This window comes from Brachyhypopomus gauderio, chromosome 17 (genome assembly GCF_052324685.1).
Source record: "Brachyhypopomus gauderio isolate BG-103 chromosome 17, BGAUD_0.2, whole genome shotgun sequence".
Lineage (NCBI taxonomy): Eukaryota > Metazoa > Chordata > Actinopteri > Gymnotiformes > Hypopomidae > Brachyhypopomus > Brachyhypopomus gauderio.
This window is the reverse complement of record NC_135227.1, coordinates 11,637,829-11,698,776: the sequence shown is the minus strand read 5'-3', so window position 1 is coordinate 11,698,776 and position 60,948 is coordinate 11,637,829. Positions and strand designations below refer to the sequence as shown.

The 60,948-nt window shown below is 43.0% G+C and overlaps 1 protein-coding gene and 2 long non-coding RNA genes across 4 annotated transcripts; 2 read left to right on the top strand and 1 right to left on the bottom strand.

Annotated features, from left to right (window-relative positions):
- Positions 1-6,804: 6,804 nt before the first annotated feature.
- On the top strand, positions 6,805-8,552 carry LOC143480705 (uncharacterized). The gene is made up of 3 exons (XR_013121867.1): positions 6,805-6,918; positions 7,416-7,501; positions 8,508-8,552. It is a non-coding gene; the product is annotated as an uncharacterized LOC143480705 (long non-coding RNA).
- An 8,051-nt stretch (positions 8,553-16,603) lies between these two features.
- Positions 16,604-27,465, top strand: bmf1 (BCL2 modifying factor 1). Its single transcript, XM_076978366.1, has 4 exons — positions 16,604-16,740; positions 18,721-18,912; positions 20,059-20,237; positions 26,555-27,465. Exons 2-4 carry the CDS (start codon positions 18,747-18,749, stop codon positions 26,669-26,671), a joined length of 462 nt encoding a protein of 153 aa, XP_076834481.1. The 5' UTR covers positions 16,604-16,740; positions 18,721-18,746; the 3' UTR covers positions 26,672-27,465.
- A 6,105-nt stretch (positions 27,466-33,570) lies between these two features.
- LOC143480805 (uncharacterized) lies at positions 33,571-51,429 on the bottom strand. 2 transcript variants are annotated; one of them, XR_013121885.1, is made up of 4 exons: positions 51,311-51,395; positions 40,416-40,500; positions 34,834-34,938; positions 33,571-34,721 (listed from the first exon to the last, which is right to left on the bottom strand). It is a non-coding gene; the product is annotated as an uncharacterized LOC143480805 (long non-coding RNA). The 2 variants fall into 2 exon arrangements; XR_013121886.1 differs by lacking the exon at positions 40,416-40,500 and having other exon boundaries at positions 51,311-51,429.
- Positions 51,430-60,948: the final 9,519 nt, after the last annotated feature.

The following is a 60,948-nucleotide window of genomic DNA, read 5'->3' as shown; positions in this document are numbered from 1 at the left end:
GTGTGTGTGTGTGTGTGTGTGTGTGTGTGTGTGTGTGTGTGTGTGTGTGTGTGTGTGTGTGTGTGTGCGTATGTGCGTGTGTGTGCGCGCGCGCCAGTGTGTGTGGAGGAGGTAGGGTAGGGGGTAGCACCCAGGTGTGAAGAACTCCACTGCAGTCCAAGATTAAGGTTCCCCAAAAGCTGGCTTGCATTACAATAGAGGTGTGAAAGAGGGAATCATTGTGAGCAAGCTGTTAAAATGGAAAGACAAAAGCCGAGGATGAAGGGGATGAAGGTGATGAAGGGGACAACTGAGTCTGAATGACAGAGTAGTTGGAGAAATGTGTTCAAGAGCTGCTGGGGAGAGTTGTAGCAATGAGTTTACGGGGCTTCAAACAGAAGTCATGAGTGCACATAGGCATATCTCCTGCTGTTGGAGGAGAACCTGTGTGTTCAGGAGGCTGGAGGAACCAGACAGCAGCTGTAGGGCTGCCAGTACATGCATTCTTCATCCTATCAGTTTCAAAAACGTAACTGTTATTACTAAGTCAATTCGTCTTCTCTTTCTCCTCCGTCAAACAGCAGCGGTCCATCAACAGCACCAACAATAATCCTAATAAATGAGGAAATGACACGTTTCCTCTGGTCCCAGTGGGTCTGAGTCCATTCTCACTGCATGAGCTCAGAGACCTGCATGAGGAATGACTTCATCAGGAGTGCACTGGTCAGCACAGGAGTTGATTGTTATTCATGTATTTCATCATTCAAGCCTTTTGTTCAGAGTTTTACAGTTTAAGCCAAATACAGCAGAAAAATCACATTTACTAGTGAAGAGTTTTTTTTTACACTTTAGATTTATATGCAGCATCTGGGCAGCAAAATATATAACATTCTAGATTGTCATACATTGACATTATTCCCCCCTGCTGGAATGAGTACCCAGTGTGAACAGACCATTTAGGTAATGGTTTTAAAGTACTGGGACATATCATCATTGTGAAAGAGTCATACAGCACCAGTCATATAGCACCAGTCATACAACAGCAGGGTCAGACCTTATATTAGATCATTAGCTGAAGGTGACGATCGGGTAGTTACATGCAAGATTAATTCTCAAAGCCAAGATGACGTTTAGCCAAGTAGATTTTTAAATTATTTGTTTAATATATTTTTATTATTTTAATCTGTGAATAAATTTTATATAAGTACATTTACCAGGATATATTTTATTTCCAGATATAAATTGAATTGTAGTTCAGTTTTTTTCCTTACATTTAGCCACTTTATATCTGCCATAGTAACAACTTGTAACAACTCATAAGAATATAATTAATGCACGGTCCATTAATATTAAAACTGGAAGTAAAAAATTCTTAATTCTAATGGTAGTTAGAAAATTCAAAATGATCAGTAAGCCTTCTTTGAAGTAATGACTTACAGAGATACACTAGACCACTCCTGCAGGCTGATATTTTTATGCAGGTTGTATAGGATGTATTTAAACATGTGATTTATATTAGATAGGTTTTTAGATTTATTTTAAATGACATATTTATTTTAGTAATACATTTGAAAAAAAACCCATCAAAATAAAATAAATAAATAAAAATATAAAAATGTACTATAAAATGTAATATAAATATTGCAATCATATTCAATTGAACAATATTTAACAATTTGGGGTTTTGTAACACACTGGACTATCCACCAATCCAGCAGTAATTGCAGCGGTCATTATCTTTCCACTGATGTTCACATCACATTAGCCCTTTCATTTACTCTATTTATTGCTTCATGGTGGCAATTATAATGGGTGAGAGGCTTCAGGACTTCAAAATATCAAAGCATCAGACCTGGGTGGGGGACTTCATAGCAGTAAATAGGCAAAGGTTGTGGTGTGTGTGTGTGTGTGTGTGTGTGTGTGTGTGTGTGTGTGTGTGTGTGTCGGGATGTGTCGACATTCCAGGAAGATGATGTCATCAGTGTCCAGCTGCAGGTGGCCTGAGGCTATTTAGAAAAGCAGTGTCAGCAATGCCTACATTTGCATGTGAATAAAAGAGATTACCAGAGGGTCTGGAGGTGAGACACCCTCCTGAGAGGAGATTTCTTCAGCACCCTTGTGTTCTTGTGTTCACGCAAGCCTAATGCACAGGTGTCAGGGCAGATCCATGGCACAGTCAGACATTTTCGCTGATTCATTTGGGCTCCTTATATGAGTTGATTTTGGGGTGTTTACTTCCTTTGGGAAGTGATTTGGGTCATTTGCCTTTATGCTCAGGTGTAAGATAATATATTAAACATCTTTGTCTCAACTGTTCATTTTGTAACACTATTACAATTACTTCAGAAGACATCCTTAAACAGTTTGGACAGCACCATAGTGAATCCCTCACTGAGAGCTCATTGAGCTGGCTCTTACAGGCACACACCACTCGCTCTCATTTGGAATAATTATCAGTGCAGGGACATGCTTATCTGTCTTGGCTCATCATATCTCCCACCCACCTGATGCTGGCAGCTATGACTACAAGATTGTTTTGTTAGCAAACCACTCGCTATTGGTGTTGACATGAATTCTTGTCAAACTGCTTTCATGTTGTGCTGTCAATGCCATTTGTTACAGCTTAGACCTTCTGGCATGTACGTACACACACACACACACACACACACACACACACACACACACACACACACACACACACACACACACACACACACACACACACACACACACACACACACACACACACACACACAGACAAAAGATTAGGCAAGTGAGCAAACACAAAATTTGAAGAGGAATTCTCAGAGCCGCAGACAGAGAGAGGAGTGTGTGTCTTTGATTTACAGCACTTCCGCCGTTTCACAGTATGCAACCCAGGAGCATTGCCTTGAGGGTACTGAGGGTCTGACAAGCTGATGGAGGTGGGGAGGTGTTGGGAGGGGGAGGCGTGTGTAGTGTGAAGCAAACCTTCATGGTCAGTCATTTTGCTCGCATCGCATTTGTCTGTTCTTCGATCAATACTCATGCTTTCATGTGTCTCCTTGGGATGCTCCCCTCCTATCCACACACACACACACACACACACACACACACACACACACACACACACACACACACACACACACACACACACACACACACACACACACACACACTCTCTCTCTCTCTCTCTCTCTCTCTCATTAGTGCAGATGGTAAAGGCTAACATGGCTTACAGACGAGAAGACGGAGCTATGGGGGCCAAAGTGCACTGAAAGTGTTAGAGTCTAAAATATTTTTTACAATTCACCAACATGCAGTATTGATACAGATTTGAAGGATTCTACACATTAATATTGAAGCCCTTCTGTAGCCCATTGTTGCAATTAATCTCGATCATGCTACGTGAGGTGTTGTCAGAGAAAGAGCATGACAGTCCATCGATACACCCCCTGCTTCCCAGACCAAACCAGGCGACCAACAACTGTGCCAAAAAACAAAAGCTCTGACCTAGATCAGACACAGAGCCCTTGAACTCAGAGGCCACACAACTGCAAGGGGGCATCATCGATCGGGACGAAGCCTGAGGCAGGAGGAGCAGCCAGCCATGCACATCCACGAGATGTGGATCCACGAGAGCGGAGCGAGCTAAGTGGGAGAGCGGGATTATGGGATGGCGGGACAGTGGGATTGTGGGATAGCAGGACAGTGGGATTGTGTGACCCTGGAGGGTAAAGGCATGCAGAGATGACACGCACATGTCCCACTCCCACATCTGGAGGGAAGGACTGGATTCCATTCCAGCCACTACAGCAGGCAAGGTGAACGTATACCTGGGCAGGCAGAAGTAATCCATCACCGCTGGGCGTGACATTACTCTTGACTCTATTATAGTGTAATGACATTGTCAAACCCACTATCCTAATTAGCTTCTTAAATGTTTACTTGTAATTAATTTGTATCTGTATTACGTTTTTTTTTAATGATGTTCATTTTATTTAAATATTATAATATTACTTAATTTTTAATAAAAGTTTTGCTTATACTAAGAAGCAATTTGTCAGATATTATTAAGGGATCATTAACAAGGTATTCTGAGTTGCAGGAGTTGAACTGAAGCACATTTCTTTTAACGCCAAAAAAATGACCTTTCGTTCTCTATTAACTGAACAGGCTTGTGAAGGCCATGCTCACATGCTGGAGTGCCTTTGATGATAGACTTGTTTTTCATCCTCATGTCTATTGATTGTTCAACTGATACAACAATCCACTTCAAAGAGTCTTCAACTTCAGAAAGGCTTTGCCCATATCACATCATGACCCAAGAATGTGGTAGTGCTCTCAAATCTTTAGTGCCCTGAGCCTAACATACACATACACATGCTCTCTCTCTCTATCTATCTCTCTCTTTCTCTCATTCTCTCTCTCTCTCTCTCACACACACACACACACACACACACACACACACACACACACACACACACACACACACACACACACACAGACACACACACACACACACACACACACACACACACACACACACACACACACACACACTACTAGCATCTACTGGCATACAGTGACACTGGCTACAGTCCAGTATTTCAACTCAAACAGATCTCTCCCTCTCACAGCTTGGTTTGGGCAACACTCACACCTTAGAAGCAGCTGCTATTCAGTCATTTAAGTGGGAGACTATAGGATGACCATGGTGGACTGTGAAGCAGGAGACAATGCCACAGTTGAATAGTATGGAAGCCTTGGTGGAGAACGTCTTCCCCTCATCAATATCTGATAAGCTGAGGGAGCCAACTGAAGCCTAAATGGCGTTCTCTGTAGTTGTCGATGCGTTGTTGGGCCGTGGCTGATTGACAGCACTTTTGTTTTCCGTGTATTAGGGAATCTGACTTCACCTCCGCGGGCGCAGAGTGCCTTCCCGTCACACCGCGGCCAGCCCTCGGGTCCAGCCGCGACAGAGAGAAAGAGGACGACGGGAAGGATCCAGACTCCTCGACCCAGTCACACACATTCTCCTCAGACTCCATGAGGTCAGGTCAGACTGGACACTATATCGCTAGCCGGTCTGGGGACCTTGGACCCTGTCTCCCACTTCTTCTCGGCATGGAGTGTAAATAATTGATGAAATATACATTAAGGGGCATTCATGGCTTGATATACGATGTTCACGAGCCAGCTAATATTTCACCGAAGTCTGGATAAAAAAAAAAAAGCAGGGAGTAAATGATTGATTTATTTCTCTGCCGCTCCCTCTATCTCTCCTTATCTCTCTCTCTTCTTCTCAGTCTGTCTGCCCCCCCCCCCCCCCACTTCTGTCTCTCTCTTTCTCATTGGCAGTCGTATTTGTATGAATAATTAAGGATTATACCCTACGACTCCTCCCTCATATTCATTACTGTAACTTAACCATGTCGTCGCATTTGATTTCTGCCGCATGATAATATGACCATTATTTGAAACAGGGCGAGATGAATAAGTGAGAGGGAACAGATCATCTCCACAGATAGGCCAGCGTTATGTTGCCGAGGCACACCTCACAGCCTCCCAGCCATCTCGGGTAAAGAATGATAGGGTACGTGTCAGCGTGCGTGCCTACACGTGTAGGTCGGTTTCTTATGCCATATGTATATTGTTTCATCCACATTTAACCATTATTCTTTGCTTTCTGACATAATTATGGCAATGATAGTTCAGAAAGTTGGAGCATAAAGGAAGCAGCACAATGGTGAAATGTTTCATATTCACAAGGTTGTAAGTTCAAGTCCAAATGAGGAGAAGCAGTTAACACTATTCTCCTCCGGTGTCCCAGTGTCTGTGCAGTCCTGCTGACTAATAACTTCACTCTGGACCCAGTTGCCAAACTGTAATGGAAAGATATACCATAAAAGTATTTACTTTTTGATTGGACTATAAACAGGAGGTGAGTTTAGCTGTTACATCTTTTCTGATGATTTCCTTTCCTTAAATATATGGCTACACATTTAAAAATAAAGGTGCCAACTGGAACCAAAAAGTGTTCACAGAAGAAACGATTCTAAAGATTTAGTTTATTATTAATGCTAAGGAAGTTTAACACAATGATGTTGCTAAATATAGGCTATAATAGGGGATAAATCAGTTTTCCAGCAAGTAAACAAATCATTTAGTTTTGATTTAGAGACAAATCATTTAACCCAGACTTAGAAAAAAAACTGAAACATCCAAGAAATTAAGGTTTGCCCTCTATGTCCCAGTAAAACGTCAACAGCGCTGTTCTGGGATCAGGCCTGTAAGGCACACAGCAGTAGGAGAGTAGGAACAGATCAGTAAGAGAGATTTTGTTTGTGTAGTCCTATTACCTGATTTGATATTGCCACATCTTATGTATATTAAGAGGAAGAAAGTAGTTAAGTGTAACAGTGATGTTACATTGAATAATTGTAAAATTTAAGAACCATGCATAAAAAGAAAGGAACATTTAAAGAACATTTTAGTTGAGTGCAGTTAGTCATTTCCACAGTGCAAATTTGACCAATATTGTAATACTCTGAACAGTCCATTTAAATTTTCATCTTTCATATCATTACTTGGAAACATTTTGGAAATATTTTGAGTTATTGGTTTATTTTACAGTGAGTATACAGGTTAGGGTTATCACCCAAAATGTTCATCTTGGTGTGTGTGTGTGTGTGTGTGTGTGTGTGTGTGTGTGGGTGTGGGTTTGTCTGTGAAGGTGAATGACTTTCTCTGTTGCCCTGTTGGCCTGTTGTTATTTTTTTCCTTTTCTCTGCAACGGTGGTGTGTTGGTGAAACACGAGTCAGCCATGTCTGAGGTCACTCTCTGATTACCTGTTCCCACCCAGGGTCAAATGACTCTTAAATGTGTTGTTTACACTTCTGCCTCGTCTGTCTTTGGTCAGAGCCCAAATATTCTCATCTGCTTCATCACACACAAATGTGAGTCACGAGTTATTATTCTTATAACACCCATTTTAGTCATTTAAGACTGGGTATATTGTACTGATCCATACTGTAGTCATATAGTAGGCTACTATAACACACTATAGATGCATGTTCATTGTAACAACTGCAGTAGTATGTCATGTTTCTGGTTGCAAGTACTTGGTTACATTAATTATGTAATACTGTAAAACCTGTTTGAATAGCTCTTTAGAAATCAGAAATAATTTCAAAATTCTATACTTACACTACTATAATTCTCAGGTTCTGTGCATTTCTAAACTATTTGTACATCTGTATAATATATATTATCTTGATCTTGGTATCTGTTAAAATATTTAATTTTTATTGATTATTGCCTTAATTCAATTGCTATTTGTTTGTGTAAAATACCTTTAATTTAATAAGCAAAATGAGACAGCGAGATCTCTGTGTTAAAATCATCAGGATGTTTTAAGAGTAATTCTTCTGTGATTTGGTCATTCCTTCCCAAGTGCTCATCCTACCCACATAGGAAACGTAACTGTCCGTGGCCCAGGCCAAACATGGCAAGCTTGTGACGTCATCCCAACTGCATGAGGTAATGCCTCCAGAAGCTGAAAATGACTCATTTCTCTGGAATTTGAACATTTAATATTCTATAAATAGTAAAAAGCAGGAGTGCAAGCAGCAGTATCCTGCCCTCATTAATGTGAATCTGAGCACATTCGTCCTGTAAAGTGAACATTTATGAAGTCATTAATAGATTAAGTAGAAGCCCTTGATTATTATAATGATTGTTATAATGATTCATAGGGATTATTAAATTTACATGAGAAGCAAAAATATAGTGTAGTACAGAGTTTTTAGATTTCAACACAATCTTGTAAAAAAAAAGGAATATAATTTTCAACTCTAACAATAGAAAATGTATAGAAATATAAATGTGGTATGTAGTCATCCAATTCACAGTGCAACATTATCTATAAAGTATTCTATAGTGTATCTAATCAAATGCTGATTTACAGTGATGTACTGTGCATTGTACAATTGTGACCATTATAAAAGTAGCTATAGTTCAGGCCTCTGACTGGGCGGGGCCATCGATCCTAACACTCTCGCCACTATCGTCCATGCTCAGCTGATCTTGCACATGCTGAACTAGAGCAGCGTCTGAAGAAGAGAACACATTTGGCTGTCTGCTTGTGAACCCGACACCAGCCTTTTACAGGAGCGTTGGGCAATTGACCTTGGCTAATTAAACAAATCCTGGAATTTAAGAGCTGTTAGTATTAATCATTAAGCACACGTGGGTAGTTGGGTAGTACAACTACAATCTGATCTGCTGTCTCGTGACTCCATAGCTACTTTAACACTCCATGATCAAAAACAGCACACAAATGCATCATATTAATTGGTTGTGAAGTTATTACCTATTCCTTTTATGCCAGATAAACACCTTAGGGACAGACAGACTTGTTGATTCACAAGCTGAAAGGGGATAGTACAGTGTGTGTGTGTGTGTGTGTGTGTGTGTGTGTGTGTGTGTGGGTGTGTGTGGGCTGTTGTTGTTGTTTTTTTTGGTTAATAGTGCTTGAATGTTTCAGGAGGATGGGTTCGGTTACTACTGGCGAAGGGCCGGAGGCGTCTGGTGTGGGGAGCAGTGGATAATTATTCTCCTGGCTGTAAGTACAAATTGCTGAGAGCTCGTCCTGAAAGAGCCTGTTGATGCATGTCAGGCTGCTAAACATTACCGTCTCTACAGGAGATGACTACTGGCATCAACTCTGAGCATTAGAACAACATTAACATATCCTGCACATCTTATACTGATTTGTTTCTTTAATTCCATTTGACCAAATGTAAAAATGGAGGATAGTATTTAAACAGTATAATAACAGCATCATTTAAGCAGCATGAAAAGGTTGTGGGATTCTCTGTGACACTTGATCTTGTCTGTGTCATGTATTGATGGGTGACAGCACCACAGCCTAGATGTAGAAGACCAAGCATGAGATATGGGAGCAGAGAACACCTAGTGTGGTATTTTCTATTGTCACAGTGTTCCATGTGTATTACTGACTGGATAAATTGGAAATACCACACTCAGTGTCAATCAGATATGTTGCAATATAAGAAAGTAAAACTTACCAGTGATTTTATTTAGACAAAATATTAAACTGACTGATGCAGTTAGAAACACCCATGTTGTTTTAATGCCTTGAAGATGTATAATGCTGTCATGTCTCCTCCATCTTTCCATTAAAAGGATTATTTCTGCCTACAGGACTGCTGCCCCCCGGATGTTTGTTTGGGGTGATTCTGATGTGTGTGAAACCCCCAGCCACACTGATGGGTGATGTTCAGAATGGCCTCCTGCCCAGGTAACATCTAGTCAGTACCTGTGTTCATCTGACTAGTGCAGAATGAAGTTGTCTATTCTCAAGATGTCAGGCTACAGTTTATGTATGTAAAATGCACATATAGAGTGAATTAATTCTAAAAAAATGTACATTTATAAAAGACATCTATAGGATACATGTGCCCTAATAAAATGGCAACTAGATATAAATTTTCCCAGGCACCATTCCAAAATGTCAATAAAGCAATATTTAAAAATAACTGCATCTATAAAAACAGTATAACTCAATAACAGTATAACTCAGAATAAACTGAAAATGTGTCTTAAGTACACCAGTTTTTCAAATGAGTGTGCTGCAAAAAAGAAATTAGAGCAAACACCTCTACATCTTTATTACACAGTGATGAAATTCCATTATTTCTTACACTTCAAACCATAACCTACCCTTAACTGTGTTACACTATTTGCCAATAGCCATTTGTGGACATGGTTCATCTTGACACATTTGGAACTCTATTTGTGAATGGCTTAATCATATCTTCTCTCTAACCTTCACATGAACATCGACAGGGACACTGCTAAATAAAGAAGCAATCAAAATTCTCATTTACTTCCTCTAAAATAGTACTCCTTTTAATCTCTGTGTGACTCCCCTTTGAAAGGCACCACACCCATAAGTGATGACAGAATGACATGACATCAGCGCGCATCGTGTGCGCCTGTGGAGACATTTCTCCAGCATTCTTTTCAAGTGCTGTTTCATAAACAAAATAAAATGAAACGTGTAGGACTTGATATTCAGCTCTTTTAGCAGCTGTGTCTGTGCTATTAGTATGCTGCCTGCCACTAAGTACAAGTGTGTGTTTCTGTTTTCTTCTCTGACAGAGCACATGAGCACGGTGATGTGTTTGCCTTGCTGCAATAAAGCATGTGTGTGATTACCCCAGTTTTGTATATGTCTGTCTGTTTGTGTGTGTGTGTGTGTGTGTGTGTGTGTGTGTGTGTGTGTGTGTGTGTGTGTGCACGCGTATTGTTTTTTTAGTGTTTGCGTTGTCTGGTATCAGGTAAGGCCCTGTCTCATTCCGACATTGTTGGGTGATAATGGTGCCTGATTAAAAATGGATGACGGCAGATAAATGTTTAGTAGGTGCACTGAAGGCAGACACCGGATCCGCTGGCCTGGGCCGGAATAATTAGCAGCCGTTGAGAGACTGTATCAGTGGGTCCTCTCCTCAATCTCACGGGCCTCTCACTACATCTCTTTCATGCAGCACCATTTTAAGCCATTCATGGGTAATTAACTCCTAAATAAACCTCAGCATGTCTGCTTGCTCAGGGTTCACTCAGGTTGGTAGAGGCTTACGTGTAACACATGGCCAGATTTTAATTGGGAGAGGTATGAGTGAAAGGTGTAAATTTTATTCTGTTTTTAATCTGTCTGCAAAGAATAAACTAAATAAATGAGGTACCATTTAAATGCGACTTTTTTTCCATGCGCATGGACATCTTCATCAAACTGTGAAAGAAACTTGAAAATAGTATTGGTAATAGTACTCCAAATAGAAATTTCAAACAAATCAGCTGTCTAAATAATCACAATTATAAATCACTTTTCTTCCTTGCTGGAAATAGTAGTTGGATTTAGCTGACTCACTGATTTAGGTTACTGTCTGTTGCAGAATATTTTACAGTAGTTTGAATTAGCTAATTTGAATGAAAATATTCCCTCAACTATCATACACATCATATACACACTTCAGTCTGTCAAGGTTAGAGGGCTCACAGAACAACGTGCAGTAATATTAGTTAAACAGAATCTGTTTTTATGTTTGAAATTACTTTTCCAACCAATAATTTGCCCACAATTCACAAAGAATAACAATGTTAATAACATAATAAGGTCAGTAGTCTTCCAATATTATCCTGAAATGGCTGTATTGTTCTTTAGTCCATTTATCTAACAAGGTGTTCAGTATATTACACATTGTTATTGCATATTAAGCCCTGTCTGGGAAACAACTGTAGCGGGAAACATCCGATGTGCAAAACCCACCAATCCTGTATTGCCAGGTCCTAATGGAGGGCAAAGGTCACAAAAAGATCAAAACAATAGCACATTCCTGCCAAAAGCACCACAGGGACATTGGCCAGTCTCCACCCTCCTAAATGACTGGCCATTAGAAGACTCAACAGGCAGGACATACAATTCAAGCTAGCAGTGTAACCGATTGATAAGGTTCATGCAGGGGTACTGGTTCAGGGGTACTGGTTCAGGGGTACTGGTTCAGGGGTACTGGTTCAGTGGTTCTGATTCAGGGGTCCTGATTCAGGGGTACTGATTCAGGGGTACTGGTTCAGGGACTGTGAATGAAAAAGGACATGAAGCACTGCAGTTGCTATGGCTCAGCAGGTGAGAGAACTGATAGGGAGAGATAATACTATAAAAGTTTGTTATTTTTTACTTTTAACTTTATTTTAAAGTTTATCCATTTATATTTACAAATGTAAAATATAATGGAACACACAAAATCATATTTCCAGTACATACTGAGGTAACTGCATTTGATGTCATTGTATTGAAGCGTTTCAGTAATCCCAATCAGAAAATTTACTCTCAACACTACAGATTTTACTGCATTTGACTGTGAAGAGAAATACTAAAATGCTTTTTTGGTTGTCTAGAGATCTTTGGAGACTTGAAAGCTTGAACAATGGTTCACTTAGCAAGTCAACGCTAATTTGTGGACCAGGTTTTGTGCACTGGCTGAACTTTGACACTTGTGAAAGGGTAACGTTAAATCAGGCCACGTTGTTTTACTCGTGTAAGAAGGGAGCGTTAAATCAGCATTTTGTCTCCGAGGGCGCTCATTAGTGTGCCTCTGAATTGCTGGCCCTGAGCGATTTCCAGACGCGAGATGAGCTGGTGTCGGCCGCTCTCCATTTACCCGCGTAGATCAGGTATCTTTGCTTAATAAGTGAGGGCATCTTCCTGCACAGGGTCTCCAGTCATCTCCACGTCCGTTGGAGGGAGGCTTGGCTCAAGACTAAACGACCATCCCCAACGGGCACGTTCAATTATTCACACCCCTCCCCTGCTCCGCTCTTCACCCAAGATGACTGGCAGTCATGGCTTCTGTCTCCCTCCATCCTTAGTGAAGTGAACTCTCAAGGAGGGTGTAAAAGACACACACACACACACACACACACACACACACACACACACACACACACACCAAGACATGGGAGTGAGTGCAGTCTTTTGTGATAGGATTGTCTGCATTCACCTGAATGGGAAACTGTGACATATAACACCCATATAGATTTTGATGGTGAACTTTTTGCAGGCTTGGGGAACTGTCTGTAAATCTAACTGTGAAGCAATCTACATGTAAAGCGAATGAGATGAAGTGAAAATAATATATTGTAATTCTACTTAATATTAATGTAACCAAAAGCTTTAAAAATAAAGCATGGCTTTTCTTAAAAATTCATTTGCACATAAGAATTTTATGATTACAATTCAAAGCACTATTACTACAACAATATTTAGAGCTTAAAATATCTTGAGGACACATATGATAGAGCCTAACTATGAGTCAGAGCCCAGAGCCAGAGTTCCCACTATTGTGTGTGTGTGTGTGTGTGTGTGTGTGGGGGGGGGGGGGGGGGGGGGGGTGTCATAGGGGCATGTACATAGCCTGGTGTTATAGGTAAACATGAGAGCTGTGACATAGTGAAGACATTTGAAAACAAAATGTTTAGGAAAAAACTGAAATAGCTCAAATAATTGCTTTTGGTTTCTGTGGTTTAGACCAAGGTTAGGTTTAGGTGCATCTGTGTGAGTGCACACACCCCTTTCTGCAGATGGTAGCTTCCTCTTACAGGTGCTGTATTTGTTTTTTGTATTTTTTTTTTCTTTTTTTTACCAAAGACTTATCTCAAGGTATAAAGCATTTCTATGGAGGGTAGACTTAAACCCTTAAACCCCATAAATATGAATGAACCCACTAAAAAAGCAGTAAAATGATCTTCAAATGACTAATCAACAGTCGACCAATACAACAGGGCTGGAGGCGGGCCATGAAGGCCAGCAGGCTGTTACTGGGTTAGTGTGCCTGCTTAAGTCACCTCTGAGTCACTGCTATTGGGTCAGTGAACCTCTTCCTCTACACCTGACTGGCTGCCTTAGCTAATGTGGTTGCTATGGGACTCGTCCAGTCAGAGCAGGAAACCCCCTTGTTGGTCTCTAGGCAGGGTTCACATGATTGAGGATGTTTTGATGGAAGATAGGCAGGATCATGAATGTGACTGTGTAAGAGAGAGACAGACAGACAGAGAGGTAGGCCCACATACAGACAGAAAGAGGAAAATAGGTGGAGTGGGTTTAAAAAAAATGTGGGTTTCATGACTACTCTGAGAAATGGAGCATGTGATTGTTCAGCCACGTGTGCATATATCCACGTGTGCTCATGCTGATCGCATCTGGTGGCACTTTCAGTTACAGCATTGCAAGACGTGACCATATTTCTCTTTCAGGCAGCCTCTCTACCAGCAGAGGAAACCACACATTTGTTTTGCCCTCCCTCTGCCGAGCAATGTAAGCCAATGATGACGCTGTTGCCATCAGAACAGGGGGGTGGGGCAGGCATAAGACACTTGTTTAACCATCTACTCCTTCTCCACCCACCCCACCCCCCTCAGCCATCTCCACAGAAACTCTTTACTGCTAAATATGTCCTGTCTGTATTTGTATGACTCATTCATATTGTTTTTACTGCTTTACCCTATCAGCATGCCAACCCTTGACAAAGGTTTTGGTGTAAATCATTGAATATAAATGCTGCTATCAGTGTGTTAAATTCTGTGTAATCCTCTCAATGACATGAGATAGCTACTCCATGGAGCCTATCTCACTATTCAAATAGGATATTATGGTACTGGATATTCACAATTTAACTGAAGAGCCCTCTACAGACATCAACCCTGTCATTTGTACTAACATATAGCAGTTCATTAGTCTTCATTAGTTCAATGTAATACTATTCCAGTGCCCGGAATGTACCCACACTATGATCAAACTAGTGTACTACACACAGCAGGTTAACAAACCATGTGGTGTGAAGTGCTAATTTCCCAGCAGTAGCTGGGGAAGTTTCAAGAGAAAAAGCATAACTGCTGATAGGATGGTAATATTACTGTAAACGACTCACTCTACTTATAGAGTGGAGACAGTCTGTGTGTACTCAGGCACAAAATATACTTTAGTGTGTCTGGTCTCTGTCACAACACAGGTATTTAATGCAGGGTTATTTATTTATGCCTCTGAAGGGGAAGTTGGATGTCTCTGGTGATAATGGTTTAACACATACGCATATCATTTCAGACATGACACGATATGACTCCAGATGAGAATTGAAGTGAACCTTGTGAACACCAAAGTATTGAATATGAATCATAGAAGTGAGGCCTATAGTAGTCCTCAATTTTAATACACTGAAATACATTAAACCCTTGCTGGCAGGTACGTCAGAGACTACATACAACTTCTTCCCTGTGAGGTGATTTCACAGCCTCGTGTGGATACCTTTGCATCCTGGATGGAGACAGGCTAGAGAAATATGAGTGGCCCTAGTCTGATCTTGCTCATAACCCAGCTCTGGCACACCTCCAGCAAACTCCATGTGAACCCTGCTGCTCTGCCCCCAGTCTCTAGTTTAGCAGTGGGGGAGGGAAAGGGAACAGGCGGGGTCAATTAACAAAAGGGTACGGTTTCACTGTTTGTGGAAGGCCCTGGGTCTAGGGAGGACCCTTGTTTTGCCCCATCAGTGCTAAATACTGCACATGAAGGATTGTTCATCTGAACTTTCCTGGCACTCATTCGATTTCTTGTACCTTGCTTTCCCTGAAGCCATCGGTTGTAACTTGGTTGTGATGATCGCCTTCATCCATTATTATGCCTTGGTGCAGCTTGCTTAGTTGCACTTTGTGTAGATTAGGTCCACATGCATCTCAGATTATATGTGTTTGTTTGTTTTTTGTGATCAAACATTTTTATTTTCAAGATAATGCTCCCTCTGTTTCTGTCAATCTTTCATTATTCTTTCAGTCTTTCATACTGAATGTCTCTGGCTCAGTTTAAGATGGAAGTTATTTGAAATATTTATTTCTTTACTAGGCAAGATAGAGAATACTAACTACTAGTCACATGTAACAGCAGCGGAGGATGGAGTTATGTATGTGTGTGTGTGTGTGTGTGTGTGTGTGTGTGTGTGTGTGTGTAGACTCTACTAGTGTATATATTTGTGTGTATGCAGTGAGGAATTGTCCTCTGCCCCAGCTGTCCAAGTGTTTATTGAACAGTCCCAGCCCCCAGTGGGTGGAGAGGGAGGGATCACAACAACCAGCATCTGCCCTGCTGTCCTTATGAAGTGAAAACTACATCTGGATTCCAGAGAGGCAGAAATAGAGTTGTCAAAGAGCAGCCTGTACATGCTTTTTTTAGTCGGGATTCTCCATCAGATTAGCTGGGATTAGAAGAGCAAATGGAATCTTATGTGTGCCCTTTAAATACTTCTTTTGTACACATAACCAACATGTGTTCAGCAGCTGCTTCAAATAGCACACATTCCCCATGCTATTTAATGCAATTTAATTTATTGATTTACTACAGAGTGGCCTACTTTTTAGAAAAAAATGCAAATATATTATATAATCGTTGCAAATCTACATACTTTTATTTTTGTGCAACTACAATACCAACAATGATATTATATGAAAGTTCTATTATATAGAATGCTTTACTGTACTCTCCTATGACAATTCACCACAGTTCACCAGTAGCCTTTGGGAATTTCCCTTCCACGTGTCTTATCGAGAGAAAGGCGGGATCATAACAAATGCAGTGATTGGTTACAAAAACACGTGACAGTCGAGTCTTAAAGGTATATTCAAAAATAATAGTTACACGAATCTCTTCATTTTACTGTAATTGAGATAGATCGTTAAAATGTATTTCCACATAATTGATCAACAATCCTACGTTGTAATGTAATTTTTGCTTATGTTATAGCTTTGCCAATTCGTAATATTACATTTAAAATAAAAAAAACTACGTTGTCTTCATAGGCACATATTGTATATTATTGTATGTAACGTACTCGCCCCCTCAAAACAAAGCTATTTTTATATATTTATTAACAAATATATGACGCTCAGACATGTACCGATCGTTAACAAACCAAAATGCGTCCGTTTACCTTTAAGAGAAGTTTATTGACTCGGCCGGTGCGCGCGAGGAGGGGGCGGGGCTACTGACGTCAACGAGAGTGAACTCAGCCTGCTGGAAGTTGTGGGGCAGAATCAAAGTTGTCTCGGGGCAAAGCGGACGGTACCGACCAGCGTGGCTACTGACACTTCACCTCACCGCTTAAAAAAAAAATCTGACTGACATAACGGATTTGGAAACACAGCGGGCAGGGGTGAGTGGTGTCTCGTAAACAGGCGCATTTTCGTAGCGTGCCAGAATATTGTGGCGATGTTTCACGTGTTTGGCTGGCGGCAGCGGTAGTTTCCTGTGACTCGTTTAGCTAGGTGGCTAACTGCGCGAGCTCCGTCGCGAGACCAGCTACACACGGGCACCTCGCTAAACTACCTACTATACACCAACGGCCACCTGCGATTACACGACGACGACACACAGAATATGATGTCGTTTTGTACCTTCTTGTTTTGGACCAGTGAAGTCACGTTTTATCTTCTTGTAAAACAGCTTTCTAGTCACCCGGCTTGCTTTTTAGCCCTTTCTCCACTGTACCCGCTGTCTGTCCGGCTGGACACCCCGCTGGCTCTTAGTTTGACCCGGAGTTGTGAGGAGTGTCACCCGGTTACCTCGTCTAACCCCCCGGGTTAGACGATACCTCGTCTAACCCCCCGGGTTAGACGAGGTGTTTACAGGACAGCCAAAACACGGGACGGCCTCTCAAAAGAGTCGCTTCATTGCTTGTTGAAAACATTCAGCTAGCTAGGTTGTCATTATTTTAGTCAACTATACAAACTGTGGCTCATTTAACATCTCAATCACAGCTCATCGCGTTCGCCGTATCTTAACTAGCTTAACTAATACCGTGTGGTTACCTAGGCGACCGGCCAGAGGCGCGCGCGTGTCATCGAGTCGGGATTTTTAAACTCGGGTTCAATAATAGTTATCCGGGAAGACCGATGAAGGATGGAGGATCATGTGTCTCCTCCGCAGGTCGTATCGGGGCTCGGTGCTCCTGTGCTGCAGGACACTTTGGCGAGTGCTAATTGTGTGCGTGGCTACGGTGATGAACAGTGAATCGCAGTCTTGGTGAACCGCATCTGTAGTCCGCTGACGGTGTGTAGGCGCGTGTTGGTGTGTGAGCTGCATGTGTGTGCACACTCAGGGTGTAGAGCAGCAGAGGGAGCTCTATGTCGCTTTGCTTCTCTTTCACGCTCTGTGGGATCGTGAGGTGAACCCAAACACACCAGCGGCTCACACACGTGCGTACACACTCGCAGGCTGCCGCGATCCGGCCTTTCACACTCACACCTGCGGATTAACCCGTCTTAGCTGCTGCCACAGAATGTAATAGGACCCACACGCAGGATTAAGTCCACAGTTTTTGTGGAAAATGCACTGTACACACTTTTAGCTGTCATGTTAAAAAAGTGACAGCTAAAATTTCCAAAATTTCACTCGGGATTAATAAAGGATCTATCTGTCTACGTTTCTGTGTCCTCTGTCTGTCTGTCTATGTGCTTGCCAGTGGTGGTGTGCCACATAGCTGCATAGAGTTATCATTACTTTGAACAGACAATACTGATGTTTAGACAGTTGCTGTGGTCTAATGTTTTTATGCCACATTGCCCAGTGTATGAGTTTATACATACCCATTATGTTTTGGCTTACCTAGCCTAGCCATAACCAAAGACAGTGATGGAGGGATTTGGGGGGGGGGGGGGGTGTTGAGGGTGGTGTTTGCCCTCTTTTGTGTCTTGTGCAGTATAATTTTACTGTGGTAATGACATGATGGTGTCTGAGGGCAAACGGTCTGGGCTATCACCGAACTGTCGTTATTCACAAAAACCACACGGGCTCCACTGCAGAACACAGCAAGAGTAAGCGACACATTTAATGCCTGTGCCTTGCCAAACCTTGGGAAGGTTAAATATAGTCAACGAATTGTCTAACCACAGCCCTGATGTGTGGTTTCATCTACTGCTATTTGTCTAAATCAGTACAACCAGTATCCACAGACTAATCTTTAGTGTTATTATTCTGTAGCTGAAGTGCTGGTTATGGTCAGAAGGCACTTTGGGTCTGGTGACTTTATAGTCAAGAGAGATTGTGTGTCTGTGTCTTTGTGATGAGCGAGTTCAGCACAAGGTCTGCCAAAATGACCATTCGATGACCTTGATGGGTTCTGATGTTGCCGCAGGTGGTGAGCGTGTGGGGCTCCTGCTCATGGACGACGAAGAGGATGATGTGTTTAGGCTTCAATACTGCTGCCATCCCACACGTGAGATAAAGCAGGAGGAGCGTAGCACGCAGACCCCTGGGCGCCTGCCGGCGAGGCCCTACGGCATGCTGCCGTGCGGCGTGGCCGAAGAGCCTAGACACCTCTTCTACGGTAAGCCCAAGGCTTGTTTGTCTGTGGAGTGTGTTATGGGCTTGTGTGTTTATGGGGTGTGTGTGGGTTGTGTTGTGAGCGTTGTGGAGTGTTATTTTGAGCCTGAGTGTGTGAGTGTTGTGAGCCTGTGTGTGGATTGTGTTGTGGAGTGTGTTGTGTGTCGCCTGTGTGTGGGGTGTGTTGTCCTCTTAGCCTCGCCCTTCCCCATGTCCTCTGCGGCGTCTGATAGTCCTCGCTTATGCAGCTTTTATTACCTGTGTGTGTACCCAGTCGCTTTGCAAATCAAATGACGGCACGCAAGGGCTGTTCCACTGGCAGGCTGCCAGTCCCAGCCAAGCCAGGTTTAAACCTGACTGCCTGTGATGTTTGTTGGCGTTTGTTTATGACCGGCCTCTCAGACGGTTCCTTTTCTAGCTGCACTATCTGAGGACCAGGAGCTGTTTGATATCAGATATCACATTCAATATCTCCGTATCATTACCTGGTAAATAGTCCCATTGTGTGGTTGTGGGGGGGGGGGGGGGGGGGGGACTGTAATTGCCTGCTTAATTGTTTCCCCTGTTAGTGTTGAGGCTGTTGAGTTTTAGACTTCTGTGTCCTTTGGGCTCTTCAGAGCTCTCGAGGGTTGACCTTCCTACAGGCCTCCTTCACTGAACGTTGGAGTCAGACCTTTGACTCTGTTTTCTTGGGATGCGATGTCCTCTCTTTGATGCTTCCCTTCTGTCATAGAAGGAAAAATCCATTTCATTTTCATCCCTTGTGGTTTGTAGTTTATTATTTTTAAACTTCAGAGAACGAGGTTTAGAAACCACAACAAACAGGAAATCTGAGTTCTGATTTATTGACTTCTCAAGCACATGCTGAAACGATAACACACTGGCCCTTTGCTTGGATTCAGTGAGCACAGCATGCAAGGGTCTTAAATCCTAAAATAGTCTCTTCTTGTTTACTAGACACGGTCTATTCCTGTTGGCTACAGTATGATCCTTGTTTGCTGTTTTCTGGCTTATTAACACCTTTGATCGCTGCACCTGAGTGTTGTGCTAGGAGACGTCATGATGTAACCTCTGCATCCATGATTGGTTCTGGCTGCTGCGTCCGGATCCGCTGACCTTTTGCGTTCTGTCTCTCTTCCGTTCTCTCCAGGTAGTGCAGGACTGCTCCTGCTGGCGCCGCCCGCCCACCCCGACCGAGACGACGACGCCATGCACCCGGAGAACCAGCTGGCAGTGGATGCTCCGCGCCGGCCCGCCCACAGCGTGGAGGCCTGCATTGGCCAAAAGCTACAGATGATCGGGGACCAGTTCTACCAAGACCACATGCTGGTGAGTTGGGACATCGGTGTCTGACACCAGGATGCCTCACGATGCCGGTGCTGGGAGACGTCAGATTTTTGGGACGATACAATTTCCAAAATATTGCGATATACGATAATATTGGTTGCACAGGGATCTGTTGAGACTGTGGTTCTTACTTCAGCTAATCAGTGTCATTTGAATATCACACATCATCTCAGTAGCAGCATTATGGGACAGGCGTACCCTCACACTACAACAATTCATGTTTCATTTCACAATGTTTGCACATACTTCCATCATCATCATCACCACATCATAGCAACTTTGAAATCATAATATTCTACATTACATTGGCAATATCCTAGTAAAAATATAAAATGATTTCAAAGAAATCATAGAAGTCTGTGACTTTAACAATTGCTTAACATTAGCCCTAAAACCACATTTGTTTTCATCTTGCATGACTAACAAGTTTATTAAAACTCACTTCTGTACTGGACCAGCACAAGACCAAGAAACACAAATAGAGTAATGCTGCAGTAATGTTGCAGTAATGCTGGAGTAATGTTGTAGTGCTGCAGTAATGTTGTAATGCTGCAGTAATGCTGCAGTAATGTTGTAATGCTGCAGTAATGCTGCAGTAATGTTGTAATGCTGCAGTAATGTTGTAATGCTGCAGTAATTCTGCAGTAATGCTGTAATGCTGCAGTAATGCAGAGTAATGTTGTAATGCTGGCTGCTCGTGCTAAAAGTCTGACCTCCTGTGCAGTTTACACATTGATAGTTTCCACCTCCTGCATTTGTTCAGGCAAGACATTTTCCTCCCTTGACCCAAATTCTCTTTATTTTATTTCTACTCCCTCTTCTCTACTGATCAACATTCCCTATCCTTTTGGCTTCCTGCTTATTGTTGTTTCCCCCTCTGTGTGTGTGTAAATTAGTGATTAGGGGAGGAAATACATACACACACGCACACACACACACACACACACACACACACACACACACACACACACACAAGAGCAATGACCAGCCAAGACCATGTTGTGGATTTGTGTGCTAGTGTGTAAAGTGTGAGTGCCTGTGCACTCTGGAGGACTGTGGCTGTCTGCCCTGCACCAGAACAATGGCTCTTTGTTCTGCTCCGTTTCAACAGCAAATCAGATCACGCTGATGATGCATCGCTGGCTGCCACCTTAGTTAGCACGAGGCGCAGTGAGCGTGCTTATAGGCACTGGCAGTACAAACAGAGAAAAGACACAGATGAATCTGCTCTTCAGGTGTGAAACTACTGAAACAACTACATCTCACACCAACACTGTTGGCTTCTGATTTGTTTATTATGTACAGTCCATTGGTGATTCATGTCCTGTAACCATGTCAGTCCTAGCACTCAGCATCTGTCTATCTATCCATTTCTCTCTTTCTCTTTCTCTCTCGCATCCCCCTGACAACACTACTGTTAATAATAACATACTGTTTCACATCCAGTTCATTATGACCAACACTGTTGCCAGATGTTGAGGTTTTGAGGCTCCCTGTGTTTCAGGAAGTGCAGTGGAGGTAGTTCTCTCCACAGTGGAGGTAGTTCTCATCACAGTGGAGGTAGTTCTCTCCACAGTGGAGGTAGTTCTCATCACAGTGGAGGTAGTTCTCTCCACAGTGGACGTAGTTCTCCTCGCAGTGGAGGTAGTTCTCTCCACAGTGGACGTAGTTCTCCTCGCAGTGGAGATAGTTCTCATCACAGTGGAGGTAGTTCTCATCACAGTGGAGGTAGTTCTCATCACAGTGGAGGTAGTTCTCCTCACAGTGGAGGTAGTTCTCATCACAGTGGAGGTAGTTCTCCTCGCAGTGGAGGTAGTTCTCTCCACAGTGGAGGTAGTTCTCCTCGCAGTGGAGGTAGTTCTCTCCACAGTGGAGGTAGTTCTCCTCGCAGTGGAGGTAGTTCTCTCCACAGTGGAGGTAGTTCTCTCCACAGTGGACGTAGTTCTCCTCGCAGTGGAGGTAGTTCTCCTCGCAGTGGAGGTAGTTCTCTCCACAGTGGAGGTAGTTCTCTCCACAGTGGAGGTAGTTCTCCTCGCAGTGGACGTAGTTCTCCCCACAATGGAGATTCTCCCCACATGCAACTCTTTCAAACATGCCACTCTTTCCATGCGCACCCCCATCCCCCCACGCTGTCGCGTTGCTCTGAATTGGGAGTGGTATGGGTTGGCGTGGCGTGGCCACAGGGCTACCTTTGCTTCCCCAGGCAGAACAGAGCCAGGCCTGGCACAGGGCCACGCTCCCAGCTCCTTAAGGGTGACTCATAAACGGATAGAGCGCCCCCTGTGTGAGTCACGCTCATTCGGGCCGCTCCCACAGTGGGCAGAATCAGGGAGGCGGGCTGCTTCCCCTCCTCCTCCTCACCTCGCTGCTGTTGATGACTGTGTGGTGCAATTGCGTAATTGACTCCTCAACGTTTGAAATAGGCAGGCCACCTCAGACCCCCTCGGCTGTTCTCTAGCTCCCTATTCCACTCTGGTCTGGTTTTATTTTAAATGGAGTTTTGCCTTGTTCAGTGGGTCAGTCTGTATGTGTCTGCCTGCTGCTCGATGACGTCCCCCTGCATGGCACTGGGTCACGACCAGCCTTCCCCCTAACGTGGTCCTGTACAGACTGCGACTTTTCAGTAATGGAGACTAAACCAAAGCGGTCACATCCTTTTTTTTTGCCACCTATTGGCACACACACCAGTCTTGTAGAAGTGAGTGGAGGTAATGTGGAGAGCCCACATAATGCGTTCCTCTTTCCAAAGCTGAATGTTTGGAAGAACATGGCTCGTAGGTGGCTCTCCAGGGTTCCCCCCAAAGCCTGGGCCACAGGCAGCCTGCCCTTGGGAACACACATACACCCTCTTCTCATGAGGCAGCACTGCCCTGTAAGCACCTTCAGCTTACTAATCAGCGTCTCGCACCCCTGCCCTGCCACAGAGGCCACAGCACAACCAAGATTGCAGCACGCCAGCAGAGGAGCCTGCAGTAGGAGCGGCGGCCGCTGACAGATAAATTGCAGCTTGGTCTCGACGGGTCTGAGGAGGCCCAGGATGAGCTGTCCCCCAAGGGGATTAGATAGTGCTGTAATTCTCTTTTGGTTTTGTAGTTTCTTTTTTTCTAGCTTTCTTTATTTATTTATGCTGACTTGCAGTGCAATTCCAAGTAAAGTGCAGGGGAATATAAACAAATTGAAAGAAAGAAAGAAAGAGACCATGAGAGTATAAAGCAGATTGGATTCCGTGTGCGTGTTTATGCTGGTGGTGGTACTTCCTCTTTATCTTTGTGTGTGTGTGTGCACGCACACTTGTACAGGGAAAAAAACAGTCCTCCGTCTTACTGCGGTGACAGAGAGAGAGAGAATAGGGGCACAGATACTAATGTTTACCAGTGCTGTTCTTTTCTGATCCAGAGAAAAGGGGATGTGTTTTGAGAGACACGTTTCCTGTCAGACAGCTCATCTAAAAGCCATACAAACCTCTCGGAGGAACAAAACAGCACCTCAGGAAAAACAATGGCCATTGAAGCAGTGAAGAAAGGATTACCGTTACTGGCACAGACAGACTCGCTCTACAGGGAAGAGAACTTGACAGCCATTCCACCAGTAATTTGTTACATGGATGGTTTGCTCCATGCCAAATGCAGGTCCTACATAACGGTTCTGTTATTATGAAAAAACTGAACGTCTCTTTCAAAAGCATTTTCCATGAATATGTAACCTCTGAAATATCTGTGCTGTCACCATTATTTACAGTGAGATGTGCAGATGTATCGCCAATCATGCACAATACTGTTGTGGGTTTTTTCCCCTTCTTCTTCATGAGCCTTAACGGGTCCTTCGTGTCACCTGATGGCACAGGGCGTGTTCGGCGCTTCAGCCGAGGAGTCTTGACCCGTGGCGATTTTTAAATAGCAGGCGTTGTTCCCCAGCAGGTCTGCTGACGTTTAGCTTGTTTGTGTGTGTCTGTCTGTTTATTGCCACTCTCGTGATAAGGAGGGCTTCTGGGAGCTGGGCAGCTGAGGGGCGACCTGCACGCAGGGCTGATAAGAACTCGCAGGAGTGACGACACCGAAAGTCTGCATAAACTTACTTCTTATCGTCTACTAAATATAGCCTCTGACTCATTTGACAGTTAGCCATGTGGCACAGACTCGTGTACACGCACGCATGCAAAAACAAACACACACGAGACAGAAATTTGCCTGCCACAGTGTTTTTGGTGAGAAAGCAGTGCATGTCTAAAGGTCACTCTCAGTGACTTTTTTTCTTCTATCCCCTTATCTTCCTGTGTCTCGACTCCTCTTAGCTGTCAGGTTCTGAGATTGCTCTGGCTTTATGCTGGCCATTCTCTGCAAGTCTCCTCCTAAATCATAACCACCTTGTTTATATTTTTAAAATGCACTTTGGTTAATGGGAGCTTGCCTTAAACTGACATGATTTCAGTGTACATTGTGAGTGTCCTAAAGATTCCTGTTAAGTAGCACTCACTGATGGGCTTAAGCTACACATCCTCATGCCATCATCTTCCCCGGAAGGAGAGGGATGAGTGTGGGGCTGGGAGGGGGCGCTTACGCAATGCTCTGTAATGCCCACTATGAGCATGGCATGCCAGTGGCAGTCATTCGGCTCTGGAATGGGCCAGTGTCTGCCTCTCTGTTCTAACAGGACTGTATAAAAATTATATAAGGTCTAATATTAATGATACACACATTTATGTAGAACACGTCAGTGTTCTCATTTTTTTTTATTATTGCAAATGTTTGACATTAAACATTGTGTTGTCTTCAGTTTATTTTGATGTTTTGTGGAGAGCTCTTTATACTTGTATAAGGGTTCACTGCAGACCTGCAGTGTATAAAAGTAGCACACTTGCATCTTATCTTACCTGTACTTTGGTACTTTGGTACTTTGGACTGGATTCTGGCTTTACATGCTGGATTACCAAGATGCTGAGGGAAGTTCAACAACTCTCTCTCTCTCTCTCTCTCTCTCTCTCTCTCTCTCTCTCTCTCTCTCTCTCTCTCTCTCTGTCTCTGTCTCTGTCTCTCTCTCTGTGTGTGTCTCTCTCTCTCTCTCTCTCTGTGTCTTTCTCTCTGTCTCTCTCTCTCTGTCTCTCTCTCTGTCTCTGTGTCTTTCTCTCTCTCTCTCTCTCTGTCTCTCTCACTCACTCTCTCTCTCTGTCTCTCTCTGTCTCTCTCTCTGTCTCTGTCTCTCTCTCTCTGTCTCTCTCTCTCTCTCTCTCTCTCTCAAATTTTTTCAAATTCAAATTCAAATGGCTTTATTGGCATGAATTGTAAATAACAACTGTTGCCAAAGCAATATTAGAAAGAAAAAGTAATAATAATAATAATAAGAATAATAAATACATAAAATTCTTGTAGTGATACAACCAAATCAAAACAAAATGAGACAATACATATATAATAAAGTTAAAAATTAATAAACATGTTTACATATGGTAATGTGAATCATATATTTACAGAGGTAACAGTAGGTGGGCTTTGTTCTCTGAGGGTGTGACAGTCGTGTACATATTTAGCTGACAGGTGAACACATTCTGGAGTTTCTCCCAAATACACACACATCAGATCTCCAGGTGACCCCAGTGTGTCCTCCAGTGAGGAGAGAGTGGCGTTTACTGAGTGGAGGAACTCCAGTCTGAGGTGTGTGTACTTGGAGCATGAGGAGAGAAAGTGCTGCTCTGTTTCAATGTCTCTGTTTTCAATGTCTGTTTCTCTCTCTCTCTGTCTCTCTCTCTCTCTGTGTGTGTGTGTGTGTGTGTGTGTGTGTGTGTGTGTGTGTGTGTGTGTTCTCCATCCCCGTATCTTATCCCACTGGCAGGGACTCTACTATCCTTTAATTCTCCTCCATTACGGCCCCATTGCAAGGAGAGACTCATGATGCACATGAATGTGTTTCATTAGGTCAAGATGATCTCTCGTCCAGTGTTACTAATTATATGTTTTAATGACTAATCTGTATTCATAAATTGATTGCTTTTATGGGTACATTGCTGCTGTTAGTCTTGTAAAATGCATTTCTGCTTTCTGAGTGTTTGTTAATGTTTCTTAACGGGTGGACAGTAGTCAGTACAGTAAAACTAAGGTCACTGTTTTGGAAATATTAGCCCTGTTCTGCTGTCTGGTTTTTCAACTCGCCCATGACTGGTGCCACCATCATGTCCTGCACCAGAAACGTCTGTGTGTACAACATAACCCAAATCACATGACGGGTCATTGTAGTGTGGTTGTCCCGCTGGGTGTTCGATACCGTTTTGGATCTAGTGCTGATCTTCACATTTGCCTTCCTTTCAGCAACACCAAATCCAGAGGCACCACGGGCCGCTGTGGCTGCGTTTGGCCTCGGCGTTGTACGCGCTCCTGTTTGAGAGGGAGCCTGCAGCGGAGTGGAGGGGCGTGGACCAGAGGTGAGGGACACCTCCACTGGACCGCCCACCCCTGGAGCGGCCCGCCTCACAGAGCACGGCGCTCACTGGCACTGTTCAACTTTAACACGGGTTTTCAGAGGGGGAAAGAGAGAGAGAGAAAGATATGGGAAGAGAGAGAAAGAAAGAGAGACGGAAGACACACATCTCCGCGGGACGGGGGGGTATGATTTTTATGACTTTCCTCCTCAAGAAGATGCCATGGTGTTCATGAGATTCTTTAACAGGAATATTTTCATAGCAGACTTGTTGCGGTATTTTGTACAGTATGTACTGTTGATTCATTTCGCTTGCACTTCAATACGTGTACATCTGGAACAGCCTTCGTGAGTCCTGGGAAGGCCTTACTGTCTCCAGACACTGCAGAAGGACTGCTCACCTCCTGAATGTTGACTGAAGATGGGCTGTAGGGAAGGGCCATAGCTGGGGGGACCGTGAAGAGCGGTGAGCTGGTTTGGAAATGTCTTTTCCTCTAAAATCTCCCAGGATACCAATCAATTTGACAATTAGCCTAACTAATTTCCAAAGAAGCAGTTTTTTTTAACAAAGACTTTTGCACCTCAGTATGTCCAGTTCTTCAGTGTTTTGATCTTTCAAAATGGTTTTTTCATCATCATTGTCTTTTTCACATATTTTTTTTTTGCTGGTGAAACGTACGGTAACGGGAGGAAATGCAGGTTTCTGCAGCTTGCAGTGGCATTACCAAAGCCCCTCTGCTAGAAGTGCGTCTGTCTCAGCCAAGCAGGGCTGTGGAGGCGAGGTTGGTATTGGGGTTTTTTTTTTTTTTTTTTTTTTTTGCAGTGTTTGGCATTCTCAGGTCTCCCTGATAAGCCTGTCAACAATCAGTAGTCTGTCCCATTAAATGCTCGAGTCATGAGTCATTAAACTTCACATGTACGTGGTCAACAGCAACATGGCATGATCATCTCCATACAATCGAAGAACAAGAGTGCAGTGCCTGTTCTAATTTTCTAGTGCATTATTAGCATCTTCCAGAGAATAGCAGCATCAGAAGAGGATGAAACCATCACCTGCATCTAACCTCATAACCATCAGGGATGATGGTTTACAGAAAGTGGTGTATGATAATGCGTGTTTTTACTACACTTTTTAAAAGAAATCAAACCAACTTCCTCAAATGTTCAATGAAGGTTTCATTAATTCAAGTTTTTTAACAGTCATTATTTTCATTGTTATCAAAGAAACTAGTCAGCTTAGGCACTGGACTGTGAATATGGTCTTTTGGCACCAAAATTATTCTTAGTAATTACTGTCAGTAACAGGTGTTTGGGTTGAACTTTTATGCATCATTGATTTTTCTACTGAAAGGTTTTTCTTGTTGGTTTTTGTACCACTCATTGTTCTGTTCATTGGCTGTTGAAGATAATTGTGGCCAGTTGTTGTCTTGGCTCCATAGCAATACTGTGTCTGTGAAGTGACTGCATTTCTGCTCTCAGGATACCCGGGTGTTTTAAAATTTCTGTAATTTCAATTTGTATTTCTGCTTTTATACCTTTCAGGTGACCTATAAAATGTTCCAGTGGTGTAAATTGTCTGTATGACCACTACTTTCTGTAAATTGTTAAGACTGTAATCTGGTGAATGTTTCATGTTATAAGACACTGATGATGTGGGGGTGTGCGTGTGTGTGCGTGCCTGCGTGTGTGTGTGTGTGTGTGTGTGTGTGTGCCTGTGTGCCTGCGAGTGTGTGTCTACATGTGTGTGCGTGTGCATTGTCTGTTTTGAAGGAGTGATGTATATTTTGTGAGACTTGGTTTCTGATTCTTTTTTAAAAGTAATACATACCCTTTATGACAAAAAGGTCAGTATGTAGTGGATATAATATGAAGGAATTGCTTTAATTTTTGCAGCGTTTAACACTCTACGGAGTTGATGTTTGCATAGATGCCATAACTTAGTATTTGATTAACTACCTTTCATAAAAGTAACCAATAATTGGTTAGTGTCAGCATTAATATCCAGCAGTAATACCCAGTCATAATTTGTCTTATTTGATTTGCTCAATTTCAGTGTCACAGTAAGAATGACTCCGATTATCTGTAACCTTAACACCATGGTACAAAGATATGGTACAAACCAAACATTACAGTTCTCATTACTAATCTGTCTTGCCAGTTATGAGTCTGTGGGGCACAGCCTAGTTTTTCAAGCATGTTGACTGTCATAAGAAATGCTGAAAGTTTGTTTCCTGCAGACTGTGAACGCTGAGCCAGTGACTGTAGCCCTCAAAACTCATAGCTACCTTTAGTCAGTTCACCTTGTCTCCATTCTTATATGCACACTCCTTAACATTTTGGGTCATTCATTTTTTATTTTTTAATTCATTTGTAATTTATTTTCTTTCCTCCTTATTTATTTTATTTTTCTCTGTTTTCTCTGTATATTGGTCCACTGCTACTGTATAGATTCATGTGTGCAATTTATTTCATTTTGGTTTCTTATCCCTTATTTTGGTCTATGATGTAAATATTTTTTCCTTGGCTTATGGTGGTGAGGGTTTAGCCATGTTTAGTTCTTCTTCAATACCCATAATCTCCTGAGTTGTGGTTAGCATTAGCTTTATTCCTTTAAGTGTCCAAAAGTAAACCAACCGATGGTCATTGGGCGTATCCGCAGTTTAGCCCTGGAGGTCTGTGTTCCACTGATCTGCAGATAGGGGAGCATGTGAGTTCTGATGGGAGATGTGGGGGTTAGCCCTATCAAGCTTCTCAAGGGCTGCGTGGTCCATCGGTCTGGGCGTACTCTTGGGACTGGCCATACGCAACATTTACGTTTCTTGGTTTAGAGAAGCTCCTTCTGGGACGCAGACAGTATATGTGGGGAGGACGAAGTCCCAGTTCAGCGGGTTTGCTGTAAGATTTTTTGTGAATATCCGTCTCACCTTAGTAAGAAGTTAACAGACTATATGTACCAGGTCAGTAAGAACACTGAGGTAATCTTGCAAATGTGAAGGACAGTTATGTCCTTTGGGACCAGGGTTGGCCAACTCCACCCTACACTGTAAAAATGACACTTGAGATCCACACTTTACCCACTATTGTGTTTTGTTTCTTTCCTCATCCCACTGAAAACGAACCCTTTAACCATCCTGGTATACTTCTTATTCTTATGGTCAGAATACAGATACCCTGACAGAAGCTGATATCCAGGTCGTATCAGAAGCAGGTCAAAATGCAGATGTGACTAAAATTGAATTGTTCATTTTAGCATTGTTAATGCTATTTGATGCTGTTCTTTTGGATGAAGTATTCTTTTTGACTTTTTTAATAACTTGATGAAATCAGGGTGGGGAAGGTTTATCAAGACACTGGGCCATATTAATGGACTAGAACATCCTTTACTTTGATTCACTATTTTCTCAGTTTACATGCACTGGAAAGTACTTTTGTATCTATTTAATCTCATGGGTCCTTTGATATTCCAGTGTTAATGGCATCTCCTGATATGGTTCTCCTGGATTCATGTTTTTAAGGGGCCTAGCACAAGTGCCCAAGTGGATTTTATTTTACTCCAAGGATTGCATGCACACCACGGTGCCCAGTATTAGTTCATACAGAGGAAGTGCTGGGCTGTGACGTCTGCACTTATTTCAATTGCTTAAGACAACCCTCAGGTTAACAGAGAAAAACCTGACAGTGAGATCTATCTGTGATCGAAACCAACAGTGTCTTGAAAATAGATTAGTCCATCGTTAGTTTCAGTTTTTATAAGGAATTTGATTATTAACTGTGTGAATATATAACCCCCCCTCCCATGTTTCTGGATTTCATTTTTGAATTGCTGATGCATTTTCGACTGTATGGTAAATCCAACGAGAATAAGGGCTTTCTTGAGGTAACCAGTCCTTGTCAGTTTTTATTCAGATAGAAACAGAATAATGAGGTTTTTTCTTAATCATTCACCATTCTAAATGAAATAAAATATCCCTACTTTTTAATGTGCAGAATTTCTGAGATCCTAAAATGCCTTTTTGTTCATTCAGATTCAACAAAGTCTTGAGGCTCACACATTCTCTGTACACCAAGAAATGAGACCCAGCGAAAATGTAGCATTTTTGTAAACATTGACTGTGTGTCTTCGAGACTGAACTGTGCACTCTTTAACTTTTTTAAAATGTTGATACAGTATGGAAGTTTTAGACAATTTGTTATATAGTGCAATATGCTGTAAATAAGAGCTTTGCTCTACAAAAAACATTTTTCTGAAATCCATCCCCACCCCCTGGTACTTTTTTTTTCATTAAAAGTGTATTAAAGCCTGAAATGATTTTGAGTGTTTTTTTTTTTTTTTATCATAAAGCCCACTCAGCTAAAAATTGAATAAAACAACCTGAAGCCATTTAGTGGAGCCAAGCTGTGCTGAGGTAGAACATATTGTTCTGTGATATATTCATTCTCTCTCTCTCTCTCTCGATAAACTGAGGAGTCTAGCCAGTCATTTGGCTGAGGTACAGCCAGCTGCTTCCTCCTCCCACTGCGAGGTCATTAATTCAGTGGGCCATGCCATGCCTCCTGCCCACACTAATGACTGCCTGTCAGCTTACACACACACAAACTCACAGCTGTAAATGTCCTATACTGCCCATTTATAGACCAAGCAATCCCTCTTGAGCTAAATTCATGTCCTTCATTCAAGGGTCACAGTTGCCTCGTTAATGCTTCAAAGTGGGGGGAAAAGTCAGGTTTAATTTTTGTCTGTGGCTTTTTAGTAAGACGTTGCCTTGTTTCATTGGTTAACAGATGCCTCAGAGAATAATGGGTGTCTTCCATGCAGGTGCCTTGTAAGGCTTTGCCAAATAACTATAAAATAAGCACATATAAAAAAAAACATGCAACAAAAAAATTCCGACAAACCGTCAGTCTAGATTGATTGTGCGTGTGCTAGCATGTTTGGAGATTGAGCAAGACATTTTCTAAGGTTTCAGGGCAGGGTAAAGTTTTGAAACTCATAATCTACAGTCTCCTATCTCTCTCTATCAAACACATGTGCCTGACACGTGGATTTTACTCTCACAGTCAGGTAGACTTTCACCACTGCATTACCAGACTCACCTGTTCTACCACTTCATGTGGAGAACTCCCTAGCCTGAAGCACCAAACACACACGCTGCCCTCTGCCAAGTGCTGTGCTTTGTCATGCCTGATCAACACAGGTGTTTCATCCCATCTCATGCACTCCATATGTCGACACTGAGATTGTGGACTGTGCTGTTCACGTTCAGAGCTGTTCATAAGAACTGAAGTTACTTGTGAGCATTCAAATATATTGACAGTACCAGCTACTTTTTTCAGACCTTTGTCTAGCCTAACCTAGTTAATAGTTTCCTTGAAAGATGGTTTTGCATATGCTTACATTAACTTTGAGCAAGGTGTAGAGTAGATAAACGTTCAGCAGAGTAGTTAAAACAAATTGGAGCATGGCAGCTTAAAGTTTCGAGTAGTCATGGAAGTAAGAGCATACTTGGAGAACAGCCGAGTTGAGTGGGTGAGATGGGGAGGGGGACTGGGAGGGGGACTGGGTGAGATGGGGAGGGGAGATGCTGGATGATCTCGCCTGGGTCAGCAGCCCTCCCCTGGGGCCATGCTGTTGTGGTGCTCCTGAAGAACGGGGAGAGGAGGGGACTGGATTACTGGGGCCAGCCCTCTGCTCCACAGCCTTGCTTGGCTCAGCACTTTTCATGGAGGAGCGAGAGTCTTGGCAGCCCCTGGCTCGCAAAACAATGGCCCCTCTGTTCTTGGGCTGCTCGCTGGCTGAAAGAGACACCCATTAGCCCCACTGTCTATCTCCAGGGTCAGGCCTGAGGGTCACCAGCAAGTGCACCTCTTGTTTATGTCTGCAAAGACAATCAAAACACTCAGTGGTTGCGGTTAACCCTTTCCTGCCAGGAGCCTTGCACAACAGAGTTTCTGAACACGCAGAGGCCAGAAACTCCAAAGATTTAAATTTGTTATGAGGCACTGAATACATTTTTGAGAAATTCCAGTATCATGTTCTTCACCCCCACTGGTAGCGCAGAAAGCTTGCTGTGCCATTTCACAATGTTGTGTAGCATAAGATCTACTGTTTCTCACCTCTTTGTATTGCCCGTTACTATTTATTATTGTCCATGTGTCATGTAACATGGTAACCTGGGGACTCTAGTTCATTTATCTTGTACACATGTGCAATTGATATGGCAATAAAGTGGACTCTTGACACCCAAAGCACCCATAGCTATTAAGTGAACACAGTAATGGCCACTAAAGAAGCTTCAGCACCTCCCACTCAAAGCAGCAACAGCTGATGCAGTTTACACTAGCTGTGAGGTAATTGCATAATTACTGGTTTATAGCACTCACTCAATTCATTCCCCTCAAATAGTCATTTTGCTCTGACAAAGTAATAGAGACAGCATTCGTTTCTAGCAAACTAACATGTTCTAAAAACTATGCTTTGAAAGCAAACGCTTGTTGTATAGTGAATAGTGTATTGAAAAATTGATACTTTGAAATGATATCAATAAAGCAATAATGCACTTCCTAAACAAAAACAATTGTGCTATTCTAAAATTCAGTGAAAACTATTGACTGAAATTCAAGTAGGTATTTTAACTTCCTTCACACAATAAAGGTGACAGTAGTATGCCAGTCATTTTCTTATCAGAACAAAACACTAGACAGATCCCATTCCATTTGGCACAATTACTGTATACTTGTAACATATGCAATACATTCCCACAATGCACTGACTGAAATGCAGCAACAGGCAGTGAATCCACTTGCTTCAATTTGAAAAGCCATAGCTATTCAAAATTTCATTTGAAGGTTTGTACTGCATTTCAATAGGGCCTGAATATCTGCAAGAAGTAATGAAAATATACCTGTGCAGAGATGCATTCTCACGAAGACCATAAAGACACAGCTTTATTCACAGTAAATGCATGATGTTAGAAATGCATATTGATGTAAATACATAATGTCTCCCGTGATGGAGTATGACTATATAGACAAGAGTGAAACACTAGAAGCACAAACAGAGCATACAAACTTGCATATATGCGATAAAACCATTGGCAAAATGCAGGACTAAAATACACAGTCAAACCAAGAACCAAACGAGACACACCTGAAGACCATAACGAGGGGGGCAGAGTACAAGGAGGGACGTGAAACCAGACACAATAAGGAATTTCAGAATAAAAGCACACAAAGAGGAAACCAAGAAACAAACCAAACCAAAACAAGAGGGGTTGCCGAGGGGAACGTGACAGCCACCAGGATTGTACTGTTGACTCTGATTCTATGAGATGCAAAGGCCATCAATAGATGGCATCATCTTCCTGTTATGGAAAAATAAACCATTTTAAAGGCCTTGCTGGACACTGTTATGGACCATAGCTTGAGTACACAGTGGACACGGCGCAACACACTTGGACAGCCAGCAGTAATGAGATGGCAGAAACATCTCAGCTGACAGACAAATGGTATGTGAAACTGAAACTAATTGACGTACAACTTGTGTTTCAGTACCTTGCCAATACTGTCTTCACATGAACAGTGTACCAAACCAAATGCGGATGTCATTGAGGACCTTGGTAACAAAGCCTTGAACCTCAGATGCTGCACTGGCCATTCCATAAGGAATGATCAAATGCTTGTAGTTTCAGAATGTTGTGGAGAAGATCAGGATCAGTGTGTATGGTCTGTGCAATTGCAGCTTGCACTCTCCACACAACTTTATAGTGCTCTTATTGAAAGCACAGTGGTCACTGTATTTTTCTTCAATCAAGAAGAACCTCACAAACATCAAATGGGAAGTATGTCCATACAATTTTGTTAGCAATCCTTCAGTACTTTCTTTGGAAGACCACGTTCAACCCAGTTGTCTTTGACATTTACATGTTAAAAACTCGAACAAAACTAAATGATACGTTTATACCAGCACAAAACACACTGGCATTGACTATGTCAATGTCACTGCTGTATTGGGACTGATTTGCCACCAAATAATATCCACTCAGTAGAGTCCAGTCTGTCCTGTGGTCAGAAACAAAAGACAGAAGGTTAAAGGTAAGGTCCTAGAGGTCATGTTGTGGCAACCTCCCAGTCTTTTCTTCCTGTCCTCAGATGAGTGTCAGGTCTTCCTTACCTCAAAGGCTTCAGGGCTATGGGTCGAATTGAGGTTGCTACTTGGGTTTACCGTCCTGAAGCTCCACTTTCTCATGTATCCAGAGGGTTGGGGTAATCAACACATCTAAAGGCAGAGAGTCATTACGACAGGTCAGCTATATTTCCACTTCCTCTTGTAATGTTTACACTTCCTCTTTCCAGACACACTTATTATGCAGTTTCAGAAGGCAAGCGTATGGTTAGTGGCCAACTTGTCCACTCCGGAAAGGGTTACAGACATTCACTGGGTTCTTTGCTTTTTGTCGGATGTTTGAACACAGTAGAGCTGATGATAAACTTATCAGTGTTGACAGGCATGGCTGTTCCATGTGCAGTACTGCACAATCAAAAGCTCTGCCAGTCAGTATGATAGTATGACAAGCACAGCTAATGTAGTGACGCATTCAAGATACAAAGAACACAATAAATATTTATCTTATAGTACAAAGGGACTGTCCCAAGGAATTTATGTTTAATGTAAGAAAGTCTTCTGTGACACGATGACTAGAACAGGAATGAATAAAAATGTGCAAAGCTTTAGTAACAAACATGAGTAAACAATAAAGCAGTAATAACAAAAACAAGGGCAACAGGAAGAATACTGGAGCAGAGAGATGACATGCTAATGCACAGGGCAGTAAGCACCATTCCATTAAATGATCACAAAAGAAGGAAGTATTTATTCAGAAACTGTTGGGTGTGAAAATTAACCACAGGTTTTAGTAATCAAAGATGATTGAATGGGGTCACTGTGCCAAATAATTCATCCTTGACAGGTGTCATCTAGTCATAATATTTTCTTAATTCTGTGTCTTCAAGCTTCTTATTTAATTATTACTGGTTATTACAGTGTGCATTACAACGTGAATGTTGCAATGCCTAAGTTGTAGTGTAAACTGTAGTACATGGGCAGGGGGGCAGTTTGTTATTATATTATTTTTGTTCTGTTTGTTTGATATTTTAATTCATAGCCTGAACGACTGACTGTCTTTGAAATCTAATCCAAACTACACTAGTAAAATAAGGCCATTCCAAGTGAATAATGCACAGATAATTGTGGGGTTTGACATTAATTAGTTATATGGAATGTTGACTGACATACAGACTGGTATACTTAAAATGTACTTATGGATATTAAAATAATGGATAGTCATGCCTTCATGGCTTAAGGCTTAGTAAGTAAATGTAGTAAACTGAAAATAAGATTGAAGTAAACAAGACTGAATGCTGATTACCATGGTAGCCCAATAACCTAAACAATAACATACAGTCAAAACAGAGCATCCATCCATCACAGATTTCTGACTCATTTTTTTTATTGTTTCCTAGTATGTTTGCACTTGAACAGTAAAAGTCCCTGCAGTTGTTTCATGAACTATTACCAGAGTTCACCATCTAATGTTAAGAGATGTAATTGGCAGAACAGGTTACACTGGTTGAGCACAGCTGGGGAGAACCCCCTTACCCCACCTAGTCCCTCACTCTCTACAGCTGAATGTTATCATTTTATTGCTCTGTGTGGATATATTCCTTTGACATTTTAACATAGGCTTAAACAAAATGTTTTTAATTCTGTCATGTAAATTAAATATGTAAATCAGCAGGACCTGAACTTGTTCATTACCCTGAGGTCCCTCACGCATATCTGGAAGTTTACTGGGAAGGTACATCAATTGTTTTAGTGGCTCAAACATACCCTTATATTTAAGTTTGTATATCTTGTAAAAGGTAGTAGCTCTTAAAATAACTACATATTCAGATTGATTTCTCAATTAAGATCTTCATAGTCATTATTTATTGATTAATTCATTGGTTATTCATTGATTATTAATGAGTTATGAATAATTTGTTATTATTAGGTTAATAATCAATCCAAAGCCAAGTGTATCCGAGGCTGCGACTCCTACTGGTTTAGGGACTCAAACGTGCGTCTCATGCTTCTCATCTGATGTTTTAAGCACTACACATCACGCAGCCCAGCGGCACTGAAAAGAACACCAGAGCAAATAGGGAAGTGTCTGAAGAGGGAAAGTACAGTAGGAAGTGTGGGCACACAACCTGTGACTCGCACCCTGAAGGAACTGTGCAGGGAAGCGTGTTCATCTGCTCTCCCTTGTGCTGCTCAGGTATTAACTTACTGGCTTCAACCATACTAAATGCATCGACCTGAGGCCAAACACTTGTCTTAGCCCTAGCCGTGTGACATATGAAACTCACTGGAGTGTCTTTCACAGCCCAGAGCCCGAGTCTATTACAGAACTCATATCCGATTAAAGCCCTAAAAAGGTGAAAAGTCTTCACAAGAGTGTGTTCTCAGCAAAGAACATCTACTTTTCCTCATAGAGTTTCATCATGCAACCGAGAGGAACAAACAAACCAGTTAAATGTGTTAGGCTGGGCCAGGTGGTTCAGTGACAGCTGTTCTCGGAGCATGCATGGGTATTCTAGGGGCCCGATAGTCCGCCATAGAAAATAATGTAATACATCCTTCAACAAGCAAAGGTATACATTTACGATCATGTTGACAGTCATAAATTAGTTCTATACTGTCACTGAGCATTGCTATGCCCTTTTCTTTCACATGTACCTTCGAAAGGTTGCTAGAGATGTTGCTGTGGCAACCCTTATTAGCAGAAGCTTCTCAAGAGGGATTGTGGAGAAACAGGTGTTGGATTATAGGCACTACCTTAAGTGTATAATTTACATCAGTTTAAATGTGTCCTCTCATCATTGGCCATTACTTGTAGTTTTGTCAGTGCACTGCAAAATAGAAACAGGGTCATCCAATCTAGGTCCCACCAGGCATAACTGAAAGAGGAAGTAAGTTTGACTGTGTGTGTAGAGTATGTTAACTCCTCCAACAGTCCAGGAGACCTATCCAAACCAAGACATTAAGGGTGAGGACATCTATTCTTATACAGTTCAAATCTGTGACTTACAGTCCCTGCATCCCTGCAAATGTCCATGCCTAAGTTCGCAAAGAAGCTGAGCTGAAAACATCAACTGCAGTCTTACAGCAGCAAGCCTGTTCAGCAAACGCCTGATGTAACCAAATCAAAGTCTTAAAGATTACTAATGGAGTCTGTTTCTGGGGCCGGCAGCGGGTGGCTCCAATCATCAGCTCGATTATCAAGATGCTCCACCTTTCAGATTCTGTTCCACCTGCTGCAGATTTATAAGGAAACGTAATGCCTTAAAATGATTTACTTGTTCTTTTAAATAATTATTTCCTAATCTCCAATGAGATCCTTGTTAGATGCCCACAGAAATCACAACCCTGCATTTATTTTCACAGTACACTCAGGTTATTAGGTAATGTATCTAGTACCTAGAAGATCCCACTTTTGCCTTTTCAAGCAGACCCTGCATTTGTGTCTGTAAACAGCCTATTTCACAAAGGTCCTAGATCTGGGCTATCAATAGACAGTTGTTGACGGGGGGGGGGGGGGGGGGGGGGGCGAACATAAGATGGACACAAATTAAGTATTATATCTCATCGATTTGGCGCCCCCTCTAGTGCAGCGCCCCTATGCGTCGCATACGCTGCATACCCCCTTTTTGCGCCACTGTTCTCATATTGTGGAAACACTAGTCTGCCACCAGCAATCATGACATGGTCCAAGTTGATTACATTCTGCAAATTTTATTGTTCAGTCCAACAATTTAACCCCTTTACAACATGTGTGTGTTTTACGTATTAAGTTAGTCACATTCTTCCACATTTGGAGGCGTGGACTGTATTAATGAACAGGTGTAGGCTAGCAAACAGCTATGCTTTACACTCATGGGGAGGGACCTAAAGTGGTGTTTGCACTGAGTGCTCTATTGTTCTCCTTTTCAAGCTATCACCAAACTAGCAAATAAGACTGCATCTATTACAGAAGCCTCTATACTGATAATAGGCCATTAAAATAAATGCCGTAAGACGGACAGGCAGACAGATGATTATGCACAGAGATAGAGATTTACACTCTTCACTGCCTTTCTACCTGAACAAAGTACACAATAGGCAGAGATAGTAACTGTGACTCAGCAAATGTGACTCACAATCACATTCCAAATAAGAAACGTTGACTTTGTGCAAGTTGCAGGTCTGTTGTCTTTATGTGCTAGTAAACCGAGGGTGGGACAATCCTGTGTTTATGGTTCCAGCCAGCCCCCTCAGGACTTCAGATTCAAATTACCCATGAGGTTTCATAACCGTAGTTAAGATCAGAGATAGTTTTTGTGAAGATCTTTGAAATGCACAGAAAAAGACTGAAATTCTTTTAATTGTTGATGTTACTACCCAATGAGTTACAAGGAACTACAATGTGATTTATTGATATATTAAGCTATGTTCTTAGCGTTTCTGCAAAGCTCTCCACAGACGATCAGATAGCTAACTTTGTTTACCAAGCACAAACTGCACAGCCCTTTTGTTGGGCTATGAGAAGCAGTATTTCCCAGTCTCACAGCTGTGACACACGCGCGCACACACACGGCCCTGCGGTTAAGGGGAGGGGCCTGAAAGGCAAGCTCGCCATTAGGAACCCAGTGAACTCTATTTTTCCCATACTCCAGGGAATTGCTGTGCACACAATTTCTAGAGACCTTCCTTTAAAGGAGACACTATATACACTGCTATAATACTACAACACATACTTTCCGCAGTGTCATAACAAACTACGTGTTACAAATGTATTTCTCCTCATATTTATTCATGCTCTTGGCGCTTAACTTGTTGAAGTTAATTTGTGTTGTAAATTTCACCACCCAAGAAACAATCTCTTTGTCAACAAACAAGCTGTCGAAAAGGGCGTGTCTGCATTGAATATGATCTGTCCCGTCGCTCCTCTCTTTTCCTCTCGTTTCTTCTTTCTGTTTTTAAAGGAGACTGAGTCGAGTTCACACCTGGTTCGCCTGGCATGTGGTGAACGGTAATGAGAGAAAAAGTTTGCTCGTGCCGGATCTCGAGACAGACGCTCGCTGTGAGACAGCGCGTGCCTCGAGAGTGAGACGATAAAAGAAGATAATGCCTGCAGGCTACAGAGTCCAGTACAGCCAGCGTACTTTGCCGGGGCTGCTAGAAAACCGAGACGTCAAATTACCAGTTTCGCGTGTCTCACTTTGATAAGGAAAAGTTTTCAGGGAAAGCACAGGTGGTGGCGGGGGGGGGGGGGGGGGATTAAACCAAAGACATCGGTTCGTGATGTGTGGATACATTTCTGCCTGCGTCTGCTCACGCGATGGGTCCGTCGTAAGCATTTCAACATTTCGGGAGAGGCATCAAACCGAAAAAATAAAAACGTTTTAGTATCAGGTTTCAAAACAGCCCTTCGTCTCTCCTTTGTCTTTCACCTCACAATCTTTTTTTTCTTTTCCTGGACCAACCATTGTTTCTCAAAACACAACCCCCACCTCTCTGCCCTTGTTTCTCCCTTTCTCCACCCTTCACAAGCTGTTGTTTCTCCCTGACAGTGCTGATTTACTCCAGGCTTGGACCCTAGCCAGCTCTTCTGCGCTACTCCAGCCAAGTGGTGTTGGCAATAAACAAAGTTGTGGATTTTGCGCAATCCTCACCTCCTGCAGATCTGGACAGCTGTGGCACGCCCTCCCCCCAGCATGCACCGCTGCAAATCCCCACTGCCATTACTACTGACTCCACCTGGGAATGTATGCATATAGAGTGTCAGGGAAATTATGTGACAAGGCTACGTCTCTTTAGATGCAGCATGTGTTCAGTTAGCATAAAACAAAGCCCTTTTGTCTGAAATGTTTGGAATGTCTCATGGCTATATTATTTGTTTTCATTTGATTGGTTATACAATTGTAATTTAACATTTTAGCATTTGGGTAATAGTTAAAAATAACATTAAAACATTAGTTTAGGGGTGGGGTGTTAAAATGTGTGTTTGTAAATCTGTAAAAACAACAAAAAACAGCACATCTACTTCAAGATATGTTTTGAAATGGTAAAATGGGGACATGCATTATTCCATTGGGAAATGTGGTTGAATTAAATGGAACGTGTATTTCATCTATGTAGGCCCTATAGCCTACAGTACGGTGCATCACGTGGCTCCACTAACCAAAGTAAGGATGTGTAACTATAAGACTGCAAAGAGTAATCCAGCCCAATAGGCGATTTAAATATTTAGGTTCCAATTAGTGATGTAAAGGAGAGCTGATTAGTAATATGAGGTGTTGTGAAGTGTGGCTGGAACCGACACTTGCAGCTGCAGTGCTCTTAAAGCACTGCAGTCGAGAACCCCTGTAGTAGAGAACACAAATACTGATTAATATGTGACTGACAACTCCAAGGAATTTGGAGTCATGGTGAGTCATTTATCCGTCAGTTATTGTTTTATTGCCCTGTTGTGACATGCTAGGAGATTATGTCATCTTAGCTTCAAGCTCTATTGTAATCCACTGTGATGAGCAGAAGCAAAACACAGGGTTTTTCAGGGAGCACAACAAGATTAGCACAGTCACAAACCTGAGCAGTGTTTAGGTGACAATGAATTAGCCTGCTGAAAACCAAGGCTTATGCACCATGTTAATAGACACGCAAGATGTACATCTGAGCAGCTCACGTGCATAGTTTTAGTTCTAAAAATAATGTTGTGTTTCTTTGATAAAATGCTTTTATTTTGAAAAAAAGAACGGAAAAAGCAGAGAGCCTGTGAAGTTGGAGTGAATAAACAGAAAGATAGGCTGCTAAAGGACCAGCCGCTAGAGAACCCATGTCCATCTGGTGGCCTTTTTTTGTCAGAAGGGTTCAATCACATATACCAAACACCCACGCTTACACACAAAATGCAGCTGAATTCTGCTGGTCTTTGCTGACCTTCCATCTGCATTTAAAGTTCAGAGTGTGTTCAAATCTCAGAGTGCGTTGTTATGTTCAAATCTATCAAAATTATTACGAGAGTCACTGATTAGCATTCATCATAGGTTTTCAAGTGCCCCTCCCAGTGCTAATCTGGAACGCAGTAAACGTTCAGAATAAACAACCAGCCAGTCTGCGATTCACAAACTCATAATATTATGCTGTTCGCCAGAGGCCTGTGAAAGGAGAGAAGTGGGTGCATTGAGCGCTCGGCTAATACCGAATTCAGCGTACACACCATACAGGTTTTGGAGGTTGCTGAATAAAACCCCAGGTCATAGCCACACCAGCGTTTTCTCTGGCCTCGATAATCAGCTCTCTGTTATGCGAGAATTGTTCAAAGACGCAATCCGAGAAGCTCCCCGATGCTCGCAGCAACAGGAAAAAATCGAACAAGCAAATATTGCCACAGTCACACTACTACGTTTCAAAGTGGCCAGATCAGTGTTCACACTACACAACCTGGTGTCTTGGAGTCATTGTGGTTTGCACATTACATTACTTATCAGCAACAGGGGATCACACATTACAAGGTCTTTCACCATCAGATGAGTCTATGTGGCTTCCAAACTACTTTGTCACACGCGAGAAATGAAGGAGTGTGCACCCCCCCCCCATGTGTGTTTGCTCAAATACAAAGCTCTTGTTGGAGTAAAATACTCTCACCAGCCACTTTATTAGGTACACCTTGCTAGTACTGAGTTGGACCCCCTTTTGCCTTCAGAACTGGCTTAATCCTACATGGCATAGATTCAAAAATGTACTGGAAACATTTCTCAGAGAGTCTGGTCCATATTGACATGATAGCATCACGCAGTTGCTGCAGATTTGTCGGCTGCACATCCAAGATGTGAATCTTCCGTTCCACGTACCAGATCCCAAAGGTGCTCTATTGGGTTGAGATCTGGTGATTGTGGAGGCCATTCAAGTACAGCGACCTCATTGTCGTGCTCAACAAATCAGTCTGAGATTATTTGCGCTATAAGACATGGCATGTTATCCTGCTGGAAGCACGGACGTAATTTGGGGGGGGGGGGGGGGGGGGGGGACATGTCCCCCCCCACTTTTTCAAAAGCCGGTTTTGGTGCCCCCCAGTTTTTACGGTTAAAACCAAATATTTAAATAGCGACGAATCCATGTCCCCCCCACTTTTGAAATCAAAATTACGTCCATGGCTGGAAGGATGGTACACTGTGGTCATAATGGGATGGACATGGTCAGCAACAATACTCAGGTAGGCTGTGGTGTTGACATGATGCTCAATTGATACTAATGGGCCCAAAGAAGAAATCGAGACTCAACAAGGCATTTGCGCCCATAGAATTGCTGCTCAATGGATATTTTCTCTTTTTCGGACCATTCTCTGTAAATGCTAGAGATGGTTGTGAAAATCCCAGTAGATCAGCAGTTTCTGAAATACTCAGACCAGCCCATCTGGCACCAACAACCATGCCACATTCAAAGTCACTTAAATCACCTTTCTTCCCCATTCTGATGCTCGGTTTGAACTGCAGTAGATTGTCTTGACCATGTCTACATGCCTAAATGTTGCTGCCATGTGATTGGCTGACATTTGTGTTAATGAGCAGTTGGACAGGTACCTAATAAAGTGGCCGGTGACTGTATATTCTCAATATAATCTGTACCTCTGATGCTATATCTATATCACTTCATAAAGAAGACTTCAGCGATCATGGCTTACTCATCTGACATATTTAATCATTTGTATCGAAAGATGAGACTCAGCCCTCTGCTAGATTCAATGATATGGCTCACATGATAATAATAATACGTTTATGTCTTTACCCAGAAGTCTGCAGGTGGCAAAGGATGTGGTATGCCACTCTGCCTTGCTGACTTGAGGTTGATTGTGGCAAGACTTAGTGGTTGTCTTATGAAAGTACCTTTCAGGGTGCATAAGCTTCAGAATGACTACTGCAGATATTATTTGATTATTTGACTTTTGTGTTCATTTTATAACTTATATTTGACTATTTTCATTACTGGTCGTTGCCTAACACCTATAGTTTTACCACAAAGTTAAATGAACTACATGCAAGCTTTTGTACTTTATCCAGTAAAATTACTAATACCGGGAGTGGAAGTACACAATGCATGTAGTGTGTAGAGACCCTGTGGTATAGGTGACTAATCAAAGTGCTTAATTCTGTGATCCAGCAGAGCCATACAGATCTAGTAGAGAGCATATGAACCAGGTTTGGAGACATTCACTCTGCAGAGTGAGAGAGAAATATCTTAGAATCACCATTAGAATGAAAGAATTTGAACTACTGACCACAATCTAAAATATTACACATGTGCTCTTAATTTCCTAGTTACTATGCACATTGTTTGTTTGTGACTAAATAGGTTTGACATAGCTGTTGAGGTCTTCAACGTGAGTACACTTACTACCAGATCTGTGTTTATGCAATAAGCACATAATCGGAAAGGCTGCAAATTCTGATCAAAAACAGGAAATAAAACAATTGTAAATAATAATTATATGGTGTGTTATTGTTATTCAGTGTGTTACTATTGTTTCTGCATTGTTCTGTATGATTCCACAGGATTAGCCAGGCTCTCATGAACTTGGAGTTGTATGGACTTGGTCTATGGAGTTGTATGGACTTGCCATTGGTTGATCTGACATCACTTCCTGTGGCATGTTCAGATTGGAAGTGTATGTCCTAAGGGCTGTATGTCCTAAGAGAACTGAAGTTCCTAAGAGCTTGCCCTAAGATAATCCATGCAATGACCAGTGAACACAACATTTGAACTGTCTGTAATGTAAAGGTAGAAGCTTGCTTGGAAACCTAGAAACTGACAAATATTCCCTGTAGAATAACCACCACTCAGCATTGCATCATGGGGCCATATGCAGAATGGCAAATCTGTTCCAGCTTGCACTGCAATTTACTGTTGCCAAAGAGAGAAGAGCAGTCAATTAAACTCAGTACCACCTTATTCAGGGGGATTCTATGCACTGTCTTCCAGGCAATTCTTGATTTTGTCTCTGATAATGACAATGAGTGCAGTCAGCAGGCCCTAACAGATCTGAGTGTTATTACTCTACATGTTAATCTATGTTAATCAAAATCTTGATTTAAATTCACTTCCACTGAAATGTAATTGAATGCAAAGTTGGTGAAAACAAATGAGAACCAATATCATAAAAAAACCTTTAAATGCTCTAATATTATTTGATAAGTTGATAAGGCGCACAGAAACAAATTGGATCATTCTTCAGCTGCCCTAAACTGATAAATGATGACAAAAGAAGTGACCAAACGGAATGTGTTGCACATCTTGTAGGCTGCTATGGTGCCCCAAAATTGGACTGCAAGCTCTTGTTGTGGAGAGGGGTAATGCTAGCTAGCATCGTACTACATCATAGTTTGCCTTGTTCCATGTAGAGTTTCAGTGCATTGATTCTGCACCTCTGCACATATCATGCTGACTGAGACCAGTAGGCGCTGTGTTTTTATCCTGCTATAACTCTCTCTTCCCCTGCTCTAACTCTCAGAGAGAATCCATTGTAGAAGCTGGTGGCACTTCGACTAATCCAGTTCCTAACAAACTCACTTTTAAATAAAATACAGTGAAACAGAAAAAAAAAGTTCTCTCAGCATAAAGAGCTGTAGTGTTCTTCTCGAGTTCCCAACAATAGCCCTAGAGTCTGCTGAGCGATTCTCCTTACATGGGGGGAGGGGGGGTCAAGCAATTAGGCTGTGACTGCACTTGGCTGGACTCCAAAAGTCCAGCTAATACTCAGTGTGCACTGCCATGCTCTGCTGAATGTAAATGACATGGCCTCACTACAGTGGGTCTGACAATCCCACAATCTCCACAGCCCTGCTTCTCTTTATGGGATGGGTTTGATTTAAAAGCATGGCTGTTATTAGGTTGCTTGGATTTTTTTTTGTTAATTACACTAGCATGGAAAACAAACACAGCAGTGGAACTGAGCCCCAAATCGATGTCACATGGGACAAATTTATTTGTTTATCCAATGGGGACGCAAGGCTCCCTTCACAGTACCAGCCCCCAGGCTTGTTTGGATAGGAGAGTAAGGGGATGCAAAAAAACTTTCCACTGAGATCTGTTCATAGCCAGAGAAGTTGTATGGGTTTGTTTTTGTCGAATACGGCTTACTAAACTGCATCTGTGAATCACCTGACAACGGATGAGCTGTATTACAAAAAAATACATGCGCTATAAAATATTGCATTAAATTGTTTACAACAGTAGGAGGGTTTAAATAAAAAAAAGATGGGAGGGTAGTCAGTGAGGGGGAAGTATAGACCATTTGAAGACTAGCAGCTGTGGTGTTACTCAGGCATCATATTGCAATTAAAGACAAAATGGTGTGACCCAGAAAAAAATGACAGTTTAGCATTAGCTAGTAATTATAGCTGCTATGTTTGAGAGGAGGTGCTTCAGGGACTATAAACATATTGTCTCTCTCTCTCTCTCTCTCTCTCTCTCTCTCTCTCTCTCCCTCCCCCCCCCTCTCTCTCCACAATAGTATCACAGGACAGACACCACAGGCTGTGAATGTATGTTAAACTTCTTGTAGCCTGGTAGGACATTCATGTACTACATATGTCTTCTGATGTAAATCTGTGTAAGTCATCTGAATTTGAAATTAGTTTGTACAGTGGTACACAATGGTAACAGCAAAAGATGCCTTTCAAACAGGAAACTTTACTGTATATTGGAAAACAACAAGATAGAACAACAGTACACAAAAACACTAACTATCATTTGGGAGACACATGCTTTTGCGTATAAAAACATTTACACACTGTATGTGGGAGTGGTTTACAATATTAGAAATACAATATTTCTAATCAATGTAAAAGTATTTAGAGATGACGCTGCTAAAGAAATGTGGTTTTAGTGGTAATTTGAAGGATGATATAGTGAGATGTTACTGAAATTTTGCAGGAGTGAATTCCAAAATGCACTAACGAAATGTGGAAGCCATTACACCAGGCCTGGTGTTGGACACCTACCACCCTGAAGAATTTAGGTCCAACCCTCTAGGCTCCAATATTTAGAAGCTACTGCAAAGGCCTTCATTAACTGGGTCAGGTTAGATTATGGTTAGAACTAAACTGTGCAGGGTCACAGATGTCCTTGACTGGAACGAAAATGGTGATTCTCAACCCAGGCCTTGGGCCCTTGCCCCTGCTACACATGTGCAGTACAAAAAGGACAGTACTGCATGGACCAGTTGCCGTCAGAATCCACAGTACCATCAGAATCCACAGCTGTACCCTACCCAGTCCAGCACCTGCATCACCTCCCTATAGTACGATGTTACACACATAATAGAAATAACAGACTCATGCAGTAAAACCCTTGAGGTTCTTTCATGAATGGTTTTATGTTTATATATGATAGTTCGCTGTATTTTAGAAACATGTAAGTCACAATCTAAAAAAAAAAACAGCACCTACATATAATACATGTGTAACACTGGGGTGCAGTGTGAAGGACGAGACACGGATCCTTGCATACGCAGCCAACGTCACTGCTTTATTAACGTTTGTGTTGCGCAATACGCGCACAGAAAACACTGAAACTCACACACATGCAACGTGCAAACTAAAGACAACGACAAGCACACGACACTGCGCGAACGCACATTAAATAGACAAACTACATGAGCCCCGAGTGATTACGAGACGGGCCACAGGTGGGACGAATGAACACACGCAGACACAACCACACCCACGAGGAGCCACAGACGCAGACGGCAAGACGCAGACGACGTAGACACACGCCCACAGGGAGGGGTCCGGAGCTGTTCCGTGACAGAACCCGCCACCAGGGGCTCGCTACTCCCGGAGCGTCCGGCGCAGCAGGAATGCCCCGAACCTACACCGACGGGCAGGTCCGGAGCCGCTGGTCTACGAGCCTCCGAGAGCCGTCACCCCCGACGGCAGGACCGCCACGAACCCCCTAAAACACCCTCCCTGGGAAGACGGGGGAAAACACGTTAGACACACTCAACGGGACGTTCACCAACACACAGACTGGCACACTGACACACAGAGGCACGAAAGGGAATAACGGATTGGGCACACATACTGGAAGACTTACGAACACAGGCACACACAAACATGAAACAGGCGCCCAGCTACGCGCCAAGACGAGAGCCCAGAGGAGCGAGAGATCGGGAGCTGCGGGCACCTTTCCACCTCCAGCCGTAGCTGCAGCTCCTCCACTGGGTGCTGCGCGGCCGGCTGACGTGCCGGGTGCTGCGCGGCCGGCTGACGTGCCGGGTGCTGCGCGGCCGGCTGACGTGCCGGGTGCTGCTCGGCCGGCTGACGTGCCGGGTGCTGCTCGGCCGGCTGACGTGCCGGGTGCTGCTCGGCTGAAGGACGCGTCGGACGCAGCGCTGCTGGCGGTCGTGCCGAACGGGCTGTGCGGACGGTCCCCCTCGGTCTCCATATCCTCCCCCTCTTCTCCTTGGCTCCAGTCCATGGGTCGCTCCGGGCTGCAGTGTTAATTTCGTTGACGAATAATTTTCGTCATAGTTTTCGTCAACGAACCTTTTTTCACGACGAAAACGAGACGAAACTAAATAAAAAACTATGCGAAGGGATAAAAACGATGACGAAATTAATGGACATTTTCGTCAACGAGTAAAAACGAGACGAAAATATTGGCCAGCGACGACATCTAATCAGACCTGATTTAGTTTAGTGAGGTAAAGGACCTGATAAGTTAAGAAGAGATCCAGCTGTAACTACTTTAGCGTACACGGATAGGCGGGACAAACCGGGTAACCGTCCAATCAGAACTAACGTCTTCACATCGCACAGAACCCGGGAAGACCATACCAGCCTGTGAACTGTGGCCACTCCTGAAATTCAACTCGACGTTAACTCGACAATGTCAGCAGGGAGAAAGATGAGCGGCGATATATGGACACATTTCTCCTTTGACTTTGAGAAAAAGAATACGGTGTGTAAACCATGTGTGACAATGATGTCGGGAAAAATACGACAAATGAAACTATATCAGCGGTCTATGACATTGTTGTTTTTACGGCACCCAGTTTTATATACAATGTAATATGCATTGTTCATAAACTACATATGCTTTTCAGGTAGATCGGACCTACTGGTCATCAATGGTTTATTATTGTTATGCTCAATAACTATAAGTTCAGGTCAAAAAAGTTGTTTGGAAATTAGTTTTTGTATATATTGCAAATACAAACAATAATATTCTGTAACTGGTTAATAAATGTTTCATTTTGTGCAAGAGTATATAATGACTATTACACTATATATATTTTAGTCAACTAAGTTCTTTGAATAATTAGTCGACTAAATTCTAATGATAATTAGTCGACAAAAATTAGACTAAGACTAAAACAAATCCAAAGACTAAATTATGACTAAAACTAAATGACATTTTAGTCAAAAGACTAAGACTAAAACTAAATCAAAAATTGCTGTCAAAATTAACACTGCCGGGCTGTCACCCCGGGCACAGTCCATCTCGCTGTCACTGGAGCGGTCGGAAGAGGGGGTCCACTTCCCCTTCGTGGTCTCGACCGAAAGTTCAGAGGGGGGGAGGCTCTCCTCGTCCTCTCCGCTACCGGAGCCCTCGGACGGAGGGTAGTCTCCACCATAGTCCACGGTGGAGGCGTCGTCCAATGACGGAGGGTAGTCCTCTCCACCGTAGTCCACGGTGGAGACGTCGTCTAATGACGGAGGGTAGTCCTCTCCACCGTAGTCCACGGTGGAGACGTCGTCTAATGACGGAGGGTAGTCCCCTCCACCGTAGTCCACGGTGGAGACACCGTCCAACGACGGAGGGTAGTCCCCTCCACCGTAGTCCGGCTCCGACTCCCCGCCCGAGGAGTCCCCCTCCTCCAGCTCGCTCTCGGGGTTCCTCATCAACCCGCAGAGCTCAACGGCGTGTACCCGCAGGGGTGAGGGCTCCCTGGAGGACGAGGGGTGATACACCCTCCATATTCGCACCGCCTCCTGGCGGAGCCCCTCCGCCGCCTCGGGGTTCAGGTGCTTCCGAGCGTGACGCAGCAGGGACGCACATACCGGGTCTCCCTCCAGCTGCGCCAGCGTAGGCGTGGTCTTGTCCCGCGGGGGCTGGTGTTCCTCCACTCCACGGTCACCCTCTGGTGGCGTACCCGTCTCGTGCCACTCGAGGACGCCGACCCGGATGGGCGAGCTTCCCCGTGAAGACGAGGGCGAAGTGCGGTGATGCCGCTTGCTGGGTTTCTTCTTCCCCTTCTTGGACTTGGGCTTATAGCCGGGCATTGTCCTGGTGTCTCAACGAGGCTTGTCGTTCTGTAACGCTGGGGTGCAGTGTGAAGGACGAGACACGGATCCTTGCATACGCAGCCAACGTCACTGCTTTATTAACGTTTGTGTTGCGCAATACGCGCACAGAAAACACTGAAACTCACACACATGCAACGTGCAAACTAAAGACAACGACAAGCACACGACACTGCGCGAACGCACATTAAATAGACAAACTACATGAGCCCCGAGTGATTACGAGACGGGCCACAGGTGGGACGAATGAACACACGCAGACACAACCACACCCACGAGGAGCCACAGACGCAGACGGCAAGACGCAGACGGCAAGACGCAGACGACGTAGACACACGCCCACAGGGAGGGGTCCGGAGCTGTTCCGTGACAACATGGTACATTTACAGTTATGCGGTTACCAAAGCTTTTACTAAGAGTGGGACTAAATATATTAAAGTGTTAATAGTAGGTGTTATTAAATAGCTAGGTAGCTAGCTTTTAATTAGTGGACTCTCCACTGCCTTCCATTTAACACAGATGCAATTCAATAATACACTATATGCAGTTTTGTTGCAACATCCCACATTGCATCCACTCTTGGGTACTAAGGGTCACTTAAAAGTGAAAATAACATCAAAATGTGGTAATTGTTTCAGTACCATGATGTGAAACGGAAGTTAACAGGGGACACAAGTAGAAACCAGAATCAGCACATCTGCGTAGGAGGGGTATGTGGACACATGGAAGATCAATCAGACTACTAGAGCCATGCCTCTGAATGGCTGTGAGACGCCTAGGAATTGATATTGAATGTGAGATGGGGGTGGGTAACCTGTGGAGTGATGTGCGCTGAACGTTGCATAATCTAGACGGGCACTTCTGAAGGGATGAAGTTACTGTATCTTTAGTGCTGAGCAGAGGCATGTGAACGGGCACTTCAGCTCAGGGCAAAGAATCACCAGTACATCTGAGATACATCGCCAAACTACATTGAACTTTTCTTACAAACTGATACTCTAGTGATGACAAAGAGTGTTGTTATCATTAGTCATCTGGAACCACACAAACATGAGCTCGTATTACCACAGAGAACCATACACATCATTATAATTAACGCCTGACAACTCAACAAAAAGTACCTTTTGTCCATACAAAATAAAAATAAAAACTGATATAAATATCGTGGCACTAAATGCGATATGAAAATGAAATGCTTTTAAAGTAATAACACGGGTGATAAAGACATGTAAACGTGAGAGTGTGAGTGTAAACACTCTTACTTCCATATCTTTGGCTTTCTTTCCAAACTCCTTATCTCCTTCTCCTAATCGAGTCTTATTGCTGGCGTATATAAATAACAGGCGGGAGGCCACAGCTGTGCTCCTGAAACCAGTTTTTCCTCCCTTGCTCTTTCTCTCCCCTCCCATTCTCACTCCCTCTACCCCGTGGCTGGTCGTCTTTCTCACTCGGTGCCCTCCCAAACGTATAGCGTTGTTTCGGTTTACTATCACACCACCATTAACCTAGCCTTTTTATTGCTAATAATACATTTATTTCTGCGCTGCTTTCTTGTGACGTGACCGCAAAAACGTCCAGCTGCGTGAAACCTGCCTGACTCGCTGCGCTAGTGACGGAGAGCACACGTTTAATCTGAACGTGAAGGGCATAGATGTTAGTACTTATACGCTTTTATATTAATATGTATCTAACTCTCCCTCTAGTAGTAAGATTGCACATTTTCATTTCATGTACAAGAGAATAATTCCACAGCCTCGCATTATGCATTATTTCAATTACAATACGAGTAATGATACCTTACATTTTCATAAAGCTCCCTAATTATCCGAACGTTTCACAATTGTCTTCTTGGAACATATATTTCATTCAGAAAAAAGGCTGGGATCCTACTACGATCGCATGTTTTGTGCATTGCATGCTGGTATTTGTGTCATCCACGTGTCATGACACACGTGGATCTATTGCACGACATGTCGATTAAGACGTGATACATTTGCCCTGGTCTTCTGTAAACTGAAAATGGCTGTTGCCATCAACAGGACCAGCTGGCATGATCTCATTTGAAAAATGTTAACTGCCCCTCGTTCGCTGTACGTCTTACAGCGGATGTAGGCCAGCACACGTGAACACGGCGTGTGACGCGGGGACACGCTGACCAGAACAGCCAACTAGAACCGGCAGCGCAGTGACTAACGACCTGCCACTGCAAGTTGCTAAAAATACGTGCACGCATTGGATGCAGTCCGTATGTGTGGGTGTGGGTGTGAGATTGAGAAATACAGATAGACGCAAATTTACAGCAGCGAAAAACACTGTCCTACTTTACACGTTATCACGGCAGCACGTCGGCTGAGCAGTTAGGCAATCGGGTGAAGTCTTTCTCGTGTTCGACCTGTTACGGCGATATTACGGTGAATTCAAAACTGCAGAGGCAAGATACACTGACTGGACCCCAGGGTTATTAAAAGGAACAATAAATAATATCGGTGGAAGGGAATCGTGTCATTGAGCCTGCGGCTTGCTAGCTTTCCCTAACTCACTCACACACATATACACGCACCCTATCTCTGCATGAAGATCCCTTCTGGAGCTGGTCTTGTACTTGTAACATGAGATTTGGAGAGAGAGAAAGAGAGAGGGAGAGAAGGAGAGGTGAAGTGAGTGAAAGAAAGAGAAAGAAAAACAATCGTGGGCCATACGCTGAAAGGGTGCGGTGGGCAGGCTGCCAAGGCTAACAACTCACTCATCGAGGGGGGAGGGGGGGGGGGGTGAAGGGTTTTGTAGATAAAGGAAAGGGGAGGTTGAGTGTGTGTATATGTGTGCGTGCGTGCATGCATATCTGTAGTGTTGATTTGAAAAACGGGAAAGCGGGTGGCTAAAACTATCGTGGTCAACTGTCTGCTCAGAGATGCCACAAGTCTAACCTTCTAACCTTTTGTTCCACTGACTCACCCTAGCAGAAGCCTCCTCCAAAACTCTCTCACACATACACACACACACACACACACACACACACACACACACACACACACACACACACACACACACACACACACACACACACACACACACACACACACACACACACACAGAGTTACAGACATATAAACATGAACAAACACATGCATGTACACACACCCACACATTGCCACAAAACACTGTGCGGAGCTGCACGTAGCCATAGCTGTTCCTTGGTAATAAGTGGTTACCGCGATTGGTTCCTTGGCACTTCAGATCTCGTATCACCTCAGCAAGGCATCGCATCACACACAAACACACACACACACACACACACACACACACACACACACACACACACACACACACACACACACACATACATACACAAATATATACACCCATCCACCCACACAAAACACACCGCAAGACTGTTGAGGCGCTACAGGGTGAAGGAGTGGTTTTCACTTCATGTCACTTTGGCTTGGTCTAACTCTGTGACATACACTCAGCATATAGCACTGCACTGGAATACGAACCCCTTTTTCACTGGAATACGAACCCCTTTTTTGCTGGAATATCAACCCCATTCTTCACTGGAATATGAATCCCATTCTTCACTGGAAGGAATATGAGCCATGTTTTTCACTGAGCCTTCTCTTTAGTGCTACAAATGTTACATGGAGGAAATTAAAGAAACCTTTCCAGACTTCCACTCTGTCCATCGTCATAGTTGCTAACGCAGTGGATAATGTGGTGGAACTGAAGCGTCTCTGATCAGGTGTCCATTATGGGCCTTGCAGAGTTCTAGTGTGTAAAATTTCTGTTTTTAAAATCCTGTATAATTTTCATTCCAAATAGGAAAATAGATTAAAAAATAGGTCAAAATAAATGACGCAATCGTCCAATAGTTATTAGCAGAAAGAAGAATTTATGATAAACCCTACTTAGAAAAAGTAGGCAAACATACTGTAGGGAAAAATACATTCATAGGATGAACATAATACTTTGATTATGTCTCCAGGTTCTCTCTCAGTGTGTCACATACAGAGTCTCTGACTCTTTGTCAGTCTCTCTCTCTCTCTCTCTCTCTCTCTCTCTCTCACACACACACACACACACACACACACACACCCATCTCTTGTTCTATCATTTATCTAGCCTTCCTCTCTCTTTCTCTGTCACAGAAAGAATGAGATATAGGATGGGATATGGGATGCCTGTGATTATAAAAATGAAATTGTTATTGTAGATTATTAAGTTGCGTTCTAGATTATTCAGTTGTCATTCTTAATTATTATGTGCAGGCACACACACTGTCACTGAACAATGACAACCTTATTTATTTTGGCTCTGTAGTCCAGCAATTTGTACTTGAAATGGAACAAATATGAAGTAAATTCACAGGATGTCTTCATATGCTCTAGTCAGTATGTGGGCGTATATCTACTCAGCTATGGCTTGGCCAACTGTTTATTGGCGATATAATTATGAGATTATAAGATAAGATAAGATAAGGTTAGATAAGGTTATAAGATTATCATTAGTTCATGACCATGAGGTAGAATAAATTGTAGATCTGAATGTCCACGATTGGATTCTAGACATTTGCATCTGGAGTCTGTTGCTGTCTCTTAACATGACATTTAAAGAAATATCATGCAGTAGGTTTCCATCTGAATATCGAATCTCAAAAAATAAAGTCAAGAAAGTTTAATCAGTTCTGATTCCATAATCTGTACAAAAGTTGTCACTGCAGGAGGTATGGACAGAATATATGAAGAAGATTCCAAAGTGTCTGAGTTTTCAGTTCTCTGTTGATTCAAGTAGTGGTTGGGTTTCTTCTTCTTAGAAGACATGAAGGCAGTGTGCACTGGCGCTGGTGAAGGCCGCCAGCCCCTGTCACAGGACTGAGAGTGAATCCAGAACATCTGTAACTATGTGGTGGAGCACTGTGTGCGTGAAGAGCCTGTTTCAGCTGTTTCAGGATGTTCAGATCCACCACTGCCCACAGCAGAACATCCATCTGCTCCTGGGTAAAACTTCCACCTGCTCCCTGGTGAACCACCACCTTCTCCTGGATGAACCATAACCTCCTGGGTAAAACTTCCACCTGCTCCCGGGTGAACCACCACCTTCTCCTGGATGAACCATAACCTCCTGGGTATAACTTCCACCTGCTCCTGGGGTCCATCTGTAAGCCCATTTACAGCACTCCATTCGCAATTGTATATTTTTTCAAACATTGTTAATATCACAGTTTATAGTGATTCAGTTTACTGACAAATTGTTCTCTGATAGCGGCACAAAGTAAAACAGGTGGCTATAAGGCTGAGAAAACTCAGAATGAGTCAGTAAGAGGCATAACTGAAGTATTAGGTGTGTCATAGGTGGCTGGTGGGCCTCCCAGCCGCAGACAAGCTGCCAGACCACAACAGACAGATCACAGACGAGTGGGTGACTGACCAGTATTTTCAGTTGCAAAAAAGAGCAGGTCAAAAACACCACCCAAGATGTCAGCACTGGTATATCAAAGGCTTCCATAAAAGATAAAATACAGCAGTACCTCTGAAGGTTCCCCAGAAGATGCAAACCACTGGTACTCAAGAGCAAATGGGTCTGCTAACAGGTTGCTATATAAAAACACCCGTGGAGTTCACACTTTTGGTGTTGCCTGCCAATGGAACCAGCTCATTTTTACTGATCTGACTCGGCAGAGGTTTATAAAGTTCTTCATGGACAATCACAGTGCTCACTATATATTTGTGTTTGGATGGCCTGCAATTATCTGATTCATGAATTGTTTTGATCTTGCATATCAGTCACCCCATTTTATATTTCTTTTTTCTTATTGTTTCATGTTTCATTAATAGTAATCATGTTTCCTATTAACATGTTTATTGTGTTTTTATCTCGTCCACAGCTGTAATAGAAGCAGCTCTATCTGTTCCTTGCTCATCCATCCTTCTGCAGTTCCTCTCTCTCTCTCTCTCTCTCTCTCTCTCTCTCTCTCTCTCTCTCTCTCTCTCTCTCTCTCTCTCCCTCCATGTTTCACAAGGAGGATGTACATTGATTTGCTGTTGTAGATATTCTCATATGTTTCTGGAATTTCGTTGGTGAATTCCTTCAGAGCATACCTCCACACGCGGGGTGAGGTGCAGGGCGCGCTCCTCTCGTGCCAGAAGTACGCGGGACACAGAGACACCATACCCCCCCCCCCCCCCCCCCCCTTCCAGCTTGCATGCAGTGTTTTCACAGCATTTCTGGCACTTGCAGTATGTGAATGCCACAGCCGGGAGCCCGAATGAGCGCGTGGGGAAGGGGTGTTTGGGGTCAGTATGGGGTGAACGTGTGAATATCATAGATGCTCAAGAGCAGGTGTGCTTACACACATGCCTAAGGAACGTGAACCAAGCCAGCATGGCCATAGATGCACGTGTGACGCTTGAGGCAGGCGTTCCGCTGTCGATTGGCTTTGGCAGGTACTTGCTCTTTGGCCTTGATAGTTCTGCACATGTTGGCCTGCAAACTCTCCATAAACAAACAAACACACACACACACACACACACACACACACACACACACACACACACACACACACACACACACACACACACACACACACACACACACACACACACACACACACTGTATACAGACAGTGCACCATAACCATCTGTGTCCACTGCATGGTCCAGATTGATTAGATTTTTATTAGGGTTCACACACATAGTGTGGGAACCCTATTGTAATTGCTCGAGTTTTTAGGGTTCACACACACAGTGTGGGAACCCTATTGTAATTGCTGGTATTTTTCTTATTTTTCTTCTTATTCTTTTGCCCATTTTTTGACATAAAATGCATCGTGCAGCCTAGACCGTAATGCCTAGAAAACCCAATCTTGGCAAAAAGGTTCAGTTAACTCCAAGGACCAGATTCCCATACAGGGACCCAAATTGGCCTGATGGTGGCGCTATAGCAGAGCATATTGACTTTTTGTCCATATCTCCTACACCGTAGGTCCTAGAACCAAAATTCCAGTTCCTATACATTCCTTGACTAAATTCAATAGGACAATTAATATACAACCATTAAGCTCCGCCCACTTAGATTTCGAGTTAATTTGCATAATGTGCAAAATCACACACATCTTTGAGCGCGAACTAGTCCCTGGATTTTTTACAGACATGCACATATGTGGTATCAAAACGTTCAGAAGAGTCTGAACTTTAAAATGTATCCAACAAAAATGCTAATTTCTTCACTACCTAGTCAGTATAAGCCAATCAAATGAGGGGGCGTAAATTCAATAGTAAATTTTGCACATATGGAGCTCTAACTTAAGAAAACTTGCATGTAATGAGATGGCACTTCACAGACAGCTTCCATGTGAGGGTCTGGGGCAGCTCGCAGAGGTTGCCATACCTCACCTGCTAGGGGGCGCTATAACATGCAAAAATTTGCCCCATGCACTCAGATTGGCCGATTCACATGAAACTTGACAGACATCATCTATGGGCCTCTGGAAACCAGGTCCTAAAGCAGACATGCCATACTTCCAAAATGGCTGACGTAATCGGCCAATCAGTAATCGGCACACGTTTGACAGGCTTACCATTGGTCGATCTGCACGAAACCTCTTGGGTGTGGACAAGTGCACGCCCCCTATGACATAATCCAGCCGGGTGTCGATTGGCCACTGGGGGGCGCTATTGCAAAAAAAGCAAGTGTATCCCCTACATAATTCCACTTGGGAACATGCAATTGGACTCTTTTGATTCCTTGCAGTAGTGCGAACAACTTTCCCATTACAAGTCCTATTAAAAAATGCACAGTTTATTTACAGTTAATAACAGTTTGAAATCATCACTTTTCATACTGCTCCTAGGATTTTCATACTATCATGTCAAGCAAAGTCTTATAATACTCTACAGAGTGTGAAATCAAAAAACAATCCAAAGATTTTGGATTTGAGGACACTTATACCTGCTAAATATTTTTTTAATGGACAGCATCGATACATATAATATTCATATTCTTAAAGCTCTTTCATATTTTATCCAATTCTGACCAAAATGCACAAGCCCATTCAGAATCCCATCCTGAACAAATTTGTCAAGTTTCATCTAAATCGGTTATCGTATGGCTCTACAGTGCAGTATTATATACAATGCATAAAAATGCATGTAAAGTCCCTCTGTCACCTTCTCCTTCTCACACGCACGCAAGCTGAAACTCACACACTCAGTCTCTCTCACACTCTCACCCACATTCCCCCTCCCATCTCTGTGCCCTAAGTAAACATTGCTCTGGCTACCTACATCTCTCTGTGTCTATTAACCAGGCACACACACATACAGGCGCAAGCAGGCCTTCCTATAGCATTCACAATGACACTTCCTTAGCCATACCCACCCATATCTTAGTGACTAACACATGCTCATACAAACTGATATTTGGCTTCTTTTTTGTCTCTCTCTCACACAAACACACAGACACACACACCTTTATACCTATATGTATGTATAGTTTCTATGTATACTTATGTATGTATGTATTAGTATATGTTGTCATAGTTTGAGTACATACACTACCACACACACACACACTTCTACCTAAATGTATGTATAGTTTGTATGCATATCTGTCCAGTCATAACAGTCATGTCAGTCATGTCAGTCCAGTCATGTCAGACATAAGTCATGTCAGTCATATCAGTCATGTCATTACAGTCATGCCAGTCATGTCACTCATTCCAGTTATGTCAGTCATATCAGTCATGTTACTTTTGTTCATCATGCCAGTGATGTAATTTCAGTCATATCAGTTATGTCAGTCATGCCAGTCATGTCAGTCATGTTATGGCAGGCTTTGCAGATTACATTCATACTTTGAATACACGGGCAGTCATGTTAGGCGTGCAAGGTGTGCAAGGAGTGAATTAACAAAGCATAGTCTCTGGCTCCCTCAATCTCTCTCTGTTGGTGATATACAGGCCCAATCATGTATGGACACATGCAGGCCTTCCTATATTGTTCACATAGATGCAGCCCTAGCCAGATGTGCTATTTCTGTGTCTCCCTTTCTGACACACGCAGATGTCATCACACACTATCTGTAGAGCACACACTGGCCAAACCCAAACAGCTTCTTTAGGTCTAAAGGACCTTTTGGGCTTCCTTTTGCCTATTGAGGCCAAAATATGCCTATTTGTGTGTGAACCCGCCAATCGCCGCTTGCGGCTATATTTCTTCTTATTATTATTATTTTTCAGGCTGTAAAACGCATACTGCAGCCTAGACCGTAAGGCCCAGAAACACCAAACTTGTCAGACAGGTGCACCAGAGGTGCAATGAGGGAAACCCAGACAATGACCCACATTGGCCTGATGGTGGCGCTATAGCGCAGCATTTTGCGTTTTGGTCCATATCTCCTACACCGTAGGTCATAGAAACGAAATTCCACTTCTGATGGATTCCTTGGCTCAAACCAAACAAAAAAGCCTCTAGGACCCTTTAGCTCCGCCCACTTAGATTTCGAGTTAATTTGCATAATGTGCAAAATCACACACATCTTTGAGCGCGAACTAGTCCCTGGATTTTTCACATACATGCACATATGTGGTATCAAAACGTTCAGAAGAGTCTGAACTTTAAAACGTATCCAACAAAAATGGTAATTTCTTCACTACCTAGTCAGTATAAGCCAATCAAATGAGGGGGCGTAAATTCAATAGTAAATTTTGCACATATGGAGCTCTAACTTAAGAAAACTTGCATGTAATGAGATGGCACTTCACAGACAGCTTCCCTGTGAGGGTCTGGGGCAGCTCGCAGAGGTTGCCATACCTCACCTGCTAGGGGGCGCTATAACATGCAAAAATTTGCCCCATGCACTCAGATTGGCCGATCCACATGAAACTTGGCAAACATCATCTATGGGCCTCTGGGAACCATGTCCTAAAGCAGACACGCCATACTTCCACAATGGCTGACGTAATCGGCCAATCAGTGATCGGCACGCGTTTGACAGGCTTACCATTGGTCGATCTGCACGAAATCTCTTGGGTGTGGACAAGTGCACGCCCCCTATGACATAATCCAGCCGGGTGTCGATTGGCCACTGGGGGGCGCTATTGCAAAAAAAGCAAGTATATCCCCTACATAATTCCACTTGGGAACATGCAATTGCACTCTTTTGATTCCTTGCAGTAGTGCAAACAACTTTCCCATTACATGTCCTATTAAAAAATGCACAGTTTATTTACAGTTAATAATAGTTTGAAATCATCACTTTTCATACTCCTCCTAGGATTTTCATACTATCATGTCAAGCAAAGCCTTATAATACTCTACAGAGTGTGAAATCAAAAAACAATCCAAAGATTTTGGATTTTAGGACACTTATACCTGCTAAATATTTTTTTAATAGACAGCATCGATACATATAATATTCATATTCTTGAAGCTCTTTCATATTTTATCCAATTCTGACCAAAATGCACAAGCACATTCAGAATCCCATCTTGAACAAATTTGTCAAGTTTCATCTAAATCGGTTATCGTATGGCTCTACAGTGCAGTATTATTTACAATGCATAAAAATGCATGTAAAGTCCCTCTGTCACCTTCTCCTTCTCACACGCACGCAAGCTGAAACTCACACTCTCAGTCTCTCTCACACTCTCACCCACATTCCCCCTCCCATCTCTGTGCCCTAAGTAAACATTGCTCTGGCTACCTAGATCTCTCTGTGTCTATTAACCAGGCACACACACATACAGGCGCAAGCAGGCCTTCCTATAGCATTCACAATGACACTTCCCTAGCCATACCCACCCATATCTCAGTGACTAACACATGCTTATACAAACTGATATTTGGCTTCTTTTTGTCTCTCTCTCACACAAACACACAGACACACACACCTTTATACCTATATG

What these genes read in the sequence shown, in the direction of transcription:
- bmf1 (XM_076978366.1), top strand. Translation starts at nt 18,747, where the DNA reads ATGGACGACGAAGAGGATGATGTGTTTAGGCTTCAATACTGCTGCCAT. An exon ending in GCCTAGACACCTCTTCTACG is followed by an intron (nt 18,913 to 20,058) that starts GTAAGCCCAAGG and finishes CGTTCTCTCCAG; the next exon opens with GTAGTGCAGGACTGCTCCTG. An exon ending in TCTACCAAGACCACATGCTG is followed by an intron (nt 20,238 to 26,554) that starts GTGAGTTGGGAC and finishes CCTTCCTTTCAG; the next exon opens with CAACACCAAATCCAGAGGCA.